The 71,686-nt window shown below is 41.1% G+C and overlaps 1 protein-coding gene across 1 annotated transcript; it reads right to left on the minus strand.

Annotated features, from left to right (window-relative positions):
- Window positions 1-35,646: 35,646 nt before the first annotated feature.
- Window positions 35,647-60,656, minus strand: LOC145418805 (proliferation-associated protein 2G4). The gene is made up of 7 exons (XM_080287136.1): window positions 60,481-60,656; window positions 56,720-57,033; window positions 51,579-51,884; window positions 50,321-50,413; window positions 45,290-45,418; window positions 43,950-44,081; window positions 35,647-38,357 (listed from the first exon to the last, which is right to left on the minus strand). The coding sequence occupies exons 1-7, from the start codon at window positions 60,560-60,562 to the stop codon at window positions 38,262-38,264; spliced, it is 1,152 nt and encodes a 383-aa protein (XP_080143262.1). The 5' UTR covers window positions 60,563-60,656; the 3' UTR covers window positions 35,647-38,261.
- Window positions 60,657-71,686: the final 11,030 nt, after the last annotated feature.

A 71,686-nucleotide genomic window follows, 5' to 3' on the forward strand; every position in this document is an offset into this window, starting at 1 on the left:
ATGGATGGGAGTTACATATCAAAATTATACTTACAACATAGGTTATCCTCTAATATTTTTTTCGATGTGTGTGAATCTTACTACCAGCAGTCTTCTCTAGAAAATTAGATGTATACACTCTTAACCAAATTTCTCAGCTCATTTAGCAACATCTCATTCAATGTGCTATTCATGTATGAAATCAATGATAAACAGCACACACACACATAAGCTACACAATATCCAAAAACCAAATGCTTACTGACGCTGTTTTGCTTGGTCAAGGAGTGAATACTCTATCGGCATAAACTGACGATAAATCAGTTCAAAGAAATGGTTTGGCTACAGCACTACTACAGATGAATCTGGGACCACAGCATCAGCAACTTACTGAACTGTAATACAGGGCTGCCCATATACACTGGATGTGTTGTATGAACATCTCAGTCTGCTGGTGTGGGTAATAAAGGCATATTGATTACCGTACTTTAACAAACACTGATTCAGCTATGCTCTGTTCAGTTTAACTGGGCATTAAATTAACATCCTTCCTTTGTAAATGCAGAGTTGAAACTATACTGATATACAGTATAATGCTAGTCATGAAGAAGTTCTGTGAAATGGATGTCCAGCTGCAGTGTTATTTTATTCTGCCAGTGAAGTATGGGAAATAAATCTGCACAGGGACAATAATCTCATGTCTCTGTAGCTGTTAAATTTGTATATGGATGAGGCTATAAGAGAGATAACAGGTGGGGTAGTGGATGCTGGGGCATTTGATGAGAGAGGGTTGTGTCCTGATGATATTGTATTGCTGAGTGGGGATGAATGTGAACTGCAAGCTTGGTGAATGAGTTTGGGAGTGTATGAAGGAAACGGGATTTAAAGATGAATGCAGAGAAGAGTTTAGTTATGAAGGAAACGGGATTTAAAGTTGAATGCAATTCAGTCACAGCATACACACTGAGACTGGAGAGAAAGGAAAGAAAGAATGTGAGTGCATTCAAGCACTTAGGTAGTGCAATGAGTAAGGATGGAAGATTACCCCCCTGGGGGTAGGGGGTTTTTCAAGAATACTCCCTCAGTATCCCTGCTTGTCGTAAAAGGCGACTAAAGGGGTTGGCGGAGGGTTAGTGCCCCTCCCCGGAAAACAACTAACTAAAAAAAACAAACAAGAAGCCTCGGACAAGGACTCACCAAACGATGACGACCCAGGACCGGACAAAGGACTTGGTAATGAGTACATGGAATGTATGGGGAGCGAATGATGAGGTGAAAGAGAGAGAGATTGTCCAGGTGCTTGAGGGTGCGAAAGTGGATGTATGTGGAATAACTGAAACAAAATGGAGAGGAGAAAGTGTGAGAGAATGGGAGTATGGATGGGGTATATGTGCAGGAGTAGATGAGAATGAGAGGGCAAAGGAAGGAGTGTGTATAGTTGTGAGTAAAAGATGGAAGAAGAGCATAAGACAGTATGGATCAGTTGGGTCAAGGATTGTGTGGGTAAAGTTGAAAGTTGGAATACAAATGTGGGCGATTGTGTGTGTGTATGCGCCAACGCAAGACCGTGCTAGAAGAGTGAGAGAAGAGTTCTGGACAAATGTGGAAATGAGCATGGAAAAGTTTGGAAGGAATGAGAGAGTGTTTTTGACTGGTGATATGAATGGTAAAGTTGGTAATGTGAAGGTGGATGGAATAGTTGGTGAGTGGGGTGTGCCTACCGAGATAGATGAGAATGGGAGTGCGTTAGTGGACATTTGTGCTGGGAGGGGGTTGGTGATAGCCAATACCCTCTTCAGGCATAAAATGATCCACAGGTATACATGGCGAGTGATGAGAAGGGTGGGTGGTGAACTGAATGAAAGGAAGGCAATGATTGATTATGTGTGTGTGGATGAAAGGATGCGAAGATGTGTAAAGGATGCAAGAGTGTATAGAGGTTGGGGGAGTGGACTTTCTGACCACTACTTGGTGGTGGCCAGAATTAGGATGCAAATGAGATGGAGGAATAGAAGAAGGGAAAGACGAGAGGAAGGAGTAGTTGCAAGGAGAGTGGAAAGGTTACAAGAGGATGAGAAAAAGGCAGAGTATAAGAGAGAAGTGGAGGAACGATTGGGCAAATATGAACTGGAGCAGATGGGAGACGTGGAAGGTGTGTGTAAGATATTTACAGAAGAAATATGTGCAGCATGTGATGTGGTGTGTGGAAGGAAGAGAAGGTGGAGGGGGGTGCAAGGAACAGCGTGGTGGACTGAAGAGGTGAAACAGGCTGTGGCACAAAAGAAGAAAGCATACAATGAATGGGTGAGAAATAGGGGGTGGAAGAAGTTGAGAGGCGGAAGAGAGAGTTATATGTGGAAAGGAAGAGAGAGGTGAAAAGATTAGTAAGAGAGGGTAAGAAGTGAGTGGATGAGGAATTTGGAAGGAATTTGAGCGTAAAGTGGAGGGACTGTAAGAAAATGTTCTGGAGAGAAGTGAAAAGAGTAAGACAGGGTGGAAGTGAAGTTAGCAGGGGAGTGAAAGATAAAAATGGTAGATTACTAGTGGAGAAGGGAGAAAAAGTGAGCAGATGGAGAGAACACTTTAAGGAATTGTTGAACGTAGAGGATGGAAGTAATGCGAGTATAAGTGGCTGGGGAATGGCTGGGAGGAGGGAGGTGAGAAGACAGGAAGAAATCAGTAGGATAGAAGTTGTGAAAGAAATGAAGAAAGTTAAATCGAGGAAAGCCCCAGGAATTGATGGAGTGTGTGGTGAAATGCTGAAGCATGGGGGAGAGATAGTAGTAGAATGGATGTGGAAGATGTGCAGATTGGCCTGGGAGGAAGGTAGAGTCCTGGAGGATTGGAAGTCAGGTATAATTATTCCCTTGTACAAAGGAAAAGGGGAAAAAGAAGTGTGTGGTAATCATAGGGGCATTTGTCTTCTTAGTATAATAGGAAAAGTGTATGGTAAAATACTTATAGACAAAGTTAGAGAAAGAACAGAGAAATTAGTTGGAGAAGAACAGGGAGGCTTTAGGAAGGGAAGAGGTAGTGTAGATCAGATATTCATTCTTAGATCTTTAGCGGAAAAGTTTCTAGAGAAGGGAAAGAAGTTGTATGCGGCTTTCATGGATTTGGAGAAAGCATATGACAGGGTGGATAGACAAGGATTGTGGAAAGTGTTAAGAATATATGGAGTAGATGGGAAGTTGTTGAATGCTGTGAAGAGTATGTACGATGGTGCGAAGGCTGCAGTGCGTGTGGATGGTGAACTAAGTGAATTTTTCTCTTTGAAAGTTGGTTTGAAACAGGGATGTGTCATGTCTCCATGGTTGTTCAATCTGTACATGGATGGGGTAATAAAAGAAGTACAAGGTAGGGTAGTGGATGTTGGAGTGGCCCTGGTGAGAGAGGATAGTGTTTGGAAACTCCCTGTACTGTGGTTTGCAGATGATACTGTGTTGCTGAGTGAAGACGAAGGGGAGCTGCAAGGCTTGGTGGATGAGTTTGAGAGAGTGTGTAAGAAACGGAACCTAAAGGTGAATGTAGGGAAGAGTAAAGTGATGGTCTTTGAGAGAGGTGAAGTTAGTGAATGTACAACGAGGTTAGATGGTGAGGAATTGGAAAATGTGAGTACGTTTAAGTATTTGGGTAGTGTGATGAGTAAGGATGGAGGTTTGGAGGGTGAAGTGCTTGAAAGGGTACAGCAGGGAAGAAAGGTTGCTGGTTCCTTGAAAGCAGTGATAAGAAACAGGGAAGTGAGCATGGAAGTGAAAAAGTTACTACATGACAGTATTGTGATACCAACTCTAACGTACGGAAGTGAAGCTTGGACATTGTTGGAAGGACACAAGTCAAGAGTGAGAGCAGTGGAAATGAGTTATTTAAGAGGAGCCTGTGGAGTCACGTGGAGAGACAGGCTGACGAATGAGGATATAAAGGAGCGTTGTGGTGTGGATGTGGATGTGATAGGAAGCGTTATGAGGAACACACTGAGGTGGTTTGGCCATGTGGAGAGGATGGAGGGTGAAAGACTGACGAAGAGAGTGTATGTGAGTGAGGTGGAGGGGGGAAGAGGGAGGGGGAGGCCGAGGATGAGATGGAGGGATGGGGTGGAGAGGTATATGAGAGAGGGGGGTGTGAGTTGGGAGCAGGGCAGTGAAATGGCGGGGGACAGGGCGACTTGGAGGCGATTTGTTTGTGGCCACCCCAAACGGGATTGAGGCGTCTGGGAATAGATAGATAGATATATATATATATATATAGGTAGGTAGGTATTGTGATTCCCAATATAACGTATTGCAGTGTACCCTGGACTCTGTTGGATGGACACAAGTTAAGAGTGAGGTGAGGGCACTGGAAATGAATTATGTGAGATGTGTGAGAAGCATGTTAAGCTACATGGAGAGATGGAAAGACAAATGAGGAAGTAAAAGAGCACTGTGGTGTTGATGTGGATATGAATGAGTGTTAAAAGAAATACTCTGAGATGGTTTAGCCATGTAGAGAGGATGGAGAAGGAAAGCCTGACTTGAATAGCATATGTGAGTGATGTGGAGAGGAGGAGGGAGAGGCCAAGGAGGAGATGGAGAGATGTACCGGTATGAGGGAAAGGGATGAGTTGGAGGAAGGAAATCCAAATAGCTGAAGACAGAGCAACATGGAGATAATCTGTTTGTGGCCACCCCTTTAGGGATTGAAGCACCTCTGACAACAGACAGATATATAGACAAACAGGGAAAAAAAATCTCTGCATACTTATAATAAGTGAACACTATGCAATGACTGGAAGTAAATGGAAGAGGAGATACGATCACAAAAAATATAATGAACACATCACATGAAATTACTGTAAAGCATTAAAAGGTTATGGGTGATAGAAAATGATGCAGGGTAGATGCTGGTATTACCGACTGAGCTGTTCACCACATTAATCACCACAACAATAATCATCATCATCATCCTGACTTCTTCCCACCTAATGACAGGATAAAGTATGGTTCAGAAAACAATGGCAAAACACATGAGAACTGGATGTTATATATGGACCACCCCGCATTTTTTATCTGTAGGATGTAACCAGGACTTACTGCATCTGTTTTGCATGTCCAGGCATGTGCAAATATTTGCCAACAACATTCTGACAGCACAAACTTGTATTCCATATTATCATTCTTTCCTAAATTAGAAAGTAATATTCCTTGTCATATTGTTTTTACTGGTGACTGGAATAGACACCTTCCATGACGTAAAGAAGCTACCAGTTATATACAAATGTCCCTCAACTCTTTTACAATCCTCTTAAAGGAATATGGTGGACTCTGAAAGAATGTAACTTTGGTTTGCTGCCCAAATCCCATAAAATATTTCCAGTAACACCTTTCATTGCTACAGCCAGCAGTCATGCTTAGGACAGGAATCTTGGTACACATTTTACAGGCTGTGGATGCATACTATTGTCTAGTTGTCTCTAGCCATATTACTAGAATCTGGTGAAGAGGTCTCACTCCTTTCAGCTTAGCTAATGGAGATCTGACTACTAACCAAGGAGATTCAAATTGTAATTGCTCTTCTTGGTACTACTGCATTCTTTATACATACAATGGGGAACTGACTGCAAACAGCTGAGGTTTGTAAACAATGAGCAATGTCTACATTACAGGGTCGATTGGTGTGGGTGACTGAAACAGAAAATGCAGCAGCAATCTCAGAAAGTTCAGTGAATAATCTCAAACACACATAATGCTGCAGCGAAATCTTAATGAAAAAGTATAATGGTAAGTGGGGATTTTTAGAAAGCTGATCATATCTGGGAGGCTGCAATATATACCAGTACGTATGCTGATCAAATATGGTAATGTGAAGTGCTTGAAATGAAAGAACTGCATAAACCACAGGCTATAAAATGTTTTGAGTCCACTGTACATTGTGTAATAGAAATACTACTAATGCTAATAATCAGTCAATAATTACATGCATAATTCACTGGGATGTCTTCCCTGTGGCATAAGAGGCTTCCTGATATATGATGTTTGGAAATCACCACATCCACAAAGATGACAAGTCACTTTCATTGTACTAACACCAGACATTCTTCAACCGAGAGAAATACTGCACTAACGGTCAAAGACATACAAAAATAACTTGAACCTTCTCTCTCATAATTCTAAACCTTTCTATCTCAAAAATTCGAGCAATGTATCTATCTCTGTGTACCTATCTATCAGTTTATCAACTTGAAGTAATGCTGAGTAGACTGATGCTAATCTTGAAATGTAATGGAATGGTTGCACTAATGGTAAATCTAATGAATTTGCTTCCTGTGCTCTTGTTACTTTAACATGGCCAACAATTACCATCTCAGGTGACTTTACACTCTCTCTTCTGTCTTTCTTTCCTTCATACTTTCCTCTTCCTTCAGCCTATGGGTGACTCTACACTGAGTGACAAGTCAAATGGTTTCCTGTACACCAGGAAACCATTTACTATGCTGGGTGGTAACCATAAAACCAAATTTTGGCGCCTGGTGGTTTAGTGGGTAATTTCGGTGCTCCAATCAGATTCAGCCAGTGAAGGTTTATATCCAAGGAGTGGTTGGGGTTTATTACTCACGTAATGCCACTCAGGAATGAGTGAGGCTGGCCACTCTCATCTTAAATGTCAGGACCCACTTGCCTAGCCCCAGGCTCCTACACTCACCATGGGGCAACATAGGATTGGATGATGGATGGATGGATAATAGTTTTGCAAACAGGATAATGCCAGTCATGATGCAGTGCAATGGAACGAATGTAGATCTGGCACATAGTGTTAGTCTACCATTGAACGACATGAAAAAAGCTGGTCATGGACAAAAACCTGGTTCGTAAAGGTGAAAGAACTATGACAATTGAATCCAGACTAAAATATGTTAAATATAAAGACCACTATTATCCTTAGACCCCCAAGCATCACTCTCAGCTGAACAATACAATCTGGTGTTAGGTGGAATAAAGACAGTTGCTCTCCCATTTAAGAACATTTGATTTTTGAAGACTTACCAGCTATAGATTTTATTAGGCCTTGTGGCTGTGTTGCTCCTACACAACTACCAGCCTGATAGTGCCAGAGATTGATTCCTGGCACTGCACCATCATCATCATTGTCTCTGGCATTGATCTGCATGTAAAATGACTACCTAGGTGAAGTAAGTGGCCTTGTACACCACAGTGGTGGAATAATCAGTCACATGGTCAACGGCCTAAGTATTGGAGCTGATCATCACAATTATCAATATCCAATTGTCATCACTGGTCCAACCTCCTTTTCCCACCCAAGGATGGGGTGAGGAATTCTCAAAAAAATGTCCAAAGTAGGGGAGCAACTGTTAGCACACTCTGTCCACACCAACTTGGCTTAAAAGTGGTATGGAATGGATGCATATCCTTGTCTTAGTCTGTGCATGAGCTATGGGGATAAGGCTGCCAAAACACAAAAATCTCAGCCAAGTCAATGTGGACAAACAAAAAAATGTTCAACTCCCATATCTCAGAAGAGTGGTAGCAGCAGTAGCAGTAGACGAAGCTGAGGCTGTGGTTGTCACCGCAGGGGCATGGCTAGGAACTGAAGATTGGGGGTGGCCAAGACAGTAATGGAGTGATTCGTCAGAGTTCTTCAGGCTGGGGGATTTAACATGGCCAGTATCCCCCCCCCCCACATGCCAAGGAGACAGAAGCAGCAGAAGATACATTCGTGTTAGTAGAACACAAACAGCAGCAGCAGGAACCCCAGAAGTAACAGTGGCACCAACACCAGATGCAGCAATAACACCACCACCCACCACCAACCCCAGTAGTAACAGTAGCAGGAACAGCATCGCCAGTAGTACTGGTGGCCTCTGAAATATCACAAGTTTTTAGGAGATATTCTCGTGTGTGTTGATAAATTAACCCTTTGTGTGTGGAAGAGTTCAATACAGACCTTAACTAACTCCTATGGTAATGGTGCTGTGGCGGGATGCTTTCTAGTGGTGGCACTGTTATGACCTGATGGAGGAGCTGCCTGATTATACGTTTCTCAATCCCATCCCTATCACCCAACAGGAGATTGGTGAACTACACAAGCTCTGGCCTGCTGTCCATTGGGTTCACATTCTAATAAACTTGGGGAGGTGGCGGCTGAATTGGTAGAGGTGGCCCATAGTCCTAAAGGACCTGGTTTGAATCCAGGCTGGGGCAGGGAACAGTGTAAGGATTTCAACAGCATAAAAGCAGACCTAACTACAACAGAAGATCCATCAGCATGTCGTAAAAATAACCCTACTAATACCAATACACCGGTCCTGTATGAAATTTGCCCTAGCATGTATTCAATAAGGATGGTGAGTGTTAGCACCAAAGTGGTGACATGTAGAGGTGTATGGTCTGTAGGACTACTGGGCCTCAGTACCAAGGTGTGAAGCCTATGCTGGGGAAAAAAAAAAGTGTATACAGGAGGTGTAAGATTATTTGTCTGGGTCAATTTCCCGGTTATAAACATCCCTCGAGTACTTCCTTATTCCCAGAAAGGAAGATGGTGGACTGCAGCAGATGGACAACTTCATGCCTGCAGTCCACCGAGTTCCCATTTCAGATGAGTCTGGGACCACAACAACTACTACAGCTCAAGCGAACAGTGGAAAATGCACTTCAGGGGGAGAAAACCAACTTTAATAAACATCTATCAACCTACCTAACACACTGTATAAAGATGCCAATAACAAAAACATTAATAAATAATAATAATAATAATAACGATAATAAGTCATCACCACAAGCATTTTTTCCCATGAGGGGCAAGGCTGCTGCTGTTGATCAACTCCAGTCAGTCTAGATAGGTGACCCATTAACCACAGGCAAGCAACTGCCCCTGCAAGGTCATGCCATTAGGAAGTTGGCACTGATGTGGAAGAGGAGGAGGAGGAGGAGGAGGAGGAGAACAGCATTGAAAGAGGAGGAGGAGGAAAAGAACAGCACTGAAAGGAGAGAAGGAGGAGGAAGGGAATAGCACTGAAAGAAGAGGAAGAGGAGGAGGAGGAGGAGGAGGATACAAAAAGAAGAGGAGCAAGAGGATGGCACAGAGACGAGGAGGAGGAGGAGGATGGCACTGAAAGAGGAAGGGGAGGAAAAGGATCATGACACAAAGAGGAGGAGGAGGAGGAAAAGGAGGATGGCAATGAAAGAAGAGGAGGAGGAGAACAAGAGGAAGAGGAGGATGACACTGAGAGAAGAGTAGGGGGAGGATGGCACTGTGCAAAGAGGAAGAGGAGGATGGCACTGAGTGAAAAGGAAGAGGAGGACGACGCTAAGAGGAGGAGGAAGACGATGGCACAGAGATGAGGAGGAGGAAGAGTTTGGCACTGCATGGGAGGAGGAGGAGGAGGAGGAAGAGGAAGAGGCTGGCAATGGACGAGAAAGAGGCAGATGCTGGCACTAAGTGAGAAAGATACTGGCACTGGAAGAGAGAGGAGGTGGCTGGCACTGAGGATTACGGAGGAAGCCTTCACTGAATGAGGGGGGAGGAAGAAACTGGCAGTGAGAGAGGAGATAGTCTGGGACTGTATATTATGAAGGAGAAAGAGGATGACACTGAAAGAGAAAGAGGAGGAAGAGATGAGCAGTACATGAAGCAGGCACCAAGGGATGAGACCTTTTGTATCCACGAGAAGTATTAAAATATCTAACCACACCGACATAAAGTCTTTAATCAGTACTACGAAGATTGTTATGGCTATATCTAACCAATCCAATCTGACGGTGGTAGGTGCAAGTGTCCATCATAAACTCACTTCACGTCTATAATTCTTTTTCAGTGTTTATCCTCCTCCTTCCTATTTCTACCATCTTTCTGTCAACTTATTACTCTTCTTTCTATTCCAGGTGACTCCACACTAAGTGACATGTCTATTGGATTCCTGCAACCTGGGAAACCATTATAACACCTGGGCAGCAACAAAAACCAAATCGAGGGGTGATGCGAAGCCTGCTCTGGTACCCTTGTTAAATGGGTGGAGAGCTGCAAATGCAGCATCCACCCAGAAAAGAACCATCCACACTAATCCCCACATCTCACTGCGGTGAGGTACTATCAGCCACATGGGTTCACACTGTGGGATGGCCCTGTAGGAGCAGTTACCGGTACTTGCCTGCAGTTGATGACTCTGTTGGTATAGACTAGGGTAACACAATAACAACAATAGCTCTAATCTGAAAAATCTACCTAAAGCTTGGGGGGAAAAAAAAATCAAGGGTTAATTACCACAATGCCATTTCGCACCACACCAATCTTATAACATCCTACACTGGTAGAACACTTTATGTTCCTACTGACGAAAACACAATATACTGTAGATTATGGATCGATGAAGTATGAAATACTGTACCTGTCCTGTATGACGGAAGACTACTAACCTTTGCAAATAAACTTTATGTACATCTCAAGTTAACATCACCCTAACCCAACTTCCCAATTCACAAGGGGTGGGTGAAGATCTTTAACGATACTCTTTAATCTGTAGGGACATGAATCAGAGGAGAAAGGAAGCCCCAGGTACATTCCCTTCCCCACCTGTGCTTCTGAAGGTATGACACTGTTTGCAACAAAGTGCTGGGCGATATATCTTTGTCACATAATTTTATGCTTAAAAATCAATCACCCTGACCAAATGTGTTCCCCATCTCACAATAGGTTGCAAGTGTTAAAAAATTATAAAGAAGTGTTCTCACCCTATAACAATGTGTCTTGTTGATCGTGATATATATGGGGAAGAAAACTCATCTAGTGTTGCTGTCTGAGTTGAACCATGTTTCAGTGATGTCTCCCCTTCAACCTTTACCATTTCCATCTATCTCTGCAACCTGCCACCAATCCATCCTCCATATTTGGTTCTCTGTCTTGCTATCAATCTTCCACCTCCACATCCCAGGGCTCCAAAAGCCTTCTTCAGTGGCATCCACTCCCAGCATTTCCACTGTCAAAGAATCCACCACTCTGAAAGCAACAGAGCAACTGTTAGAATGGCAGTTTAATGTCACAGCATGAAAATAAACCACACTATGCGGTAAACTATCTCCATGTGCAGCACAGTACAGTATATTCACTCTCAATGAACTAGATGTCCTGTATATCTGATATTTTTGTAAACTGCAAAGACTGCTGTTACAGTACCACAAACAAATGAATAAATAAATAAATAATATATTAATACACTCAACACATTAAACAACGGAAAGCACCCTATCAGACATTCTATCCCAGCCCTCTCACTGGAGGATTCCCAGGAAGGGGCACAATGGTGACTGATACAACACATTCCCTTAATACAATACATCCACCAGAGCTACAGCAGGACAACAGAATACTCACTGCAACCTACCAATACACTGGCACGCCACTCTCGGATTCCTCCACCCCAAAGAGGATTATATGGGACTGGCTTTTTTCTCTCTCTGTCTCCTTCAAAATTCCATCCATCCAATCCTGTGTTGCCCCATGAGGAGCGTAGAAGCCCGGGGCTAGGCAGTTGGTCCTGACATTTAAGATGAGAGTGACCAGCCTCACTCATCCCTGAGTGGCAATACATGAGCAATAAACCCCAATCACCCCTTGGATATAAACCTTCACCGGTTCAGTCCGACTGGAGCACAATAATTACACGCTAAACCACCAGGTGCCAAAATTTGGTTATATGGTTACCACCCAGCGTAGTAAATGGTTTCCTGGTGTACAGGAAACCATTTGCCTTGTCACTCAGTGTAGAGTCACCCACAGGCGGAAGGGATAGGAAAGAATGAAGGAATGAAAGACAGAAGAGGGAGTGTAAAGTCACCCGTAGGCTGAAGGAAGAGAAAAGAATGAAGGAAAAAAAGACAGAATGGGCATTATTTATTCAGATAGGCTTATATTCTAAAGTTTCCATACTGACACTAAAAGATTTTTGCAATACATGTGATAAGATGTTTCTCAATGTGCAAAAACAGCAACCAAGAAACATCATTATGAATATCAGTATAAGGTAGAGGAATTTTGGGCAATAATATGGGAGAAAAGTAACTGGGAAAACTTATGGATGGCATACACTATAAATTTTCAAAAGAGGTGATCGGCACTGTGTAGAAAGTTGGTGGAGGAATCTTCAAAACAGACAATCAGCAGTGTTAAAAAATAAAATAAAATAAATCTTTGTGGTAGGTGAGGACTCTCACCATCCACTCACTCGCTGTGGTGCTGCTCTCGGGTTCCTGCCCTTTTCACTCTTCCTTCTGTTAATGGGTGACTCTACATTAAGTGACAAGCCAAATGGTTTCCTGTACACCAGGAAACCATTTACTATGCTGGGTGGTAACCATATAACTAAATTATGGTGCATGGTGGTTTAGTGGATAATTATGGTGCTCCAATTGGATGGGGCTGGTGCAGGTTTATATTCAAGGGATGGTTGGGGTTTACTGCCTAAGTAATGCCACTCAGGGATGAGTGAGGCTGGTCACTCTCATCTTAAATGTCAGGACCAACCTGCCTAGCCCTGGGCACCTACACTCCTCGTGGGGCAACACAAGATTAGACGATGAATGAATGAAAGAAAATAATAATAAAAAAGTCAATCCCACATTAACCTCTTTGCTGTCCAAAACAATTAAGGGAGCCCACGCTCAATACATGTAGTATTATGATGATAATAATAATAATAATAATAATAATAAGAATAACAATAATAATAATAATAATAATATAAATAATACTGTAATAATAATAAAAAATAATTACCTATTAACTTATTGTGCACCCACATTAAGAAAGCTTCACCATTATATTTATGGAATATAACGTATGAAATTTTGGCATAATAATCAAGTCTGTGACCTTTAAAAGTAGTTCAAGGTCATTCATATTTGGAACATGTACTTAGGGCCACTTCACACAAACGGATTTTTTTCCATGCGGATTTTCTCTAAGGTTTAGAAATTAATGAAGTTAAATGGGACACTTGGATGGGTGACCGCCTGGGAACACCAGATGCTGTTGGCATCCCTACGTCAAGTGGGGTTGGTGGAGGATTAGTGCCCCTCCCTGTAAAACAATTAACTCTAAGCCCTTGGCCACCCTGTCTGGGATACATGGCGTCTGGCAATGAATGAATGAATGAAAAAATGGGACTGTTCACATGGAGTCTGCATGGCAAAATTTCCGTGTGGTAGGGATTCACCATCCACATGCACTGCCAAACTGCAATGTCCTGGTTATGGAGGACTTCACATGTGCGAAATTTTCCTGCACAGCCACAGCAGTTTTGGTTCATCTATGGCAGGGTACGGTTGTTGATGTAGATATTTTCTATCAAGCAGCCATGGCTCAGTGGATCACAGTGCTCTGCTCTGGCCAAAGAGTCGGAGGTTCAAGTCCACCCAAGGTCATTGGTGGACATCAGGAAGGACATCTGGTTATGAAGTGCTACACACTCCAAACCTAAGTCCTCTACCAAGGGGCAAGGCCTTAGCCCTTACCAAAAAAAAGGAGACAAGGCAAAAAAATAAATAAAAAAAATGTACAGTACTGCCCTCAGGCAGAACTTCTTTGATTTTCCCTGGAATGATTATTGCTTCCATGGCCGGGAGCCATCTGAGTGTGCCTTGCGCATTACGGAGGTTATTCTCTCAGGCATGGAAGCATACATTCCTTTTTCATATCCTCTGACTAATGCAAGAAAGCCTTGGTTTAATCACGCTTGTTCTAATGCTGTCCGCAACAAGGAGAGGGCTTAAACAAGGTACCGGAGCCAACCCACCCCCAAATCACATCTTTTTTAAGTTTCTGCCCGGAATCGTGCTAAGTCCGTTCTTTGCTCTGCTAAAAATAATTTCAACCGTACTAAATGCTCTCAACTCTCCAACTCGAATACTTCCCGCTCCTTCTGGCACCTTGCCAAAAACCTTTCTAACAACTTCACCTCATCATCCTTCCCTCCTCTTTTCTACTCTGATGGTTCTGTAGCTATTTCTTCTACTGATAAAGCAGATCTCTTCGCTCAGACTTTCTCCTCCAATTCCACCTTAGATGATTCTGGTGCTGTTCCTCCATCACTTCCCCCTCTGACTTCCTCATGCCTGACGTTAAAATTTCTTCAGCTGATGTATTTTCTGCCATCACAGGCCTTAATACTAACAAGGAATATGGGCCTGATGGAGTCCCTCCTGTCCTCAATCACTGTGCTTCAATGCTTACACCCTGCCTAGGTAAACTCTTTCGCCTTGTACATTTCCTTCTTGCTGGAAGTTTGCTCGCATTCAGCCAGTCCCAAAGAAGGGTGACCATTCTCAATCCTCTAACCATCGTCCAATTGCTTTAACATCCTGTGTCTCAAAAGTTTTCGAGTCAATTCTTAACAGAAAAATTTTAAAGCATCTTTCTTATCACAGCCATCTTTCTGATCATCAGTATGGGTTCCGTCAGGGACGCTCCACTGGCGATCTTCTCACCTACGTTTCTGACTCCTGGTCATCCTCCTTTAGGACTCTGGCGAAAGCTTTACCATTGCACTTGACATCTCAAAGGCTTTCGATCGAGTCTGGCATAAATCTTTAATTTCCAAACTACCCTCTTAAGGTTTCTATCCTTCTATCTGTGCCTTCATCTACAGCTTCCTTTCTGGTCGTTCTAGAGCCGCTGTTGTAGACGGCCACCGTTCTTCTAGATCTATCAACAGTGGTGTTCCTCAGGACTCTGTCCTATCATCAACTCTCTTTCTTTTATTCATCAATGACGTTCTAAGCTGTACATCTAACCCTATCCACTCGTACACTGATGACTCTACCCTTCACCTTTCCACTCGGTTCCCACAACGTCCATCTCAGCAGTTACTTCAACAAACAAGTGATAAGGCTATGACACACCTAATGTCTGACTTGGCTCTTATCTCTGAATGGGATAAAAATAATCTTGTTTTTAATGCATCAAAGACTCAGTTTTTACGCCTATCAACCCAACAAAATCTTCCACAGGTATACCCACTAATATTTAATAATATTCAGCTCAATCCTGCATTATCCTTGAACATGCTTGGGGTTTCATTCACTCGGGACTTATCTTGGAAAGATCATATTACATCTCTTGTAAAATCTGCTTCTAAAAGATTAGGTGTGCTAGGCCGACTCCGTTACTTCTTTACCCCTGCACAATTGTTCACTCTATACACAGGTTTTATCCGCCCCTGTTTAGAGTACAATTCTCATGTGTGGGGAGGCTCCCCACACACAGCTGTTCTCAATAGGGTGGAGTCAAATGCTTTTCATCTCATTAACTCTCCTCCTCTTACTGACTCCCTTCAACCTCTGTCTCCGCCGCATTGCTGCATCTTTATCTCTTTTCTATTGCTACTTCAATGGTCACTGCTCCTCTGAACTGTCTGCATGCATTCCTCCACCTCTACGATGGTCGCGTAACACCCGTCTAGCTGCAAACTCTCATCCCTTCTCTGTCCAACTCTCTAATGCAAGAGTTAACCGTTACTCCCAGTCCTTCATTTATGCAACACATCAACTCTGGAAATGTCTCCCTCTGTCTGTATTTCCTGCTAGCTATGATCTCCAATTTTTCAAACGCAGCGTGTTCCCGCATCTCGAAATGATCGGATCTTGAATTTGGCTTTCTCTTGTATTCTGTTTTTCTCTTGCAAGGAACAGTTATTGTGGGCTCATGGCCTTTAGTTCCTTCTTCCATGTATAAAAAAAAAATTGTAATATGAAATATTATTCTTGATATTAACAAATGCTATATGATTTATTACATGACACTGTACTATTATTATCATTACTATTACTGTTATTATTATTATTACCATTATGAATAATAATTAATAAAAATAATAATAATAATAATAATAATAATGTTATTACAACCTTTATTAATTAATATTACTGTTGTTATCAATCCATACGCACGGTAAAAAACCGCTCGCGTGATGACACATCTTGACAAGCTTCCACGTAGCTAGCTTTCCGTGCGGATAAAATCTGTTCATGTGAAGGGGCCTTAGACCCTATGTAGCTTTTAGTGTAATATCAACAAGATCTGAAGACAAAGGTGTGGAAGAACACATGGCTACATTTTACATTTGTCTCAATAACTGTAACCATATTCCTTTCAGATAATAAGAGGGACCACAGCTATAGTTCTGTAAAGTTACAGCTTTTGTGGTTTTCTCTAAACCGTGTGACAAGAAAATACTGAGAAAATTTGAATTCAGTACATTCCACTAAGCAAAATGGCAAAATATTAAACCAAAATTCTCAGCTAACTTTTTTATCATGGGATTTCAAGCAAACAGCTGTATCTCAATTTGTTTCTGAGATATTTCAATTTCAAACATGCAATGTTTGCACCAAAAATGAGTATATGACCTTCAAATATTGGTTAAGGTCATTTACATTTGAGACAAGTACATGGGTTACCCTAGCGTACCTTCCTGTATAATATCATCAAGATCTAAGAGAAATAAAAGTGCAAAGAAATACAAAACAATAAGCTTTGCCATTTATTCGGCAAAACTTAATAATAAGAAACCGTTATCATCTCTCTTCCATGATGGGATGAGATGGGGTCCAAAGAGTGAAGACTACACAACAGAGAGTGAACAAATCAACAACATGCCTAGTGATATAGGCCACTCGCTTATTCACTCATCATTAGCACCCCCAATCCAGCCTGACTTCACAGACCTAATCATCTGTACTGTACATGGTACATATATATTTGGGGCAGTACTTCTCCTTTACAGATGCACTTCAAAATGTCCCGATCAGAGTGGTACTCACCTATCATGTTTAAATATGGGTGCCAAACTCTTACCATATGATCCTCTATACTTCATCCAAATCAATCCTGCCTGTCCCTTGACTTCAGTTACTTCCATGCTTAACTTTCTTACTTCCATTAACTACATCCACCCACTTTCCTGTCTCACCTTCCATCCACTTTCCTAGCACAATTTTCAACTACTTTTCTGCCACACCTTCCATCCACTTTCCTACCACACATTCCATCCACTTACCTACCACACATGCCATCCACTTTCCTACCACATGTTCCATCCACTTTCCCACCACACGTTCCTTCCCCTTCCCTACACATCTTCCTTACATTTTTGTACCACACCTTCTATCCACTTTCCTACCAACCTTTCATCCACTTTCAAAGGCCTATAAACATTCTCCTGCCTTCAAACTCATCCACATACACCCTTTTCACCATCCTATTTAGATGCACTCTCTCTCTCTATGAATGCATACACTACAGCCTCTTCAGACTTCCTTACTGCACATCTTTACCATAGCAAGATGTTTTTATTTTCAGAAGGGGAGGCCACATACCAGCTATCTGCCTCCATGTCACCCTGTCCCCATCATTAAGCTTCCCTCCCTCCAACCCGCACCACTCAACATTTCATCTCATGCTTCCCCTCCCTCCCCCTTTCCCCCTCTTTACCAATAACTGTTCCCTACCCTAACTATTCAACAGATACTACATAAATTTCTCAGTAATTCCAATTCTACAGTGGGTTAGGCCTACTGGGGATCTATCTATCTATCTGTAGCCAGACCCCATACTCCCGTAAGGAGTAGCTGTTTGTCTTTGAGTCAATTGTTTTACGGGGAGGGTTACCAACTGTCCTTGAGTCATTTGTTTTAAGGGGAGGGGCACTAACCCTCTGCCAACCCACTTGTTAACATGCATGGAACACATATGGGTTGGTTATATGGTTATCACCCAGACCTGTAAGTGGTTCCCTGGCTTACAGGAAACCATTAGGCTTGTCATTCAATGTAAAGCCACCTGAAATGGAAAGAAGAGTAATAAAAAATGACAGGAAAGATGGGAGAAATAGGAAGAGATGGGGACAGAGACGGAAAAAGAATGATAACAGTGAAGAAGAAAGAAGTAGAAAACACTACATCAAGTGAGCGGGTGATAGTCGCCACCTCCTCATACCACTGTGTGTGTGTGTGTGCGTGTGTGTGTGTGTGTACCTCCTGGGTAACTTAGAAATGGCACTTCGGGTCATATTTGTGTGTTGATTAAGAATACAGTACTCCCTAGCACCGTTTACTCAGCAATTTATGCAGCCTAATTTAACTTAAGAGTCTACTCCATGCAATCTAAATCTCTTTAGTACTGATGCTATTTCTAAAGAGAATATTAATGTATCAGATAATGGTAGAGGTAAGGAAATGATGCTAGAAAGTCTCCTATGCAAGCAAAAATACAGGCCTTATGACAAAACTCAGTATGTTATTTGGTATGATGGAAAAATACAGAAAAAGGCAACTGCAAAGAATGACAAGACTCAGTATGTTGTGGCATGAGAGAGAGAGAGAGAGAGAGAGAGAGAGAGAGAGAGAGAGAGAATGCATAAGAGTTATAGTGACTGTCCACTCAAACCAGTAATTACACTTAACACCTCACCTAAGTCACTTACCAAGTCACCCATTGCTGGCTGGTGAATATATTTAGCGCTGTTCTTTTATATTTTTTTTAAAAATGCGTTGTTCTCTGCATGAGCTAAATAAAAATTTGAAACACACACACACACAAAACTAATTAGCGCAATTTTTATCTGTGAAAAAAATTATTGACTAGCTGCTAAGAATTCTCTGTAGCTACACTTCAGAATAAATCTTATTTCACATAAACTGAAATTACTCAGCAAAAATATGGGCCTTTGGTTCCTTCTTCCTTGCATAAAAAAATAAAAAAATAAGGTGGTTGCCATGGTAAAGTCTGTCAACTTGGTCTCAATCAATCACCAAATAAGATGCACCTGCCAGTGTCATACCCACTCCTCTAACCAATCACTTGAGGGTAAATACATCATCATCATCACCATCATAATCATCATCACCAAACTCAGCCAACCAATCAACTATGAGTAAATTTCAACAGTGAGAAATAAGTGCAGCAATGGGTCAGATTCATATATTAACCACCTTGAATCTGGTACCGTAATGCATTTCTCTTTTATTCTTGGTGTTACCAGATGTAAAGTTTTTCCACATTAGCAGTGTAGCGTGGTAATGGTGGGGTTAATGAAGGCTATATACTGCATTACCAACCAGTCCAAGTCTCTCCATGTCACAATAAAATAAGCACAGAAAGAAAAGAAAAAAAGAAAGAAAAGTCATTGTGCCACACCCACAGGTAGCAAGTGCTGAATAAATTTAGTGCTGTTCCTTATCCAAGCTATAAAATTAAATAAATATCCAGAACTTTTCCCATTAAAAAAAAAGAAAAACCATCCTGAACTTTTCCCATCTACGGATATAGTGAGGTATGGGGTGAAGAGGGCGGGAAAAGCTCAGAAGTATGGGAACTAACCAAAGTCTGCCCAATTAAACAGGCCACATAATTTCACTGACCATTCAAGCCCCCAAATCCTGGCTCCATCTCACAGGAAAAAGAAAATGGATAAATAAATAAACAAATAAAACATTAAGACATGCAATATACAAATAACAATCATAACACTGAGTGGTTGGTGCTGTTACTTGAGCTAAAAATATAAATAAATAAATAAATAAAAACTACGAGCAATGCCTCAATACAACAACCAGGTTGATCAGTATGCCCTGTACACTTACAAATACTCCCTTACCTCCCCCGCAAGACAGGATAAATACACTACAACAATTCTGGCAAGACATGAGAACTAACCAGGCATGTGGTTGCCATGGTAACAAGATGGCACCAAGACTAATCACATTCCCTCATCCTTCTGTTGCTGCCTCTCAACCAAGTAGATATGTACCAGCACACTCAGCCAGCCAAACACCTGCAAATAAATATCAACAGTGAGAATCATCATCATCATCATCACTGCCACACACAACCACCCAATCAGCTGTGGGTAAATATGAAGTGGGAAACATATGAGCCAAATGGTTCGACTGATTTGCTGATCCATTCAATTCAGGTTTATATTCCTGCTGCTACCAGACGGTTTTTCTCAGCTTAGGGCAGCAACAATGACTGGTTAACCCTCTGAACATGGTGATTTATTTTACTCTTGCTGCTAAGGTTATTTATTCATTTTATAATTTACTTTTCTGCTTGTATACCCTGATAATGCAGGGATTAATGAAGGATATTTACTACCCCTCCAGAAAATCTTTGTCTATAAAAAACTGTCCTGATAATAACAATAATGTCACCAGATTCAAGGCTTGAAATTAATCCTGGCAGCTTAATAGCCAAGGTCATTACTGTCAAAGAGCAAAAACAAATACAATGATCTAACACAAGCACACTGTAACATTTACTTCTTGGATCCAGTTTTTTTTTTTTTCCTATCACCAAAGACTTTTTACTTTGCCTTAGGGTGGATCTACTTGTAGCTAATAGGGTTAAGGCTACATCTAATACCTCCAGTAAAATAAAAAAAAAAATTATAAAAAAAAATAAAAAAATCAATAAACTTGTGTGGAGGCAGCAGGAACTAAAAAATATGCCAAGAGAGCGATGGGAATAATAATATAGTTGTCAAGGTTTCTAATTACAGTGCAGTACTATATACACTCTACTGCCAACCCTTACTAGCCTACCCCTTCCACGCACAGGGACCTGATGCTAGGTTACCATAGTCCAGGATACTAAGGGTCGACTACCAGTACATTGAAGACCATATGACCAACTTAATTTCCTTGATAGAAATATGAAACCTTTTGGGAATCAAATCTACAATATGCATGGCCGTCACTCCAACTATGAGGTTCTATTAGATCACGGGAAATAAACTATACAATAAACCTATCCTAAATTGAATCAATGGTCTCCTGGTATCCACAGCAACATAAAACATGCTCTCAAAGTGAATGGGTTAAAGAAGACAGAACCTTAGAAGACTGAAGTAATTAGCTAGCTACCAGTACTTATTCCGAACAATGTTTCTGTGGGTGAGGTTAGGTTTGCCAGAATGATACAGTAATTTAGACTGGTTTAGATTATGTAGCTACTGTTCTTTTCCGGACAATACTGGATGATACCTACCCTAACCTATTGAGGTGGCCGTGTTCAGAATAATTTCATTAAAAATATAGAAAAGCTTGAAAACAGGGAACAAATATATGGTGAATACAAACAGCAATGATTACAAAAAAAAAAAAAAAAAAAAAAAAAAAAAAATCCATAATTACCACCACAACCAGGAATAAATTATAATAAAATCAACATACTGTTCACACAAATCAAAATCCAAAACCAGTGGAGGGCAAATTTCACTGAAATGTACAAATAAATAAATAAATGAAAATAAACATCAGTACAAAGGGAAAATGTACTGGATGGCAAGAGTCAAGGTCTGAGCTACCTCATAACATGTGACCTGACTGGGATCCTGTTGCTGAGAAAAATAAAGAATTTCAGTATAATTCAACACTATAATTTTGCAAACACTTCTGATCAAACTGTAGGAGTGCTCTCCTTAACAAATGGTGAAAATTTAATGGCAGGATCAAACATTTCATAAGTATATACTGTATTCATTAATGACACGAAGATTCTGCAGAAATATTGGTTACTAAATATGTATAAAGGAATTCATTCATGGCACCCAATTACCGGGTATGTTAAAATACCATGTTACCCAAGAGCACACGTTAGGTCTGTTAACATCAATGGTGTTGTTGTACAGAGGGCAATGGGTTGATCTGGCAATCTTTCTTCCCAATATAGTTCAGGTTTATTAGGTTAGATTAAGGTAGGTTTGGCTGAATTAGGTTAAGTTAGTTTGGGCAGACGGCTAGTGAGAGACTGACATTGGAGCCGAATCAACGTAAGAGTCCGTTATGGCAGGTGGCTGCTTGCCATGGTTTGCACGTAAAACTGGTTGTTTTATAGCTGACATCTTCAAAATTACGCATTTCTGCAATTGTTTAAAGCTATCACAACGATAATTACATTATGTAGTATTTTAATAAGAAACATATACAATAGTAAATTTTATGCACAGGAGCTCACCTGCAGTTTCACCACACTTCTAACCACTGACTTTATGAACACTTACACAAACACATCTAACCCCAAAGAATTCAAAGATTAATCATAAAATCCCAACTGAATCCCTTCAAGATATGCAAAAATACATATGTATAACATTTAAAGTAAAGTAATACGAGCAATTTACAAAATTTACCATTCGGTACTTGACTGAAATTAAGAAACTCACTTGGACAACATTCCTCCCCCACTTGCAAGTCTAACTATATAAATTTCAAATACTTACAGAGAATTCTCCTCTGAATCCTTTTCACATAACCATGCACAAATAATAGTAACAATACAGTAATAAAAAAAATAAAAAATAAAAAATCCATCAAACTACACAACACTGGCATACTGTACTATTTAATTACTGAAATAAGACTCACACACTCCAATTAGCAGTAAAGGGATATTTGGCATATTATCTAGTATTAAATCACCGAACAGAAAACATAACACAAAAATCGTAACAATACACTGAGAAAATTTTGTCTCAGAGAACCTTTGTATCCCTGGATGAGGACATTTTAAAACCTCTGTATGACCTGTAAGTCTGGATACAGAATATGCCAATCCGGTATGGTGTCCATATTTTAAAAAGGATTTAGAGGCAGTTGAAAATATACAGAGAAGAACAATTAATTCCTTCCTTCCCTGAAGACTGAGCTCTGGAGAGAGAGTGAAGAGACTTGGATTACCCACATTGGCAAACAAGAGAGCAAGAGGTGATATGATTAAAACATAATTGTGTGGAGTTTATGACCCAGAAGTGTGCCAGGATATTTTTAAAATGAGAGGAGACCAGACCACAGGAGGATATCACAAGAAAATTTACAAGAGGAGAATCAAATTGGATAGTTATTACTACTGTAATTGGAATGTCAAAATCAGTTATGCATTTTGAAATTTAAAGCTTGGAAAGATCATGATCTGATGTGACTATAAAGCTAAAACATAATTAGACAAAATTATATTGACTACCACCGCATATTTTGGTGATAGTTCAGAGCTGGAAACACAGGCCTAAGCAGGCCTACCAGAAGGCCACCCGAGATCCCACCCCACCCCTCACCTTTCCCTCTCATCACTCCTTTCTTCAACTCCACACAACCTTCACACCATCATGATTCCCTCAGTTATTAGCACAACATCAAATATGCACTTACCATTGTGATTATTTGTGATTTTCTCCTCCTCCTCATCGAACCCCGACGTATTACGGGATAAAGACAACATAATGGCGCCTTAGGTACGGGTTCTGTAATAGGTTTTAATTTGCTTTATCCTTCAAATTTGCAGTACTTATGACATAATTTAATCCAGTCGTTTAGAAATTACAGCCTAACATATATCTGTGTCAAAAAGTACGTAAATCATAACGTAACTGTTGCAAAATACTATTACCGCCAAGCTACAACCCGAACCGGATTTAAGGTAGACAAACGTTTATGCCCAAACCCTTGAAATTCTTTTGAAATAATTAATATGACCATTTGACAACAGCATTTAAATTATCTTAATATATCTCCTTAGTCTGATTTAAATTTGACGCTTTATGTCCGCTTATTCTGATCTGCCGACGTATTATAGAAAACTAGTCAATAAAAGTAAAAGGATCAACTAACATAAATTAATGCTATCATCCTCGCCTTATGATTGGGACTGATTACTGCTTAGTTTCGGGCTGCGATTTTTTGTTCTGGTGTCACAAACAAAGAATTGCACCAGACCTAACTAACACAGACTGCCACTAGACCTAACTAACACAGACTTCCTCTAGCACAGAATTCCACTGAACCTGTAAAAAAAAAAAAAAAAAAAAAAAAAAAGGACGGTGCTGTACTTAGAAGTATTCATGTACTTTGTTTCTAAATCCTTATACTGTAAGGCCTCTTTCCTAAACTGAATATTCTCAAATCATCTGCTATACTTTCTAAACCTGCCCCTAGCCTTTTCTTCCTTCCTTTTGCAGCTTATTTCACTTACCTCAAAAGGAGAAAAAAAAAGCGGTATCACATCCCTGCATCCCGTCCATAACACCTCTTTGTGACTAGCACCATATTCTAATGTTAACCATCCCATCATTTTTTCCATGACACTTCTTCATGACTAGCACCATATTCCAATGCTAATCTATTCTTACAACTAAGCATTCAAGATGGAGAGAGAGATTTTAGGCCAAGTTAGAGTAAGACAAGTATAATAGCAAGAGTTAAATGCAGACCATGCACAAGGGTTGGGAAATATCAACTGAATCTCTTTATTTTGTATCCATTCCTTTTCTAATCCTCTCCTTTACTTCTTGTTTCCTCTCTCCTCTCCTCCCCTCTTCTTTTCTCTCCTCTCATTTACCCTTTTCTTATTTCCTCTCCTATATCTTATCTCTCTCTCTTTCCTCTTTTTCCTCTCTTCTCATCTCTTACCATAATATGGGCTGATGGTAAAGAGGGGTGTCTGGAGGAGAGGAGGGATGGGGCTTCACTCCCATCATGAAAGAGTAACAGTCCTGAAAAATATATTGCACTACACCGCATATAAACTGATGCATCCATAAATAAAAGCATAAAAATGGAACGGTACAGGCATCAACATATTTTACACCACAGTATTTTGTCCATGGCCTGTGACATGCTTTATCTAGTTTTGTTACAGGCTAACAGCTTTCCTGTGAATTTGCACACCACTGGAACAAGAAACAGTGTGATTATTTGAAGTTCGTTAAAACAGACATTAATGGTGCAGCAGCACAAACTATGTGCAGCAGCACAAACTATTGATTTGTGATATGGTGCTTAAAGAACAAATGATGAAAAAGAGGACTTATGTACCTAGGAGGAAAATATGGAAGCTGAAAAACCAAGTAGTAAGGGATGCCTTCTATAGCGAGTTGAGGAGAGTGGTGGCTGAACAGGGAGCTGTAGACAGAGGCGTTAATGAACAGTACAGAGCCCTCAAGAACAATTTCTTAAGAGTTACTGATGTAACATGCAGCTGGACAAGAGGACCACCAAGACATAAAGTAACTTGGTGGTGGGATGAGGGTGTAGAAGCTGCAATTAAGGAGAAAAGAAGGCTTTTCCGGGAATGGAAGAAGGGTGGTAGCAAAGAGGAATATTTGGCTGCCAAGTGTAGGGCTAGGAGAGAGGTATACAGGGCAAAGTCTGAGTCACAGAGACAATTACTTGATAACCTAAATCATGGGGAAAGGAAAAATATATTTAGGGTGGCAGGTCAGGTGAAGAGGGATAATCGGGATATCATAGGTGAGCAGTGTGTGAAGAATGATGAAGGAAGGGTACTGGTGAACAGTGAGGATATTAAAGATGCATGGAGAGAGCATTATAACCGGTTGTTGAATGAGGAGTTTGACTGGGACAGGGAAGGTTTGGAGCCAGCAGATCCAGTGTCTGGCCCTTGGCCTTTGATTGATACTGCTACTGTGAGTGAGGCAATAGGCAGGATGAGGGTGGGGAAGGCAGCAGGTGTGTCTGGGTTGACTGCGGAAATGTTGAAGGCCTCAGGCGATATAGGGGTGAGTTTAGTCACTGACCTGATAAATAGGATTATTTATGAGTGTGTTGTCCCAGATGATTGGCTGAAGAGTGTAATTGTAAATGTGTATAAAGGGAAGGGTGATGCCCTGGAAAGAGGGAATTATAGAGGTATAAAGCTTTTAGATCAGATAATGAAGGTAATGGAGAGAGTTTTAGAAGGTATGATTAGAGAAAGAGTGAATATTGATGAGATGCAGTTTGGGTTTATGCCAGGTAGGGGGACCACTGATGCCATATTCATTGTTCGACAGCTTCAGGAAAAATATATTGGTAGGAGAAGGGATCTTTATTTTGTTTTTGTTGATTTGGAAAAGGCCTTTGACAGAGTCCCTAGAGAGGTGGTGAAGTGGGCAATGAGAAAGCTTGGCTTGGAGGAGTGGCTGGTTAGGGTGGTTATGGCCATGTATGTGGGTGCTCACACCCAGGTGAGAGTGAATGGAGATTTGAGTGATGAGTTTTCCGTGAATGTTGGTGTGCATCAGGGGTCAGTCTTGAGTCCCATGTTGTTTATCATGGTACTTGAAGCCCTTTCACGTGACTTTAGAAACGGACTCCGTGGGAGTTGTTGTATGCTGATGATTTGGTGTTGATTGCAGAGAATGAAAGGGAGGCGGAGGAAAGGTTTAGGAAGTGGAGAGATGGTATGGGGCAAAAGGGTTTAAGGGTAAATGCAGATAAAACAAAAGTGATGATATCTAGGGTTGGTGGCGGTACTGTCAAAGACGAGGGAGAGTGGCCATGTGCAGTTTGCCACAAGGGCGTGGGAAGTAATTCCATCTTGTGCGGTGTGTGTGATAAATGGGTGCATAAGAGATGTAGTGGTATCAGAGGTAGACTGCGAGATAATGCTGATTTTATGCGTACGGCGTGCCGGGGTGAGCAGGTGGAGATCGTCAGACGTGAAAGAATTGAACTTGCTGGTGAATCTCTTGAGTGTGTGGAAGAGTTTTGTTATTTAGGAGACATGTTGTGTGCTGGAGGTGGGGCTGGAGCTAGCTCTGTGGCTAGGGTGAGAAGTGGTTGGAAGAAGTTCAGGGAGCTCTTGCCTCTCCTGACATTGAGGGGGCTCTCCCTACGTGCTAAGGGGTCTTTGTATGCAGCGTGTGTTAGGAGTGTAATGCTGTATGGCAGTGAGACCTGGGCAGTGAAGGAGGAAGACATTCGCCGGCTCAGACGTACAGAAATGACAATGATTAGGTGGATGTGCAGTGCGTCCCTGCGTCCAAGGCCTGGAGGGGCTGGGTTTACAATGGAAGAGTTGAGAGGTAGGATGGGACTGGAGTGTATTGGTGTTGTGATGAGGAGAGGTAGATTGAGGTGGTTTGGACATGTGGAGAGGATGGGGGATGATAGTTGGGTGAGGAAGGTGAGAAGTGTTAATATTGGGGGTGGGGTTATGAGGGGTAGACCGAGAAAGACATGGGACGAGGTCATTAAGTGTGACCTTAGGGTTAAGGGACTGAACAGGGAGGCTGCAATGGATCGTGCAGCATGGAGAGCCGCCATTAGGTGACCAAGGCCGACACATGCAAGCATGTTGGAGCCTTTAAAAACGAAAACGAAAACGAAAACGAAACAACACCCATGGACCTAACATAAAAACAAAAACACCCTTACTAATACTATCACATCAGGTCTGAATGAGACAGTCCCAGCCTGTATTCAGTACGGATCAGTGCCAAAGTCATGTCATGTAATGGTGTTTGGAATGAAGGAGGACTGCTGGGTTCAGAAAATGGATTGTCAAAGTTTGTGGATAATCATAATTTTTGCACTCAAATGTCATTTCTCTGGGCACTATATGGTACTTCACATATTTGTGAGTTTTGGATAGGGGCTAGAATGCATCTTCACCATTTCTTATTAAACTTATGAGGAAAATTGCTTAGAATAAGACAGAAATGATATCCAATGACATTTGGATATCAGGGTATGCCTGTACCATGTAGAGACCTGAGATGGGCTCGAGGTAGGGGTTCTGTGTGCCATCATAGCCAACAGAAGCCAGTTCAGATGTGCAATAACAAAGTTTATAAGCCAAAAAATGCACAATGACAGCAGGAGTCCAGATTTTCATCTAGCACTGATAACAGAAACCACAATAACCAAGGAATCGCTGTACATCACTGTGCTGAAATGGGTTCAAAGACAATGTTTTTGTAATTTACTAAGGGCTTAATGGCAAAAGTAACACAGAAAAAAGCAACTGTAAAGGAGGACTTCCTGTGCTCTTCATTTTGCTAAATGATAGGAAAGGAGTTAGTATATTTTATGATTTATTTGACCTGAAAACCTGCATACAAAAATGGTCACATTACTACACATACTGCTTGCTACCCAAACATGGATGAAGTAGATGTGAACAAAAATAGTAAACACAAGAGTAACCACAAACACTGATGGCTGTATTTCTAGTTGGCTTTGGATATTTTGTAATACCTCTTTCTCAATGTTAAATTACACATCACACACTAACCCCTTCAGTCCAATGATTTTTTTTTCTTCTTGCCACCTCTAGATGACTTTCTTCTGCTCTGGGGAGACCTCTTGCAGTCAAGGGGTAATGGAGGGCTACATATAACCTCTCCATTTCAAAGTGACTCTCATACCGAATTAAGTGTCTCACATTTAAGAATAAAGTGAAAAATGTCATCAGACTGAAGAGGTTAAGAAGCCAATTGTATGTTACTAATGCACATTATCCAGATAATAAACAGATAGCCTGCATGTAAGAGACAAGAGAAAGTAAGATTTCAGATGGAAGATAAAAAACTAAGGAACAGGAACTACAAAGATTATTCTGCAGAAGAAAATAAAGTCATAAGGCCTGCACTCTTCTGGCTTAAGGCTGCATCCAAAGTTACTGCTTTTATGCTAACAAAGCCTCCACTATTATTTCTGGTTTCCACAGTCACCAATGAGCGTGATGTGGTGAATGCTTGAATTACTGAAGCTTTCAGTCCGATGATGTATTTTGCATTTTATTACAGCCACCACCAACAGTTTTATTCAGTTCAGAAATGTTTCTAATTGGAGGAGTTAATATTGCCTCCATTAACCCTTTCACTGCTAGAGAAGTTGAATAAACCCATCAGGAGGTAGCAAGAATAAAGTACAAAAAGACATCACTGGACTGAATATATTAAACTGGGTATACAGTAATTAGAACTGTTATCCAGGAATCAAAAGTAAGTGCCATACCTCCACAGCGAGGCATTCCAAGGTGTGGTGTGATTTCTTTTCCTCTCCAGATTCTAACAAGTCAACTGTGGAAGAAACCCTTAGTAGGTCAGGTCATCTGTGCTGATTTTACTCTAACTTGGCCCAGATTTTCAAATTTCTTGCAGCTTATATCATGTAACTCAGTGTCAGAAAAGACAATACTATGGCCCTACATCCTTACCACAGCACTTCATTGAGATTAGCATCATTACAGTTCAGCATTATAAGGTGGAGAAGAGTAAAATGAGTACTGGTATAACACATCCTCCATACCAGTTTATTGCTAAATATGGCATGCAGTCATGTGTATGTTATTTACCTACTCTGGTGCAAAAAAGAATTGAATAAGAGGACATTCAGGTGTAATATGCAAAATCATCATCATCAACATCGTCATCGACATCATCAGCAGCAGCAGCAGCATTGACATCATCACCATCATCATCATTGTTGTCACTGTCATCAGTACTGTACCATCGTCAACAACATCACCATCAACATCATCACTGTCATCATCATCATCTTTATCATTCATACCTCAAACTGGGATGAGGTACGATTCAGAAACAGAGAAAAAGTACAGAAATGGGAAAACTATCAGTAGCATGCCAAGTGTGTTGGACATGCTGTTGGTAGTTTCCATTCCTTTATTTCTGGATCCGACTTCACCCAACACTTAAGTGAGGATAATGATCGAGATGATGACAATAATGATGGTGATGATGACAATGATGATGATGATGATGATGATCCAAAATAAATGACTAAAAAAGTGTAAGAAAGCCTCCTAAGTCAAATAGAAAACAACCCTAAGAACAACAACTGTACATGTTTGAAAAGCAGTATTGAATATATTGTCTACTAAGCTGCAAGAAATATAGCATAAGTCAAGTTACCAACAATAAGAGAAATGGGATAAATGGAAGAAATTCAGACTCTTACAGATGAAGTTTTCTATTGTTTTTTTCAACAGATAAAAAGTGTGTGTGTAGCACGAGGGAACAAGTTGTAAGCAGCAATAGTATATGTAAGAACTGTGTACTAATGTGCATGTTTATGTATAAAAGATATATATTTACAGTATATATAAATTCATAATATTCATGTGAAGTCAAATTCAATGCAGGATCATTTAGCTCCAATTGTGAACTCTAGCAAACATCAACAACACTCATTCATCATCATGGTTGCTGCATTCTGGATACAGGTCTACTGTATATGCAACACCTTTGCTTCATTATATGGCTTCCCTACTTACCATGCGGTGTTGACCTAGTGCTAGTTTACTTGTCATTATGTACAGTAGATAACACTATCAGAGATGCACTTTGCACACATTATTTATTAGTGTCCAAAACTTTCAACTGTAGAATACAAACAGCAGTCATACCTTACAATACAAGCACTGCACTGTAAGAATAACTTGGGTCAAGGTACTTCATTAGGCAATGATCCTTCCTTGCTGGAAAACTTCATCAATTATAGATCTAAGCCATCCTTTCATTGTACAGGACATAGATTTTCATAGTTTCTAAAGCCCAAGTACTATCTATGGTGCTGATATTTTTTACATCCAAGTCTTGCCATTTCCAACTATTTTATTCAGCACACAAGAAATTTTCCAAACTGGAGGGGTTAAAGGTAGCTTTGATTTAACCCCTTCCACAGTCCTACTAATTAGTTGACCTTCAAGGCCAATAAAACATGGGCTTGAATGTCTATAGAGGTGCACACCAATGTCAGGTATGTGTAAGTTGGCCATTACAATACATACACATTATTAAGTGGCTCTCTTAATCTGTAGCATACGACATACTTTACAGATTGCTATATACAGTACTGTACTTCTCAGAAAGAGAAACTAGTTTTCAAGTGTTCCACAGTTAACTTCAGATCAGGATGTTTTCAGCCACTACCAGTATAATATTATGTGATACACATGCAGTATACAAACCCTATTCACCCCCTGACCCAAAGATAACTGAAAGCTTTATATAAATACTGTACTCCAGTGCCACTCTTTGATCTATCATTTACCGAGGCCATACAATACTATAACAAATACTGACCTAAACATTGGCAGGTCCATACTTATGGAGAGGTGTGCTCTCCAAGCTGTCCTTCTTGTCTTGATTTGGTTTCTCCTTTGGATATTTAGAGGAAAACCCTTGAACCTCTTCATCATCATCACTGAACATCTTACAAAACATTAATCAGAGATGGAATCCCAATTAAACTTTCCACCACCCATGTACTGTATTATAGGAGTTAGCATGCTGCTTACGCAACAAGTAGTGAATGAGGAAGCTTACCATATCAAAGTGATCATTACTTCTATGGCATTAGCTTGGTCCTGAACCCTTCAGTCCAATGATCCATTTTTCATTTTAATCAGTCCACTGCCAGAAGATTTTATTCAACCTAGGAAGGACCCCTAGTACTGAGAGAGTTAATGATGGCTGTCCCTAACTCTTCTTGTTTGTATTCTCTTCCAAGCATAATACTGACGGTAGCACAAATAGTACAGAAATGGTTTGAAGATTGTAACTCAATCAGTTACAACTCTGTGTCACTTTGGGCTACATTCCCCTCATGTACTGCTTCATGTCAAGCCTTTACTATCACTCATCATCCTCTCTCTCCTTTTTTTTTTTTTTTTTTTTTTTATTAAGCTATGAACCCTGGGAACAACTTTCATCATATTCTTGACAATTTTATTCACCTTAGGGTAGACTTTTTAAAATGGAGGAATTAGACATAGCCTTCTGTATTAGAAATTATGTGATAGCAACATGAAACTCTGCCTCAGCACCCTTATTTCTTCACTTGGCCTTCCATGTATGCTACCATCCTTCAATCAAACTTGCATTAGCAAGTAGTCAGTGTTACTGTTTGCATACCTATATGTGGTGGTAGGTGGGGGTGTCCATCATCCTTTCACTATGTAGTGCTTCCTACTTCTTCCTTCACCTTTCAATCTTCTCTGTCAGCACTCCTCTCTTCCTATTTTTTCCCATTCTCCATGTCACCTTGCATTACTATTACTCTGCATTAAGTGACAAGCCTAACAGTGGCTTCCTCTAACCTAGGAAACCATTTACAGTAGGGGGTGGTAACCATATAACAAAATTCTGTACTGTAACGAGATGATGTGGACCCTACTATGGTGCCCTTGTTAATTGGTTGGAAAGATACAAATGTAGCATTCATCTGGGAATCAATCCTCCACACTCCTCCCTGCACCTCACTGTGGTATGGCACTGTCTGCTACAGAGAACATTGGTTCACTACACAGGACAGCCCTGCAGAAGTGATTACCTGCTTCCAGTTGGTAGGTCTGCTATGCTAGACAAAGCAGGATTACTCAACAACAACCATTAGTGTACATCATTAACTTCCCCTAACTTGGCACAAATACCTGTTGTAACCCCTTTTAGCTCAATTGATGGCTAAGTTAGACTTGAAAGTTAGCTTGACTAGTAACCAATGAGAATCATTTCCACCTTATAACTAAGGCTCTTTGACTTTCGTGCAAACCATGATTTATTCAAGTTGCAGGAGTGACTCAGTACTGTAGGTGAAAACAAAATGACTATAGTCATAATGCCTTTCTTGAAAATCATGCGCTTACTCTTTTACACATTCACTTGGGTTGCAACATACACACATTCCTAAACAGTATGGTACAGTACTTACAGCATCTGGAACATTCTCTCATCCCAATCCAAGTAATCATAACCTACGAAGTCAATTCCCACCCTGACTGTCTGTTATGTCTATGGCCAGATGCCTTAATCATGGAAAAGGTAGCCACAAACAAATAACTTTGTCTTCTGCCATCAAGCTATCTTTCCTCCATCTCACACCACTCTTACTCATAGATGTGTACCTCGCCATTCAACCTTGACTTCCCTCTCCCCCTCTGCCCTACCTCACTCATATACAATCCTCCCTTAGACATTCTCTCACTCTGCAGATTTGCCAGACACATGCTTAACATCAATGATCACACATTCATTCAAACTCAGCCTAAAGTTTCTTCATTCTTCCAATTTACAGTACAGTACCTAGTTTTTTTTTTTTTTTTTCCATGTACTGTATTTGAAATGTGTCTCCTAATCATTTCAATTTAAAATCTCATTCTGAAAAGAAGTACTCCATGCTTGCAGTGGTCAGCCATGTTCACATGTCGGACACTGATCAAACTGCAGTCTCATACAACATTCTACCTGTAAGACTTAAATATGCATTCATGAAAGCTATGTAACACCTTAGTAAATCCTCTCTATTATTTCCAAAACGAACTCTGGCTTTATTAGTTATAGTGCATTAAACCTTCCTTACTATAGGTAGCTTCTAGACTGTCTTCTACTGTCCTTTTTCAAATAAACTATTAATGTTAGGTCCAGTTATCATTCATTCATTCATCATCCAATCCTACGTTGCCTCATGGGGACCGTAGCAACCCGGGGCTAGGTAAGTGTGTCCTGACATTTAAGATAAGAGTGACCAGCTTCATTCCTCCCGGAGTGGCATTATGTGAGCAATAAACCCCAACCATCCCTTGGATATAAACCTTCACCGGCTCCATCTGATTGGAGCGCTGTAATTACACATTAAACCACCAGGTGCAAAAATTTGGTTATGTGGTTACCACCCAGCATAGTACAGTAAAAGTCCAATTCTTCGGCATTCAATGCCCCGGCAAATCTGACATTTCGGCAGTTTTGAGAAATAGTCCCATTTACGAAAATCTCTGATCGTTCGGCAGATTTTCCGATTTTTTTTGTCCCCTCTACTGCTGGGGACTTCTTCCAGCAGTAGCAGACTCCATTCAACCCCTTCTATTGTACATATGTAAATATGGAACCTACTATAAGTTTAGGTAAGTGCATGTGAACTTGTAGGCCTACTGTATCATTACATTTATATACAGTATGTTCACTAATTTCTTTATTTTTCATATTCATGAATAATACTGTATATATTACAGTATTGTACAGTATCAAACAGTATACAGTACTCTCTCCAAACACATTTGTAATGATATGAGTAGTGATGATGATGTTCACCGAAACATATAAGGTACCGAGTGGGTAGGGTTTTTGATAATTCGGCAATTTTGATATTTCGGCACTTGCCTGGTCCCATAGATGCCGAAAAATAGGACTTCTACTGTAAATGGTTTCCTGGTGTACAGGAAACCAAATATCTTAACTAGTTTCTGAAAAAACATAAACTACCTGTAACTTTCCTTCAGCAAAAGTAAGCCTTTTATTCTGTTCTCGCTCATCAATCTTACTTAAATTCAGAGATACCTCACACAGCACTGGTAAACAAATATCTATCAACCCCTTCTGGGTGAGAATGGCCTAAAAAAAATAACAACAATAATAATGCAACAAAAATACAGTACGTGGATCAGGTGAGAATCTTCTGATGGAAGTGGTTAACCAATGAAATAGTCTCCCCACAGAAATTTTTTGCCACATATCCCAACTACTCCTTCACCATCACAATTTCATTCCCTTAGTTTTTTTTTTTTTTTTTTCCCCTGCCCCTCATAACCTTTCTCATTTTTCTTATTAGCTTCTAGACTCCTGCCTAACAAAAACTAACCACAGTATTAATTCAGCAACCTTTAAATATGCTTCAGACTTTAATGACTGCTGGCATAAGGCTGGGGCATCTGGTTTGGCGGCACTAAAATTGAACGAGGTTGTAACTGATTATCTGCGTAGTCAGACTGTCAAACTATGTTCATCCCATTTACATAATTTACTTTTAGCCTCTTTTGGCCCAGAGATATACTGCATCCTTATCCTTGCTTTCAGTCCAAGGATATATTTTATGCTCAACCTTGTTACAACCCAAGTTTAATCCATTGCACCCAGGGGAACATTCTCAGATGCTAACCATTCAAGCCACTGCTGTGGTGGTTGAGTGACTAGCATTCCTGACCATGACAGTGCTGGTCTACTAGTACAAGGGTTAGAATCCTGTAGCAGGCAGCTGGCATCACTCTCATCAAGTGTACATCCACCCTTTGTGGGGTGGTAGGTATAATGGGTACCTAATATAACACCAGAGGGGATGTAGTGACTGTATCCCAGGATAGTGAGAGAATAACCCATCATACACTCAAAGGCCTGAATGCTATGGCGACATACACAAAGGCTAAGGCCTTGGTCTTTATTTCAACTCCACTGTATACCACTGCCCTCCTGTTATCCCAAGCAGTGTTGGCTAGGCCACTGAGTAGTAAGAGTGGCCAGTTCTGCTTCTGTTGAGGGGAAGGGGGTGGGGCACTAGAATAAATTAAATTTCAATTTATTGCCAAAACAACGTGATAAAAGCTAGAGATGATCTTGGTGTTTGGAAACAAATTAGGTGTTTCCCTCCTGACTTACTATCCTGCAATCAATGGAACACTCAATGTCACTGAAAGCCGAGCAAAGATGCATGGGGATGTGAAGACTTTGAAAATCTCTGTCAACAGCAGGACTTAAATTAATGCTGGCTTGACCCCTGCAACCAAACAATGCTGCATTACCAACCATGCTATGGTCACCTCAAGTTTCCAATTTTTTAAGTATGCCCAAGGTGCATGGGTTACGGTACTTAGCTTTGGGAAAACCTGTCATGGTGGGGGGCGTTAATAAAGTTTTAAACTCCTTCACAGATCTCCAAGGGTTCATTAGTCTGGAAGCAGTTAGAATAAAACATGCAATCATGGTGATGGGAGTAAATACATCTAATTTCTGTAACCTTCTCAAACTTCCGTAGTACATGGTAACCAGATACAGTAAACAGTTCAGATATTCTTATTGATTACTAACTTGAAGGTCAGTATATTATAGTGCCATTTACACTTGGGTAAAAGTTTAATAATTTATGCCAATTATAAACACTGGGGTCTGTGGTACATATTACGACACCCAAAATATAAACAATGCTACCATTTTCTAGCTCAAAACCATTCAATAAACTTGAAAAAATATGTCTGACCCATTGAGTCAGGTGACTTATTCTGCTGGCTAATTCTAGTTACCTCCAAACAATTTTATTCATCTTAGGAAATTCCTACAGTTGTGAGGGAGTTAGTGAAAGCCATATCTAACCCACTTACTTGGAAAGCTTCACCTAAACTCAGCAAAGTCGTCCAGAGGTAGCACGAATGAAAGAATATATCATCTGACTGAAGAGGTCAATGTTGCTAAGGAAAATTGTTAATTCCACTCACATACTACAAAACATACTCAGAAAGGCTGTTGTCAACTACACTTTGGTATTTGATTTCTTTTTCACAAGAGGTTCAACTGACTACTTCCTGAAAAAGTCCTTCGGCTGCAATGCATAACTATCAAAACAGCTATTTCTTGTGCTGAGAAACAAAATTCAAAGAAGTTTGTGACTTTTGTTGTAAATTTGTAGCTTGGAGGTGACAAAAATACAAAGATAATTAAAAAACAAAACTATATACAAAATAAATCAAGCTACCTGAAGAAAAATACAAAGCACTGCAGGAAGTCAAATAAAAAACAATTAAAATGATTGTGAATTTATAATACCAGCTCCAAATGCACTATTTTGTAAAGATGTTGTCCACAAACACAGTAAGTTATCTGTAACAACATTCCTATACTTCAGCCACAAAAATACTACACCCTCCAATTACTCGTACAGTATGTAACCTTTCATTATGCAACCCTTATCACATTAAAAATTACCAAAAGCCATGAAATAAAAACTTCCTGGAGAGAACCAAGATGACTCAAGCAGAAATACAGTAATCCTACTAATCATAAAACTAAAGGAAAGCTGTCAGTCCAAGGATTTAAAAAAAATATACAATAATAAAAAATAATAACTGCTCAACCACAACCATTAGTATCTGTATTTAACATCAGCAAGGTTTACACTACTCGACTTTACATGCACTTCATTTATAAACACCTTAGCTATATTTCAAAGCTTATTTCAAGATAAAGGCAGCCACAAGTGAGAATTTAGTTATGAGGAAACATTATCAGTTATTGCCAGAGTGTGGGTGACTTGTATCTTATCTAAACATTTGTACAAAGGATATACAAAATAACCTCTGAGGTGAAGACACTGGATGGGGTACCAGTTACAAATGGTGGTCAGTTTTGGAATGCAACTGTAAGAGCACATTCCAAATGGCATATTTCCGTACTAACGAACATCACTCTATGAATGTGTTTGGGTACACGAGCAAAGATGTAATTGCCTTACAGCAATAACTAATTAAAACGGCAAGAAGAAACAAGTGCTACATGTTGCAAAGTTCAAGTAACATAACTAAAATTGTATTACATTTATTAATGTATTAAAATCTCACACCAAGTTTATCTACGTACGATAAACCAACTTCAATACAGTATATCAATTGTCTGCAAGCCATGGTTCAGGAAAGCTATACTTTCCTCAAATTATGACTGAACTAAAATTATTTACATTTTCAGAGTAACTCATTCCAAAAGAAAGAGTCCAGAAAGGAAGTGCTTTTACATCGAATCATTAGAGTAGAAAAAACTAAGTACAAAGAAGCAGACTTAGGAGAGCTCAATATAGCACGACAAATCTGAACACCAATACTAAAATTAATGAACTTTGCATCTTATTCTTGATCCACAAGAGATGGAACAAGGTTCTGCTCCTTGAGAGAATGGCCGACAGGACATGAACTTTGAGTTGTATTTTTCAGCCATTCAGATCAGGATAACAATAAATGGCCAAGAACAAACAAACTTTCATTCATGTTTTTTCCAGTCATTGAGATTATGACTAAATGGCTGATAATATATGACCACTGCATCATATTTTTCAGCCATTAACCCCTTTACTGGGTGATGTACATGGCATGAACTTGCTATATCCAAATGATTTTCTTCAGCTATGGGGAAGACTCATGATAGGGTAAACGAAGGCTGAATTTAACCCTTCCACTGTAAAAAGGTCCCTCTTTACACCGAGTAAAACTGTCTGGAGACAGCAAGTGCAAAAGAAAATTCATCACCAGAATGCAGGGTCCAAGATCATGATGTGAACTAAGTGGCCAAAGACACATGAAATCCGCATTGTACTCATTAGCCATTAGCATCAAGCCAACACACCACTAAATGGCCAACATGTGACTTCCCTTAAACCCCTTCACTCTGGGTGTCATCCTTTTTAGTTTATTCCTGCTGCTACCTGATGATGGACTCAACTAATGAAAGGCTTCTCACAGCCAAGGGGGTTTACTGATGCTACATCTAACCCCTTCCAGTTTGAAGTCTAGCATAAACTGGATAAAATCAAGAGGCAGCAAGAATAAAATTAAAAAGATGTCCCCAGGCTCAGTGGGTTAAATATACAACTATCAACAAAACAGGTGAGGGTGAACTTGCGGGAGGACGTGGTATGGACATCACCAGGGTTGTTCAGTGCATGGCCCCAGCTCAGACCAGGGCGATGCTAATCTTCGCTTTTGACAGCATGGGCAGCCTCCTTCTCTGCCTTCTTCTTCTTCTTCTTTGGAGGCTTGTTACTGGTTGAGGCAGTGATGATTTGCTGGAATTACATGGGAAAGGTCAATTTATGCTGATATACTGATTGGATATCCCTTGTCGGGATGGGTACCAAGAAAAAATGTATATAACTACAACTACCATAACTCTACTCAATTAAACATACAAAGGTCAGATTATGCTAACACACTGGGTAAATATACCAAGCCCTCATACTTCAACCAATCGTTTTGACAATTTGTTGTTTTGACATTTATAAATCTATACCCTCTTCGTTGTTTGACATGGTTATCCCCGTCATTTTGACAATTCAAACCATGCACCGCCAGACAGACCGGCTGAGCTGCCTCAGTCTGCTATGCTCTGCCCTGCTGATCAGTTGCCTCAACATCCATCTGCATTTCTATTTGGCCTCGTGGAATACAGTACTACATCACCACCATGGCTCCCCCTAAGACCCCTACTATTACCCATGTTAAGCGCAGTCATGTGCTCCCCAACCTGAGTGAGTGTTTCGCCATCGCATGATCAGGTGATGATTGCGCCAACGACTAATGAACGCTCTTAATGCATGACACTGTTTTGGCGTCAGTTTTACGTAATGCACATCTTAGTTTGCACTAGGTTAGGTAGGTTATAATCACTGGGGGGTCCTGGGGGCAAAAGCCCCTCAGTTAGGCTTCCACTGCTATTTATGGTTTTAATCCACTCCATCCATCATCTAATCCTACGTTGCCCCATGAGGAGCATAGGAGCCCGGGGCTAGGAAAGTTGGTCCTGGCATTTAAGATGAGAGTGACCAGCCTCACTCATCCCTGAGTGGCATTATGGGAGCAATAAACCCCAACCACCCCTTGGATATAAACCTTCACCAAAACTGTATACATTTCAGTTTGTTTTGTGTGGTGACATCCAGTCGGCAGGATTGGCCATAAACACGCTATCGAAAACATTCTGGAGGCTTTCTTAAACATCGCTAAGTAGGTACACGGTATTTTGCTTGTTCTCCAACATTTTTTTTTTTTTTTTTTCGTAAATCAAATGTCGGTCATCTGAGATGTATGTAGTATTAAATAAATTTTCCTTCAGAAAATACGCCTATAAGAAAACAGCTCAAATCTTTGTCACTTTCATTCATATTTACCAGTATTTTTTTCCATCTTTACTGAATATTTTTTGAATATTTTGAATGACAAAGACAGTCAGGAACCTAACCCCCTATTTCTTAACAATCTTATGGGAAAAATCGGTTTGTTATTTGACCAATTCGTCATTCAACCACCTTTTATGGAACGTATCCCTCTCGAATAGTGGGCATGAAGTGTAATGTATGGAAAGTTTGAGTTAGAGATGTATGGATGCTAAAGAAGTAATCAACAAAACCCAAATATGGACAGATTAACCATGCATGATGGTATACAAAAACAAGGGCTCCCTCCCTCTTTCCTGACAGTTGACGGCATGGTTGCTATCCCACAGGCATTATGAAGCACATTTTTGTCCAAACTGTACCGTATGATCTGTGATGTAGAACTGAGGATTTCAAAGGCTTAAATGACAAGTCAGTGGAGAAGTAGCCCATTCTGACAGACCAAGATAGGTTTCCTGCATCCCTCCCACCCCATTTAATCAAATGATGATTGGGATTCCCCCCCCCCCCCACTTATGGATGGGGTGATGCTGGGCTCTGAAAGCAAGGAAAAATACAAAAGCAAGGATTAATCAATCACACAACATTACAAAGTGAAATTTGATGCACACATTCACTTGCCATTAAAGCCACCAGAATCCTGACTACCTCGAGGGCATGACCATCCACACTTTCATTTTGCTATTTTGTATTTTCCTTTATACTCCATCTGCATCATATTACCCATCAGACAGGCTATCAGTGAACTTATATATTATAAATGAGATTCCCTGTGTTACTTTGCTTTCCACTTCCATTGACCCTTGCTTTATACCCCTTTATTCTATTGCTATACCTATTCCTTTTTTGTGTCCGATGGAACTTCATCCACAATGAATACCAGTTCAGTACTCCCTCATTATTGTTTTTTTTTTCTATTTTTTTTTTTTTTTCTCAGCTGAAGTTATTTATATAGCATGGGAAAAGTGTGTGTGTTCTATGGATGATAATCATTCTGCCACATGCAACATTTTCTTTCTCTTTCCTTTCTTCCTCTTATGTCCTTCTTTGCTTCTATCTTTCCTCTTCCTTCTGTGTGCTTCAATCTTTCCTCTTCCTTTTGTTTACATGACTCTACACTGAGTGACAAGCCAAATGGTTTCCTGTACACCAGGAAACCATTTCCTATACTGGGTGGTAACCATATAACCAAACTTTGGCGCCTCGTGGTTTAATGGGTAATTATGGCACTCCAACTGTGTTAAGCCTGTGTCAGCTTATATCCAAGGGGTGGTTGGGGTTTATTACTCATGTAATGCCTCTCAGGGATGAGTGAGGCTGGTCACTTGCAGCTTAAATGTCAGGACCAACTTGCCTAGTCCCAAGGCTTCTACTGTATGTTCCTCATGGGGAAACACAGGATTAGATGATGTATGTATGACATTCGACAATGTGAGTGCATGCACTGGGGGTCCTAAAGCTTATTTCTACTACAAAGGTCCCATGACAAATTCTCACAGGAGAAAGTGGTTGCATTCACAAATGCTCATTTGGCTGTGCTTCTTTAAAGTCCATTCACCAAGTCCAAACCCACCCTAACATCTATGCAGCTACAGTCGTGGCGCGTGATTCTGAGGCTGCACTGGCTTACCATTCAAAAGTGCATCTGACTTTGTGTTTGAGACATGTGATTTGTGTATATGTTCATGTATAACAATATTCGTGAATAATATATTCGTGCATAATAATATGATTCATGTATATGATACGAAATCAGGTGCACTTTTGAATGGTAGGTCGCCAGGGTACAATAATGACAACCTCAAAGTCATGCGCTGCAACTATAGTCACCGGCTTTCAATTCTACTCATTTCCATGTACAAATCTTCCATCAATCCATCCATCATCCAATCCTATGTCACCCCATAAGGGGCATAGGAACCTGGGGCTAGGCAAGTTGGTTCTGACATTTAAGAAGAGAGTGACCAGCCTCACTCATCCCTGAGGGGCATTATGTGAGCAATAAACCTCAGCCATCCCTTGGATATAAGCCTACACGGGCTCAATCCAATTGGAGCACCTTAATTACCCGCTAAACCACCAGATGCCACAATTTGGTTATATGGTTACCACCCAGCATAGTAAATGGTTTCCTGGAGTACAAGAAACCTGGCTTGTCACTCAGTGTAGAGTCACCCATAGGCAGAAGGAAGAGGAAAGAATGGGGAAAGAAAGACAGAAGAAGGAGTGTACAGTCACCTGTAGGCAGAAGAAAGAGGAAAGAAAGAAGGAAAGAAAGGCAGAAGAGGAAGAGAGGAAAATGCAGACACCCAAAGCAGCACTACATCAAGTGAGTGGATGGTGAGTGCCCCCACCTACCACATGTCTCACTTTTAATAAATACAATATTTTTAGTGCCTGTACCTCCTCCTGTAGATAATAACATCAATGCTTACGTAAATATGCATGCAGGCAGTGACAGCCTGCCTCCTTTGAGTTATATATAAATGCAGTCGCCTGCTTTTGGCTCTATTAATTTCCATCTATGCACCTTACTCTTATTTTTAATAAAGTAACAAAATATTCCTAGTTTGTTCTTTCCTCTTCCTTCTGGCTACAGTTGACTCTACACTAAGTGACAAGCCAAATGGTTTCCTGTACACCAGGAAACCATTTACTACATTGAGTGGTAACCGTAAAACCAAATCATGGCGCCTGGTGGTTTAGTGGGTGCTTAAGGTGCTCCAATCAGATTGAGCCAGTACAAGTTTATACCCATGGGGTGGTTGGGGTTTATTGCTCACGTAATGCCACTCAGCGATGAGTGAGGCTGGTCACTCTCATCTTAAATGTCAGGACCAACTTACCTAGCCCCAGGCTCCTACGCTCCTCATGGGGCAACGTAGGACTGGATGATGAATGAAATATTCTTGGTGCCTGTTTACGTAAATATACACACAGGTGGTGCCAGCCTGCCTACTTTGGTAAATATGTAGCCAGTCGCCTGTTTTGGGATCTACTACAGTATTTCCATCTATGCATCTCACTCTCTCTTTTAAAAACTAACAATATTCTTAGTTCCTGTGGCTGACGAAGCATTTGATGCCGATGAGACAGGAATATGGTGGAATGGTAAGTATAAAGGATGTGCATTTTTAATAAGTAAAAACACATCAACATGAGTCACTGCCTAAGAATTATATAATGAATATATAATGGTACCCATCGGAATGCCGGTGTTGACAGTATACTACGAGTGTTACCCGTCGATAACGAGGGATACCTATGCTGTACTGAAAATCAGGGCTATTCAACTGGCAGCCCGCGAGTCACATCTGGGACTTGAGTCGTTTTTCATTGGCTCTTTGACAGACTCGGAAGAGTGCAAGTAAACAAACATAAAACAGGAAACTTTGCATTTTAATTTGTGTGTTTAGCAGAAAATGTAAAAGCAAATTATATATGAATTTTTTGTTTCATTCTATGTATAAATGGTTAGACAGAGGACAAAAGGGAACTAAAATAAATGTATAGCCCATCTATCAATCTGTTTCATAATCCAGTCCTACTCCTGAAGTACTTGAATAGCCCTGCAGTACATGCTATGGCTGCTTCATTCATAAGCGGTGTGAGGGTTTTTAGCAGTGGTGTTCTATGGCGTACCTGTGGGTTGTCTGGAAAACCAGTTGTCCATTTTCACTAAATTCAAATTCAAAATCTTCTTCCAGCCTCAGCGTGTAATCAAACTTGCATCCTTTCAAAAAAATTTTTTCTGACTAACCACCTTCCCCCATCACAAGTCTGAGCCTATACATACATCATCACATCACAGGCACCTCCGTCTCTCTAAAAACATCACTAAGTGTTTTTAACAATTACTTTCAAAGCACAATGCACAACAAAACTCATCACCAATCTGTAAAATTTACCTAAACCACTACTTTCCATATTACTAAGTTCCCTACATCCTTGTATTCCACATTAGTGCCATTAATATAAGCAAGCACTAAATCAATGACAAAATACCATTTCTAGGAAAGACAAGACTACTTCAAACCTGAGGTGGGATAATGCATTTTCATAACTGTACTGCAAATTAATGCAAAAGTCCCCTAAGCACTGAGGAAAAAGAAGGCATTAACTCAGGAAGTAGGCATTTGGGGTAAACAATAACTCAATGTATTTTTAACCACATGTCAAGCCGAGTTCTCTCTTGGCTTAATAAAATATTCTGTCATTAAAAAGAATATCAAAGGGATCACTTTCTTTTCAATGGGTTCATGAGTTGACATTTGACAGAGCTGAAAACTGGCAGCAATAAAAATGATACAAATGGCAAAAATTAAACAGTTCTTGCAAATATCAGACCGGGGATTAGGGAGAATTATATGAAGAAGAAAGAGCAAGTTGGAAGGATGGCAGAGAACAGGATATGAAGCCATTTTGCTTATAGCCACCTCTCCATGATTAACCGGTCATGCTACAGATAAACAGATTAATAGTTACCCTCAGCTCAGGGTCCGTAATCTTGCACTCTGACTGGAACAGGTGTGTGTCAAAAGGCAGACCAGTGATCTTGTGCTGACCACCAGGCATCAGCAGCACTGTGAACTTGAACTGGGCAACAAATTCTCCAGCCTGAAAAATTTTACATGTGAAATGACTAAAATATGCTAAGAAATCTGGCCCAAGCCCACCTCTTACAGCAATGTCATCCATCCCATCCCATCCTCTGTAAATTACTTCCATAAACCATTGACTTCAGTCAATCTTATCACATCCTAATCTAGTGCTTCTAACTACCCACCAACCAGACAATACTCAGGGAAACATGGTTAACACATAAGAAGTTTCAGTCCCATCCTTAAGGCATATCAATCCATGCCATCCCACCATCTGTAAACAACTCTCACAGGCCAGACATCAATTCATACTGGTACCGTATCAACATAGTTCCCTCCTTGTACCACAGTACATCAATACACCCCATCCAATGCTTCACAAATCCCTCTCTTAACTCTCATTACCAAATGTAAGAAATACTGTACTGGTACCGGTCCTCTCCCACTTATGTATGGTCGACTTACAAATTTTCGCACTTACAAATTTATACTTTCAGCAAAATTTTCAATACATTACATGGAATTTCATGATACTCAAAACTTTATTACTTTGTGCTAATGATTTTGCCCAAGTGTAGGCTAATGCATGCATTCTAAGCACATTTAAAAGGCTTGGTAGGTGTGGATAGCTTATGATGTTTGGTTGGATAAGTGTATTAAATGCATTTTTGACTTACAAAAAAAAAATTGACTTATGAGCAGCTTCTCAGAGTGTAACCCGTTTGTAAGTGAGGGAGGACCTGTACTGTGTATAATAAAGTGCTAGTAGAGGCAACTTACCTAATCATAACCAGTATATCTAATCAGATCTAAGCTTGTAATTATGTAAGATTAGATGATGATGATGAACAACATAAAGATCATCCTTGCCCTAACTACCACCACAGAAATGCAGTTGAGTTGAACCTGGAAACTACTGTATGAAAAAGACAACTCAAAAGTAGAACTACCAGTGTGCCATGTGAAATGGAGCTTAATCTTTCACATATCATTCAAATCTTTAAAGTCCAAAGAACTTTTTGAGGCTTGAACGATAAATGCAAATGACCATTTGACCCATTTCCCTGAGAATGCTGTATGACAGATCTACCTTTGTGCTTTTCTTTGTGTCTGGATCCCACTTCACCCAATCTCTTAAGTGGGACTGAGGAGTGATGCTACCAGTATCGACAGGCTCAGAAATAAAACCTAAATAGTTACAGATAGAAAAAACAAAGAGCTTACCTTATCCCAAAGCACAGGGTATGGATCCACTAATTTGTGAGATACACATTCTCCAACACCCAATCGTGCCTTCTTTTCATCTTCAAAAGATCTGATATTGAAGGGCATTGAGCCATGATTCTTCTGGACCTGTTAATATGAAATGTTATTTGTTACAAAGTTCATCATTATCCTAACCCAATACTCCATTTTTACCATATGAACACCCCCAGCACTTCATTTTTCCACTTCTATTCATATTTACTATTTGGTTTCAATAACCAGATCTTGCATCTCAACTGATCACCTCCGAAAAATGTAAACATATTGGTACTGTAACCTTTCTCCACTCAAGTCACACTCACTCTTTTACAACCATACGGTTAATGTACATACGGTACATCACACACTGTAGCCAACAAAATTCAGAAACGGGTGTTTGTGGCCACCTCACACAGGATTTAGGCATCTGGCAACAGAGAGATACCAGTTGATAAAACAGTTCTTGCTCTGTATTTATTATGAATCTATTTTTTCAACCAAATCCACCTGGGTAATCCATTTTTCACTCATTTTCTATCACAACACAAATGCAAAATATCTTTCTTTTACTCCCTCTCTCCAACAGACTTGCATGCATCGGACTTTGGTCACCTAATGGCAGCTCTCCGTGCTGCTCGATCTCTGGTAGCTTCCTTATTCAGTCCCTTGTCCGAGGTCACACTCGTCTATTTTGGTCTACATCTTGCAACCCTAACCCTAACGTTAACGTTTCTCACTTTCTGCACCCAATTATCATCCCCCATCCTCTCCACATGCCCAAACCATCTCAATCTACCTCTCCTCATCACAACACCAATACACTCCAGTCCCATCCTACCTCTCAACTCTTCCATCGTAAACCTAGCCCCCCCAGGCCTCGTACTCACGGACGCACTGCACATCCACCTAATCATTGTCATTTCTGTTCACTTCAGCCTGTGAATATCCTCTTCCTTTACTGCCCAGGATTCACTAACATATACCATTAAACTCCTAACACATGCCGCATACAAAAATCCCTTAGCATGGAGGATGAGCCCTCTCAATGTCAGGAAAGGGAACAGCTCCCTGAACTTATTCCAATCACTCCTCACTCTAGCCACAGAGCTAGCTCCAGTCCCACCTCCAGCACATAATATGTCTCCAAAACAACAAAACTCTTTCACACACTTAAAGAGACTCACAAGCAAGATCAAGCCTTTCACGACTGACAATCTCCACATGCTCAATGACACATCACACACAGGAGATCAACATTATTTCACCGTCTACTTCTAATACCACTACATCCCTTTTGCACCCACTGATCACAAACTCTGCACAAGATGGAGTTACTTCCCACACCACTGTGGCAAATTGCACATGGCCACCCTTCCTCTTCTTTGACAGCATTGCCACCAACCCTGCATACCATCATGTTTGTTTTATCTGCATTTACTCTCATGCCCTTGTGTCCCATACCATCTCTCCACTTCCTAAATCTTTCCTCCACCTCTCTTTCATTCTCTGCAATCACACTAAATCATTAGCAAACAACATTTCCCAAGATAGTCCATTTCTGAACTCACATGAGGGGGATTCAAGAACCATGATAAACAAGGGACTACTTAGCAGGCAGATGTGCACAAGTAACATTTGCCGGTCAGTCTTCTAACATCAGAAACTTCACAAACGGCGTCCCCCAAGGATCTGTTTTGTCCCCTACACTCTTTAACTTATACATGCACAACGTACCCACACCCCACACACCACAGATACACATAGCTTCCTATGCAGATGATATAACACTTACATGTACCACCAAAACGCAAACACAGCTGCACACATCATTCAACCTTGCCTCAACACACTACACGAATGGCTCACCACTAACAGGCTCAAAATAGCCCCAGCCAAATCTACAGTGACTCTTCTCACAAACTGGACAGCAGAACACAGTCATATCCCACACCTCACCATAAACAACACCCCCCTACCACACACACACACACACAAAATCCTTGGTGTAACATACAATACATCAAAGTCATTTAAACAACACATCACAAACATTAAAAATAAAATAACACCAAGACTCAATGCTTTGAGGTCACTTGCCCATACAACATTCGGACACAACAAAGAAACCACCACCACAGTATACAAACAATACATACGTTCAGTGATGAATTATGCAAGCCCTGCCTGGGCTTCTAACCTCACCAAAACACACTACAACACTCTACAGACCATACACAACAAGGCCCTAAAAATAATCACAGGCTGTACAGCTACTACACCCACAGACCACCTACATCAAGAAACCAAAGTCCTCAAAGTCAAGGATCACCTAGACATGAGAGGCACCCAGTTTCTTGCTGCAGCCTCCACAAACCCACAACATCCACTACAACACATGGCAGCACATCCACCCACACCAAGGAACATCAAAACAACACCCAGCACACAATACCATACACAAATATTGTCATCTCTCCCCCCTCGCCCACCTCAGACCAGCTTCCAGAAGCATATCCACACTCAGATCACTCGCTGCACCATTCAGTCACTTAAAGACAACACACAGCTGCATGCACGGTCTCCTGACATCCACTCTTCTGAATCCTATCTTCCTCGTAAGGACAGGGTCCACCTGGCCAGGCTGAGATGTGGACACCATCCAGCTCTCTTAAGCTACCAGAAGAGGCTGGATGACTCCGTTGCTGATGCCTGTCCAGGATGCAACACAGCACCCTATACTATTAAGCACATCATGGAAGACTGCATTGCACACAATCACCTACGCCAACAACACAACATACACTCTTTGAGAGCTCTGTGGGAAAGCCCGGTCTCAGCCATAACCTTCCAAAGGGACTCGGGGCTGTTCGGCCAGACTGCCTAGAGAACAACTACTACTACTACTACAAGGGACTCAAAACTGACCCCTGATGCACACCAACATTCACGGAAAACTCATCATTCAAATCTCCATTCACTATCACCTGGGTGTGAGCACCTACATACACAGCCATAACCACCTTCATCAGCCACTCCTTGATCCCAAGCCTTCTCATTGCCCCCTTCACCACCTCTCTAGGGACTCTGTTTTTGTTGATTTGGAAAAGGCCTTTGACAAAGTACAGTTCCCTTTTCTTTCCTATATATTTTTCCTGAGGCTATCGAACAATAAATATGACATCAGTGGTCCCTTTGCCTGGTATAAACCTTAACTGCAGCTCATCAATATTCATTCTTTCTCTAATCATACCTTCTAGAACTCTCTCCAGTAGCTACCTTCATTATCTGGTCCAAAAGCTTTATGCTTCTATAATTTCCTCTTTCCTGGGCATTACCCTTCCCCCTGCACATATTTACAATTACACTCTTCAGCCAATCATCTCTGACAACACACTCATATAAAACTGTATATACTTATCAAATCAGTAACTAACCCCACTCCTGTATCTCCTGAGGTTTTCAAACATTTCAGCAGTCAACCCAGACACACCTGCTGCCTTCCCCACCTGCATCCTACCTATTACCCTGCTCACAGTAGCAGTGTCAACCAAGGGCCAGGGGCCAAACACTGAATCTGCTGGCTCCAAACTGGTATCCTACATATACTGTATTTCATATCAATCATAAATGGAACCTTGGGGAAAAAAACAATTAGCCTAAGTCGACATTATATTCTTTTTCATATTTACCTTGCTCTGAATTGATTATTCATTTTCCCAAACAAAGAGTACATGCTTGGTTTACATTTTACAGAGCTCTGTGTGTACTCCTCTCCTACTGAAAGGACTTTGGTTGGTGCATGTCACAAAGGGCAACACACACCAACCAAAGTCCTCTCAATACAAGCAATGCCTCTCCAAAAAGGGGGTGTATGGTATAAAACTGACACACATCATAAGCCAGGAACACAACTAGGACTGAAATGATGTGGATCTTTAACACAGATGCTGTACAGTAAAAGTCCTCTCATTCTGAATCTTCGGTACCAAGCAGGTGCCGAAAGAGCAGAACCACCGGATGACCAGGAAAACCTGCCAAAAAGTTTGTAGCAATCATGGTCAGACACCCCAGTCCAATCACAGTGTCTAGCAAGTATTATTGGTTAACTCTAAGCATCAAATCAGCCTTCTGTTTCTTAAGGTTGTACTGTACATAGTGGAATAGCTCACATCGAAATCTTCCTAGCAACACTTGCCTCTAATATTTTCAATAATTCAATCTTCTTGGTGATAGTCAGCACCTTAATGGTGCGTTTTTCCAAAACACCAGTACACTTTCCACTAGCAGAGGCCATAGCGCAACACGAGAACGAGGGGATGACTGTAAAATAGCATGACAAAGTTTCAAAACTTTCTAAGGTCCCACTCACAAAGCCAGACACTCAAGAGTCATGATGGCCAATGGCACATGTAGTGTTGGCAAGCAGAAATCTTCAAAAGCGCTATGCCCAACTTTAAAACGCACTAAGCTATAGGTGAAATGTTCAAACTTTCGTACTAATATGGACTTCAAAATGCGCTAGATATATAAGAAAATCTAATATTTATTGGCACTAAATTATTATGAAAAGTGCTAGATCTAGTGCCAACAGTGCCAAATTGGCAACTATGGGCGCATGGTGTGGGTACTAGTATGGGTATCAGCGGCAAGCCGACAACCCTGTCGCAGGTGCTGGTCGGCTCAGCATAAGGGCCAGAAGAGCAGAGAACTTTCGTAATGGGACTATTCATGAAAACTGCAGAATGACCAGAAATACCGTAAGACCAGATGCCAAATGAGAGGGCTTTTACTGTACACACACAACCCTGTACCTCAAAGATTAGCATACGTTAGAATGGATCTGGTAAGACAGCCAGTTACCGTTAAGTCTTTGTCATATCTTTTTAAATAAGCTCTTTTACATTAAATCTTTCCCCATGAAAGGTTTGCCCTAATCTGAAACTCAAGACTGTAGAAATAACAGAGACATTATCACACAAACAGGGATATTACTGAAGAGCAAATATTTACCTTGCTGAAGAACTCCCGGGAGGCCTTAAGCTTCAGGCTATACGACTCTTCCGTTTTCCTGAACACGGTGACACGAGCCTCGGATTCCTTACCCTGCAATACAATAGGTTCATCATGATTAGACTTTTAATTATGATACTGTAGATGAGAAGCTCAACATTCCTTCATTATTACTCCTAAGAAGTCAACGCAGTCAGAAATAAGTGGGGATAATTTTTTTTATAGCTTGAGGATATTCGTAGGCTCAAAGGTACAGAAATGGCAATGATTAGGTGGATATGCAGTGCATCCTCGAGTGCAAGGCTTGGGGGAGGCTCCGTTTACGATCGAAGAGTTGAGAGGTAGGATGGGACTGGAATGTATTGGTGTTGTGACTGGGACATGTAGACTGACAAGGGCTGGGCAAGTGGAGGATGGACGATGATAATTGGTTGCAAAAAGTGAGAAGTGTTAATGCTAGGGGTAGGGTAGTGAGAGGTAGACCGAAAAAGACCTGGGACAAGGTCACTGCGTGTGACCTCACGGTTAAGGGACTAAATAGGGAAGCTGCCAAAGATAAGCAGCATGGAGAGACACCATTAGGTAACCAGGGCAGACGCATGCTAGCATGTTGGAGTCTTCAAAAATGAAAACGATTTCTCCATTGCTTCATCCTTTACTGTCATTTTAGGACAAACACACACATATACAAGCACACATTAAATCCTAGTCATTCATGAAAATAGGCAGAATTAAATTTATCCATTCAGACTTCTTCATAACTATGACATGATGAAACATGAAACTTTTATCACAATACTGTCCCACAATTTCATCAGATGGCCCTTGCAACTCATCAGGGAACAGATACATGTCCACACACTGGACTTGCAAATGCAATGATCATCATCATTTGACATAGTGGTGTTCAGTTGTGATTAAACTTTTTTTTTTTTACCATGCTACCACATTATTTTATTCAAGGTACTAATATGAGAGAAATGTGGATATAAACTTCATAGTTTGTCACACAGGTCATCACTCTTAGGACGTGAAATTCCATGCCGACTCTCACATCCTTATAAATCTTATTACCCAACTCAGATTTCTTCTTACCAATAACCACATGGCCAACCCTATTATAGATATTCTTTTAAAAGAAGCATATTTTGTGTCTTGTCTTTTAAACTGAATATGATAATCTGCAGGTAGCATGAATAAAATACACATGTCACTCTGTGACTGGATATGTGCAGTTTAACAGGGATATGTATCTCACCTGGCCTTCTCCAGTAGATATAATGACATCAACACCATACACTTCATGGGTCTGGAATTCATGCTTTTCAACTTCTTTCCTCTGTGCATCTGTGGGGTTTTGGATGATGGTCTTCTCTCCATCAATGCGTCCCTGCTGCAGTTGGAATGACAACATTCCCTCCACTGGTTTGCATTTGTAGCATTCTGCAATCTTAGTGACTGTGTCAGTTACAGCAAAGTTCTGATTGCCTGGCTTGGTCAAACGTAAGGCAGCTTCAGCAGCATAATGGGCAGCCAGCATCACATCAGCTCTCCTCCCACGTACCTGAAACATGTAATACCTTGTTACACGGTTATCTCTAACCCTTAAAACACGTATTACCTGACAGTTACTGGTTCCGTATCTTGAATTGGGTTTTCTTGTTTCACTAATCACAAGTGATGAATTTTATGGTCTGATACCTTCATTTGCATCAAAATATAATCCTAACTATTTTCTCCCACTATAAATTAACTGTGTAAGATGTACAAACAGTAAAGCTGGAGTGTTTTGTAAAATACACAACACAACCATTCCCTCGCCATTCAGTCCTTTAAAATTTTCAACAACTCCAATATACACACACACAAACACATATATATATAATGTATATATGTTACAGTAAAACGTCGATATAATGGACTTCAATAGTCCGGAATTCGCTTTTATCAGACTCTTAGAGCTACCGGACTAAATTCCTATATATCGGAAAAAGTCTGATAAAGCCAGAAGCAGTGCGGACTGCCTGAGCACTTCAGCTATGTTCACAACAATAAGGTAAATAAAAGACATGTTTATCAGTGTACAGTACAGTATTATTATATATATTTTACCATTTGATTAATGTAGTGAAGCTGTTACACAGTACAGTACCACAATGGTAGTCAAAACAGTTTAAAAACCATTCATGCAATCCGGACTCATCTCTGATATTTCGGAAAAAGTCCGGATGTCGCTTTTATTGGACCTTCGCATTTTTTGGAATGGTTTGAGCCCCAATTAGTCCATTATAGTGAGGTCTTACTGTGTGTGTGTGTGTGTGTGTGTGTGTATATATATATATATATATATATTCGTTTTCGTTTTTAAAGGCTCCAACATGCTTGCATGTGTCGACCTTGGTCACCTAATGGCGGCTCTCCACGCTGCACGATCCATTGCAGCCTCCCTGTTCAGTCCCTTAACCCTGAGGTCACACTTAATGACCTCGTCTCATGTCTTTCTCGGTCTACCCCTCATAACCCCACCCCCAATATTAACACTTCTCACCTTCCTCACCCAATTATCATCCCCCATCCTCTCCACATGTCCAAACCATCTCAATCTACCTCTCCTCATCACAACACCAATACACTCCAGTCCCATCCTACCTCTCAACTCTTCCATCGTAAACCCAACCCCTCCAGGCCTTGGACGCAGGGACACACTGCACATCCACCTAATCATTGTCATTTCTGTACGTCTGAGCCGGCGAATATCTTCCTCCTTCACTGCCCAGGTCTCACTACCATACAGCATTACACTCCTAACACATGCTGCATACAAAGACCCCTTAGCACATAGGGAGAGTCTTCTCAATGTCAGGAGAGGCAAGAGCTCCCTGAACTTCTTCCAACCATTTCTCACCCTAGCCACAGAGCTAGCTCCAGCCCCACCTCCAGCACACAACATGTCTCCCAAATAACAAAACTCTTCCACACACTCAAGAGATTCACCAGCAAGTTCAATCCTTTCACGTCTGACAATCTCCACCTTCTCAGCCCGACACGCCATAAACATACACGCCATACACATCAAATCAGCATTATCTCGCAGTCTACCTCTGATACCGCTACATCTCTTATGCACCCATTTATCACACACACCACACAAGATGGAATTACTTCCCACGCCCTTGTGGCAAACTGCACATGGCCACTCTCCCTCATCTTTGACAGTACCGCCACCAACCCTAGATATCATCACTTTTGTTTTATCTGCATTTACCCTTAAACCCTTGTGCCCCATACCATCTCTCCAATTCCTAAACCTTTCCTCCACCTCCCTTTCGTTCTCAGCAATCAACACCAAATCATCAGCATACAACAACTCCCACGGGAGTCCGTTTCTAAAGTCACGTGAAAGGGCTTCAAGTACCATGATAAACAACATGGGACTCAAGACTGACCCCTGATGCACACCAACATTCACGGAAAACACATCACTTAAATCTCCATTCACTCTCACCTGGGTGTGAGCACCCACATACATAGCCATAACCACCCTAACCAGCCACTCCTCCAAGCCAAGCTTTCTCATTGCCCACTTCACCACCTCTCTAGGGACTCTATCAAAGGCCTTTTCCAAATCAACAAAAACAAAATAAAGATCCCTTCTCCTACCAATATATTTTTCCTGAAGCTGTCGAACAATGAATATAGCATCAGTGGTCCCCCTACCTGGCATAAACCCAAACTGCATCTCATCAATATTCACTCTTTCTCTAATCATATCTTCTAAAACTCTCTCCATTACCTGATCTAAAAGCTTTATACCTCTATAATTTCCTCTTTCCAGGGCATCACCCTTCCCTTTTTACACATTTACAATTACACTCTTCAGCCAATCATCTGGGACAATACACTCATAAATAATCCTATTTATCAGGTCAGTGACAAAACTCACCCATATATCGCCTGAGGTCTTCAACATTTCCGCAGTCAACCCAGACACACCTGCTGCCTTCCCCACCCTCATCCTGCCTATTGCCTCACTCACAGTAGCAGCATCAATCAAAGGCCAAGGGCCAGACACTGGATCTGCTGGCTCCAAACCTTCCCTGTCCCAGTCAAACTCCTCATTCAACAACCGGTTATAATGCTCTCTCCATGCATCTTTAATATCCTCAGTGTTCACCACTACCTTTCCTTCATCATTCTTCACACACTGCTCACCTATAATATCCTGATTATCCCTCTTCACTTGACCTGCCACCCTAAATATCATATTTTTCCTTTCCCCATGATTTAGGTTATCAAGTAATAGTCTCTGTGACTTAGACTTTGCCCTGTATACCTCTCTTCTAGCCCTATGCTTGGCAGCCAAATATTCCTCTTTGCTACCACCTTTCTTCCATTCCTGGAAAAGCCTTCTTTTCTCCTTAACTGAAGCTTCTACACCCTCATCCCACCACCAAGTTACTTTATGTCTCGGTGGTCCTCTTGTCCAACCGCATGTTACATCAGTAACTCTCAAGAAATCATTCTTGAGGGCTCTGTACTGTTCATTAACGCCTCTGTCTACAGCTCCCGGTTCAGCTACCACTCTCCTCAACTCACTATAGAAGGCATCCCTTACTACTTGATTTTTCAGCTTCCATATTTTCCTCCTAGGTACATAAGTCCTCGTTTTCACCACTTGTTCTTTAAGCACCATATCACAAATCAATAGTTTGTGCTGCTCCTCACTTCCTATAACTTTAACATCCCTCACTAACCTCCTATCGGCTCCTAACCAGAAAATAATCTATCTGACTGCTATTTCCCCCAGACTCATACATAATTAACCTACTGTCTCTTTTCCTAAAATATGTGTTGCACATAATCATGTCCGTTGCCTCCCCAAACTCGAGTATCCTTTCCCCTTCTGCATTCCTTAGACCATACGCACATCCCCCATGCACTCCTTCATAACCTTGTGCTGCTTCACCTACATGACCATTTAAGTCCCCTCCCAAAATCACTCTCTCATCATCCCGCATACCATCCACTACACGTATTAAATCATCTCAAAATCTATCTTTCTCTGATTCATCCAATCCTGCCTGTGGAGCATATGCCGATATAATCAGAGCTATCTTTCTACCCAACAGAATTTTCACTACCAATATCCTATCGCTTACTCTCAAAACATTCTTAACATATTCCACCCATTTCTCCGCAACCATCACACCAACACCTCCATATCCATCGTTCCCCCCCTGCCAAAACAACTTATAGCAACAGTCCTATACACTGTATATATATAGCAGTATACATATAAAATCATCACCAGCAATTGCAAATCCACTGCTAAACAATGGCCTCCCCCCACCTTTTCCATGAATTCCTCGACTGAGCCAATCTCTGCCACGTTTTGTCTGCAAACTTCTCTATCTCGTTACATTAAATATACTGTGTATGTATATATATACCGGTATATATATATATATATATATATATATATATACTATATATATATATATATATATATATATGTATATATATATATGTGCATATATATATATATATAGATATATAGATAGATATATATATATATATATATATATAGATATATATATATATATATATATATATACTGTACATATGTATACATATATATATATGTATATATATATTTGCATATATATATATATATATATATATATATATATAGATATATTTGCATATATATATATATATATATATATATATATATATATAATCCAAAGTACAGTATATGAAGTCTGGCTATACCGAAATAAAGTTCTTGTAACAAATGTAAGGTTAACACATTCTCTAACTGTCAAGTTAAAATAAGATCTGCAACCTCTGTTACTTAGACCTGTAAATACTGTATACTTATATCATTACACTTCCATTCTAGTAATAATTTAGGAATGGAGGGGACTTTCTCAGTTTTCACACCTTTCTCACCATCAGCTTGGCCTTTAAGACTTACTCCCACCTTTAAACTCACCATCATTCTACTTCAGTATTAATTCTTACCCTATTTCCTGTTAATGTTCATTAGAAAAAGTTTACTACTATATATGATCAATAGAATCTAAGATTTCAACACTTCATCAGCATCATAATATACCTGCAAAGGATACTACAGTATATAACAGCTATCATTCATTACTGATAAGCCTGAGTTACATGGAACATATTATTACTGATAACTAATCCAATTTAATGTGGCATTTAAATTATTATGAAGTATTAAATATACAAATTAATGAAAGGGTAACTTGGAGGCAGCTTGTCCACAGCCACTCCCTCTGGGATTAATGGCATCTGGCTATAAGCAGGTAAAAAGATAGACACACAAATGGTAAAGCTAAATTTATCAAGGATACAGATGTAAACAAGAGTACCAACCTTCTTGTCTCTGGATGCACCCACGGCCACCGTGTGTCCAACCACGGCAATGAATCCATCAATGTGTGCCCCCAGATCAAGCTTGACTAGATCACCCTTCTGAAGAATGGTGTCCCCTTCAGATGCCAGTGGGGAGTAGTGGTTGATGCAGTTGTTGACCGAGGCACACACAGGGAATGCAATCCCCTTCTTCATTTCTTTTTCCTTCTTAAACACCTTGCCAGTCTCCTCCAGCAGCAGGCGATCTCCCTCGGCGCAGATGTCACGAACTGAGGCATTGGGCACACATTTGGCCACTAGTTGCTTTAACACCCCTGCAATGAGATGAAAAACAAAACAATGCTCAGAAAAGAAGAAAAGGCAAATGAAGAGGGCAGACACTCACTTGGTTAGACCGCCAGTGACCTCTTGGGTATTTGAAAACAATGAAACCAAGAGACACTGGGGGGTAACTAAACCTTCAGAAGTGTAGCTAACTGGAAAAACTGGCAAATATGTGTTCTGTAACTGTACGAACACAGTCTGTGGTGATGTAAAACTCAAAGGCATAAATACACAGCCTGTGGGGTATCCTTTTAGTACACTACATCCCATGATGTACTGTATTTCCTATGAAAACCTTGCCACTATCTAATGACTCTAATCACCTTTGGAAGAAACATCCAGCTGTGAAGATATTAATGGGGGTTTTCTAAACCTATCACTCAAATGGTTTCTTCAAATGTTTAAAAGCTGTAGAGAAGTAGCATGTAGCTACTATTTTCTGGAGGAAATTGGCTGATTTATGGAACCTTGGGAATTTATAATATGCAAATGTTAAATACAGACAGGTCTTGTTATACATTTGTTCAGTATTTGATAAATCAATGAGACAAACTAAAAGTTATACCCAGTTTTGTGATAACATTATCAAAATTCACTTAGAACTGTGGTGGCCATGTACAACAATCCCATACACTGTGCCTCTCACACATTCCGACAGTTACATGTTTTTAGCCACAATGACCGCCCAGTGTTTATATTCACCGGTCCTCTCCCTTTCACTTTGTTTCGCCGATGTAAGACCACTGAAACACCATTGCTATGACCAAGTAACAGCGCATGTGTGAAACAAATAGTGGAGTGATAACTTTTTCATAAGAAATACTGAAACCTGTGACTTGAAAATCATGTCTGGCAAGGATGCTACCCCTAGCGGAAAGCTTGGGGATGCTGAGGGCAAGGCCTTTTTTTTTTTTTTTTCCTTCCCTCCGTCCCCAATAAATCATTATGTGATCAAGTTTTCACTTGACGTAACCCCAACACATACAAAGGCATGACTGTATAAAAATTGAGGATCTTCATTTAAACTATATATATACATTTCTGTTGCAAGAAAATAACATTTTGAGTTTCAACTAACCACAGTGATTGGTTTTCAACTAATCATGGTGGTGCAAAGTGCTCACATGTGAATCTGAATGTGAAGACAGTCAGGCCTGAAGAATGCCCTGGTTAGGTCTGAATAAGGTTGTCAGGTTCTGTTAGACTGAAAAATGTTTTTGGTGAAATTGCAGAACTCCATGCATCAAATTTACAACTGCATTTTTTCTCTATCAACAATGATGTAATCATCATTGTGATAGCTTTAAAAAGTTACGAAAATTCATAATTTTGACGATAACTATAAAACCAAACCACTACAGCAATTTTATATGCAAACCATGGCAAGAGACCACCTGCCATGTCAGACTTTTTGGTTCATTCAACTTCAATCAATCCTTCACTAATCATTCTTCCCTACTAACCTAACCTAATTCAACCAAACCTAACCTAACTAATCTGAACAATCAGGCGATGAATGAGTTTCGGGTTCAAAACAACCCACTGCCCACTGTTAGATGACATCGCCATCAACAAATCTAACTTTGTGCACTTGTGTAACATTTCTACAGGATTCAGGAGTCATGAATGACATGTACAGTCTTTTGTAACAATAATATTTCCACTGAATCTGGGTGTCATATGGTATATGAATTTACAATTATGATAGATAATCCATCATAAAATTTTCACTGTTTGTTAATGGGAGCTCTCATGCCGTCTGTCCATATTCTTCGATAGTCTTCCTTGTATTTTGACTCATTAAAATCAGCTGGTTCTTTGAAAGCAGTGATAAGAAACAGGGAAGTGAGCATGGAAGTGAAAAAGTTACTACATGACAGTATTGTGATACCAACTCTAACGTATGGAAGTGAAGCTTGGATGTTGTTGGCAGGACACAAGTCAAGAGTGAGAGCCGTGGAAATGAGTTATTTAAGAGGAGCCTGTGGAGTCACATGGAGAGACAGGCTGACGAATGAGGATATAAAGGAGCGTTGTGGTGTTGATGTGGATGTGATAGGAAGCGTTATGAGGAACACACTGAGGTGGTTTGGCCATGTGGAGAGGATGGAGGGTGAAAGACTGACGAAGAGAGTGTATGTGAGTGAGGTGGAGGGGGGAAGAGGGAGGGGGAGGCCGAGGATGAGATGGAGGGATGGGGTAGAGAGGTATATGAGAGAGGGGGGTATGAGCTGGGAGCAGGGCAGTGAAATGGCAGGGGACAGGGCGACTTGGAGGCGATTTGTTTGTGGCCACCCCAAACGGGATTGAGGTGTCTGGCAATAGATAGATAGATAGATAGAAAATCAGCAGAGGATTTTTTTCACTTCAATTATTATTCAATACATAGTACATCTGAAAACATCGGAAAAATTCATTAGACTGACTATGAAAGTGAATTAATATTAATCTGGCAGCAAATTCTCAAACCTCAGAGACTGGTAATCAGAGTACACCAAATCCAGGCTTAGGAAGCTTCAGTGCAAACTAATGCAAGCTTTCTGTAATCCCTTTGGTCTGAGAACATTTTATTCTTGCTGCTGATACTCAAGTTTATTCATACTTAAAATCCCCCAGTGAAGAAATCTATGGAAGCTGTATCTAACATCACCAGATAACTACTATCATAACATACTGTAATGTCAAAATGATACAGGGTGGTCATAATTACCAAGTAACCTTCCCTAACATGTGTAGATGAAACCAAAGCAAAATAAAAATGATGTTTAAATTCATGTTATTTACAATCACGATGCACAATAACCAATTAGTCAAAATCCCCTCCCCCCAAAGATGTAAACAGTTCCCGTTAACAATGACATCAAATGAAAATATGAAAAGGCACAGTGAAGGCAACCATATTAGTGGGAAAATATGACAAACTGTAATAAAAGTGGTGCTCGTCTAATTTACTAAAACAACTACTGAAAACTGAAAATAATTCCGTTTAACTGCTTAACAAGAACAAAATGACCAGATGTTTCCTTTATCTCGGCAATAATAACCTCTCGAGACACACAACTACGAAGATATGTCACGCTAAATGGGCATAAAAACCAGTAAATATACCACCTGGGAAGTTTTAAACAATTTAACAGCGATGACAAAAGTTAGCAACAATGGCAGTGCTACGGCCAGGTCCACCATATCACCTTAATTAACCCCTACATTTCCGGCTTATTCAAGAAAAATGCTGACTCCTCAAAACACTTCTGTTAAAAAGCGATATATTTCACGGGATGTAGGCTCAAAAGTGTTTTATCATGGGCATTACGGGGATTCGGTACTGGTGCCTGGTATCTTCCCACGCGCGCCTTCCCCGAGCAAACATGGACGTCCCCCTGGATGAACACAAACTTGCTTTACATTCCCTTATTTTCCGACGCTGTTTCACTTACGATTCACGATATCTCCCGCCATTTTGTACTTTGTGACGACCAGGTCCTCGGCGATCGTGTGTTCCTCCTCATGGTCACTCATTTTGGAGGCGGCTGGTACAGAAATACAAGCCTCACGTGGACAGCAGGAGCGGACTGGCGGGAAACAGACAAGAAGCGCCCAGCAACCTCCACCTCGGCGGACAAGTGACGCGCGACTAAGCGAACCACTACTCGTGGACCTTGTGGCCTCCCTTGTACCTCACGTTTACCTCATTCGTGGCATCTCACCTTGCATCTTGTCCTTTATATATCCTTCACTCGCTCATTGGTTCACCTCCCATCTCTTGTCTCACCTTTTCTTACCCGGTCATTGCTTTGTCCACTGTGCATCAGTATCTGTAATCACCCATTTCTCACCTCACTTTTACTTATTCCTGTATCATCCCACCTGACACCTTGCTGTTATCCTTAACCTATCCTTCATTCGCTGACCAGCACACCTGCCGTTTCCCATCTTATTTCTTTACTCACCTGGTCCTCGCGTAATCACCCATTTCTGCGTCGCACATTCGTTCTGAGGGTAAAAGGAAAAATAATTTTATGGTAGGATACTTATTGACAGAGTTAGGGAAATAACAGAGGAATTAGTTGGAGAAGAACAGGGAGGTTTTAGGAAGGGAAGAGGTTGTGTAGATCAGATTTTCATTCTTAGATCTTTAGTGGAAAAGTTTTTACAGAAGGAAAATGTTATGCTGAGTGTTTTTAGGTCGACTTCTCGTCCTAAAAGCACTAGCGACTGAGCGGGGTCCTCATTCCGGACCAGAAGTAAAGCACCCACAAAGGAACAGGACATAAAAACCAGGCAGTATACCTTAACACATCTATTGCCTTAATTCTACACCGTTACAATACAACACAGAGTAATATTTGATATACAGGAGACAGGGACACAGAGTTGGCCTTTGACACCACAATGCTCAGTCACACTTAACACACGGTATAATGCATATACACTAATGTCATGAACTATGTGTATTGATACCCGTATTTCATCTTTAGGCAGAATATATATTTAGTTGGAAGCAAGGGGAATAAACAAGATTAAGAGTCCGTGGGGGAAATGCTACTATAAATAAGACAGGGTGCGGATCGCGACACTTGATGTAGTCGCGGCGGCACTTACACACAGACATTTGACTCGCCCGCGCACCCTAGTCTCCGTTCACAGTTACTGAAAGTTCTGTTACTTGGGGACTCACACAATTACTATAAGTTCTCTTACTGAGGGTTTAAATTATTTTCTGTTCTGTCGGTTATCAAGTTCTTATAGACTAATAGTAACTGTCACTGGCTTTACACTGCTCTTCACTCGGTCACTGTTCACTGTTACTTTCCCCTGGTTTGTTCTCGGTACAAGGGGCGTCACTATGTTACCCGTGTTTCCTGGGTGGAGTTCACTCTGTCGTATGGGCGTGAGGGGGGGGCCCTAGGGGGACCCTGCCTGCAAGGGGCAATACACTACCCGCAGGGGAGTCACTGCCCGGGTCCTGGTCGTCGGTGAGGTGCAGGGAGGCCCTCCTGTCTGGGGGCCTCGACCTGAGAGGTGGCCCTCGGGACTGGGGTCAAACAGCTGGAGGAGGCGGGCCTGTCGTTTCTGGCTCCGTGGGGTGAGGGAGCCTGGGTTGCCCTCGTCTGGAGTCTGCTGGTCGGGCCTGGGGGTCCTGGGACTGCGGTCGCCTATTGGGAGAGGCGCCGACAGGGTTGGGCTGCGGCACCGTCTCCGTCTGGTGTCTGGCAGGAACAGATTTCCCAGGCGTAGGAGGTAGGTCCGGTTTCGGGCCTTGCTACCACTCTGGCGACACCTCCGGGGCAACACTCCCGGATGGTGACGAAGGGCTCCCACAGGGGGAAGAGGCAGGAGAAGGATTCACGGAGTCCGTGTCCTCTCTGGAACGTAGAGAGGGATGCACAGAGGCAACTCTCTCTCCGGTGTATACTAAGGCCGTGGCTAAGGGTCCCCTTACCCTGGTGCACACTTCTGGCCGTAGCCTTGGGCCTCCTGCCCTTGAAGTGGCTAAGGGTCCCCTTACCCTGGTGCACACTTCTGGCCGTAGCCTTGGGCTTCCTGCCCTTGGAGTGGCTAAGGGTCCCCTTACCCTGGTGCACACTTCTGGCCGTAGCCTTGGGCCTCCTGCCCTTGGGCCTCCTGCCCTTGAGGTGGTAACAATAACCGTCGACACGGTGTTACCTGGGACTGGAGCTTGTTCAGTCCCACCCCAAATCTGGCGATGGTTGTCCCGCTCGCAAGGTTGTTGGCTTTTTCCGGTCACCTGGTGTTGGGGTAGTTGCGGGGAAAAGGGACTCAGGACAGTAGTGTCCCGGTGACCCTCTTGACCTGGGTCACTAGACCCACCGTTGTGTCCTCCTGGGGTGGTGGTGTGGTAGCGGCCCGGTGGTGGGGCGGGGGGTGGCGGGGTGGGTGGTCCGGCGGCGGAAAGATTTTGTATGCGGCCTTCATGGATTTGGAGAAAGCATATGACAGGGTGGGTAGACAAGGATTGTGGAAAATATTAAGAATATAGCCTATGGTGTAGACGGGAAGTTGTTGAAGGCCGTGAAGAATATGTATGAGGGTGCCAAGCCTGCAGTGCGTGAGGATGTGCCATGTCTCCATGGTTGTTCAGTCTGTATATGGATGGGGTTATAAAAGAGATACAAGGTCAGGCAGTGGATGTTGGAGCGGCCCTAGTGAGAGAGGGCAGTGTTTGGAAACTCCCTGTACTGTTGTTTGCAGATGATACTGTGTTGTTGAGTGAAGACGAAGGGGAGCTGCAAGGCTTGGTGGATGAGTCTGGGAGAGTGTGTAAGAAACGGAATCTAAAGGTGAATGTAGGGAAGAGTAAAGTTATGGTCTTCGAGAGAAGTGAAGTCAGCGAATGTACAGTGAGGCTGGATGAGGAGGAAATGGAAAATGAGAGTGCGTTTAAGCACTTAGGTAGTGTGATGAGTAAGGATGGAAGTTTAGATGAAGTGCTTGAAAGGGTGCAGCAGGGAAGAAAGGTTGCTGGTTCCTTGAAAGCAGTGATAAGAAACAGGGAGGTGAGCATGGAAGTGAAAAAGTTACTACATGACAGTATTGTGATATCAGCCTAATGTATGGAAGTGAAGTTTGGACCTTGTTGGAGGGACAGAAGTCAAGAAGGAGAGCAGTGGAAATGAATTATTTGAGAGAAGCATATGGAGTCACATGGAGAGACAGACTGACAAATGAGGAAGTGAAGGAGCGTTGTCGTGTGGATGTGGATGTGATAGGAAGCGTTAGGAGAAACTGAGGTGGTTTGGACACATGAAGAGGATGGAGAGTGAGAGACCGACGAGGAGAGTGTATGTGAGTGAGGTGGAGGGGGGGGGAAGAGGGAGGGGGAGGCCACTGATGAGATGGAGGGATGGAGTGGAGAGGTACAGTATATGAGAAAGGGGGTGTGAGCTGGGAGCAGGGCAATGAAATGGCGGGGGACAGGGCGACATGGAGGCGATTTGTTTGTGGCCACCCCTTACGGGATTAAAGCGTCTGGCAATAGATAGATAGATAGACACTCTTTCGTTCTCTTTTTTTATCATGAAAGGAAGAAGGAACCAAAGGCCAGGAGCCCACAAACCGTTCCTTCCAAGAAAAAAAAAAAAAAAAAAACGGACAACCAAATTCAAGATCTGTTCATTTCGAGATGCCTGGAATGGACACACTGCGTTTGAAAGACGAGATCATAGAAAGTAGGAAATATAGACAGAGGGAGACAGTTCCAGAGTTGACCTGCTGCATAAATGAAGGACTGGAAAGAACGGTCAACTCTTGCATTTGAGTTGGACAGAAAAGGGATGAGAGTTTGTTGCTAGACGGGTGCTGCGCGCCGGTCTTAGGTGGAGGGACGCACGCAGACAGTTCAGAGGAGCAGTGTCAATTGAAGTAGCGATAGAAAAGATGTAAAGATGCAACAGTGCGGCGAAGAGACAGAGGTTGAAGGGAGCCAGCAAAAGGAGGAGAGTTAGTGAGACAAAAAGCCTTTGACTCCACCTTGTGGGGAAGAGCTGTATGTGGGGAGCCTCCACACACATGAAAGTTGTACTTTACGCAGGGGTGAATAAAACCCATGCATAAAGTCAACAACTGTGCAGGGGTAAAGAAGGTATACAGAGTCTGCTTAGCACACCTAATCTCTTGGAAGAAGATTTTACAAGAGATGTAATATGTTATTTCCAATATAAAACCCGAGAGAATGAAACTCCAAATATGTTTAAGGATGATGCAGGATTGAGCTGGATATTATTAAACATTAGTGGGTACTCCTGTGGAAGATTTTGTGGTGTTGGTAGGTGTAAGAACTGAGCCTTTGATGCATTAAAAACAAGATTACTTTTACTCCAGTCAGACATAAGAGCCAAGTCAGACATTAGGTGTACCATAGCCTTATCCCTCGTTTGTTGAAGTAACTGCTGAGATGGACGTTGCGGGAACCGATTGGAAAGGTGAAGGGTGGAATCATCAGCGTATGAGTGGTTAGGGTTAGATGTACAGCTTAGAAGGTCATTGATGAATAAAAGGAAGAGAGTTGGTGGTAGGACAGACTTCTGAGGAACACCACTATTCATAAATCTAGGAGAAGAACGGTGGCCGTCCACAGCAGCAGCTATACAGTAGAACGACCAGAAAGGAGCTATAGATGAAGGCACATATGGAAGGATAGAAACCGTAAGAGGGAAGTTTGGAAATTAAAGATTTATGCCAGACTCGATTGAAAGCCTTTGAGATGTCAAGTGCAATGGCAAAGCTTTCGCCAAAGTCCTGAAAGAAAGGAGGATGACCAGGAGTCTGGAAGGTAGGTGAGAAGATCGTCTGTGGAGCATCCCTGACGGAACCCATATTGGCGATCAGAAAGAAGGTTGTTATAGGAAAGATGTTTTAAAATTTTTCTGTTAAGAATAGATTTTAAACCTTTTGAGACACAGGATGTTAAAGCCATTGGGCGACAGTTAGAGGGTTGGGAATGGTCACTCTTCTTTGGGACAGGCTGAATGAGAGCAAACTTTTAGCAAGAAGGAAAGGTACAAGTTGATATATAGACAAAGGCGAAAAGAGTTTACCTAGGCAGGGTGTAAGCACAATCACAGTTCTTGAGGACAACAGGAGGGACCCCATCAGGTCCATATGCCTTATTAGTAAGTGTACGGTATGTACAGTATGTAGGCTACTATATCCTGCAGTTATAAATATCACTTACAAGTACACGCAAATCATCATCATCATCATCATCATCATCAACAACAATAACCAGAGAGAGGCTACTGCATGGTAAAGGCCTCTCCAGTCCTTCTTTACTCTGATCCATTGGTTGTCATCCTGTTACACCCAGTGGCATTTAATCTCGAATGGTCATACATTGATCTTGTTCTCTGCTTCTTCCTCTTGCTCCGTTTCTGAGCCAACCTAGTCAGGAACGGTTAATTCGGAGAGAACAATATTTTTACTACTAACTTTTTCAGTTCGATGGCGTATTTTTCATTTTATCCCTTCTATCTCCAGTTTAGGCGACTGGAAGGAGTAGATACAGCCTTCCTTAATCTCTTCACTACTCATAAGCTTTCTAGAGTTCAACAAAAGCGCTTGGAGGTAGCACGAATTAACTGTAACTAATACATAATTGCAGTGAAAGGGACAACATTTCGTCTACTATTCAAAAATGCACAGTAGTCCAATGCAGCCGTTCAAATTCCACTGAAAATGGAAACATAACCATCTTGCAGTGAACAGATACAGTATTTAGTCCATTCCAAAGCAGAATTACACTCGGCCATGACCATAGAGTTCAGTGGCCATGACTTACACCCTCCCACGCATTCATCGCTTGTATAGTGAGGCTGGATAGTCAGGAAATGGAGAATGTGAGTCCCTCTAAGTATTTATGTAGCGCGGTGATACGTGAGAATGGAAGTTTAGAGGATGAAATTTATGAAGGGTTACAGATGGGAAGAGGACTATAAGTAACAGTACACGTAAAACAACCTTTCCTTTGTAGCATAGCCTGACGAATTTTGCGCTGCTGGAGAGGGACGCCTTCACGTGGTGGCACAGATGTAAACAGGAGGCCCCTCTGCCCAGTTAGGTTGTAAAAAAAGTCATCTTCTCTCCTGGTTCCCGATATATATATATATATATATATATATATATATATATATATATATATATATATATATATAACGGCTAGTTGGAGAAACAGCCTGGATGATGAGATTTTTGCAGAATCAAGCTGGATAAGCAAGTATTTGGTTAACTGCCTCATGGTGTGAACAACTCTAGTATTCTGTTACAGCTAATGCCAAACGATTTAAACCAACTGAGAGAGAGAGAGAGAGAGAGAGAGAGAGAGAGAGAGAGAGAGAGAGAGAGAGAGAGTCATTGCACTGTACATCTGAAAGGGTCACTGTTGTCACTTTTAATCCTATCATGGTGGGGACAACTGTTGTACTCTATTCCTGCATACTCACGACGATTTTATTCAGTTAAGGATGAGTTAATGCAGGAGCCTGAGTAAACAGACTATTTAAGTATTTGGGTAATCAGAATAATAAGTAGATGTCTGAGTAATCAAATATCGTATTTAGATATAATCAGGGCGGATAAATAATGTGGATAATCACAGAACTCTCTCTCTCCACACACACACACACACACACACACACACACACATATATATATATATATATATATATATATATATATATATATATATATATATATATATATATATATATATATATATAACAAACATCTGAAATGTTTCATACTTGGGTTAATTAGAACGGGATACTTAAATATCTCTAAACTCTGGCTTTGAAGACTGGAAAAAAAAAAAATAATGCTCATGCCACAGTGTTCCTATTTAAGCACAACTATAACATAACTACTGTACCATTTTCTCAGTTCAAAGTTTCAGCTAAGAACACCATCAAAAATATCTGAAACAGGGAAATATCCGAATGTCTTCTATAAAAGTTACAACAATTGGTGCTTCAGGTCAAACGGGTAACTCGCAAGATTCACCAACAAACTTAAAATCGGTTCCCAGATGCAAATTATTATTATTATTATTTTTTTTTCAGAAAGGCCAAGAAGGGCGGAGTGCAGAATCTTCCCATATCTCCTGACAATGCATTAAAAAATAATCTTAAGTACGAGAAGAAAATCGTCGTACTATAATGTTTCTGCAGGAAGAATAAGGAGAGAAGAGTGGAGAGGCTTTCCCTGTCTAGGTCTTCCTCCAAAAACAAATCTTATTTACGACTAGAAAGTTATCATAAATATGTTCAAGGATCCCACCCTGTACATAAAGCGCATAATTATTTGACACGTACAGTCAGAGGACGTAAGCCATAGTTTATGTTTGCAGTTATTTACTCCTCTTACAGGGAACTGTTCCGGCTGAAGGGGTTAGATATGACCTTCATTAACCCCTACATTGCTACGAGGTTTTTTCTAATAAGTAAAATCTCTTGCAGGTTGCCCGATAAAGATGAATCATGTCATAGTAGTAAAGGAGTTAGAATCCTGAAAAAAACTGCGTTACATCAAATCGACTCCTTTCTGTTGCCTGATTTGTCTCTTCCCATCCCACGTTTCTTCTTCCTATCGTAAAATATTACGTAAGTCTAACAAACGCTGAAACCTAAGTATACTTGAGAGTTACAAGAAAAAAAAGAGGAGGGGGGAATCATAACATTATAAGTAAATCCAACGAAACCTGAAGATGTAAGGACTCCAACCGCAAGATGTGAGATGTTCCAACTTTACCGCGCAACCGTCAGTACTCACCTACTCATCGGGCTGGAAGGCAGTCGCGGTGAACGGCTGAGGTGAGCATGTTTATTTTTGTTATTATTTATATCAGACAATTAGTCACATAAATTGGTAGCCGTTTTTACCTAGCCAGTGCCTTGTTTAACTCTGCAATTTTATTTACGCCTATTCTCTTGTGATCAGTGTATCTTTAAGGTTGATAACTCTTATACCAGTTGATATTTTCCTGTAACAATTCCACCACCATCCTGACACATCACTACCATCACCACCTCTGCTCACAATACAGCCACGACTCCAATCCCCCACATCTATACCCCACCACATCCACGATGACAACGACCATCACCACCGTACCCTGCATGGCACCATAACCACTCACCACTACCACGCACCCACCACCATTCCCAACCACTACACTCACCACCACCACGCCCACAACCAACATCACGCCTGCCACCAACACCACCACAATCGCATTTTCTTTTCCTTTGATGCACCCATGTTTTTGTTTTATTTTTGTATAAAAGAGCGATTTTTAACGTATTTCGATCGATTTTGTGAATTTTGTCGCAATTAAATGATTCCTACCCCTGCAAGAGTGTGAATTAGTCAGATACGGAATAAAATCAGCAAAATCGATCGAAATACATCAACTCAAGACAGACACGGAATAAATACAAATCGGTCGAAATAAGTTTAAAAACCACAGGAATCGAACCTAACATTCCCTAACTATCATAACCAAACTAAATAACCCTGTCCTAACTGGGTGGATAGGGACGACACTCCCCAGACCCCCTCGGTGTTATTAACTAATCCTAACTTAGCCTAACCTTGAAAGCCACTCGGATCTTGAAAGGCAGCTTACCTTTGGGAGAAGATGTAGGCCTCTTCAGCCGCCTCGGCACGGCTGGGGATAGGAGCTACCGCAGGGTAAAGGTTGCGAATCACGATCGGAGGATTTGCTTAAGAGACTATTGAAGCCTCATAAAGATGCATTTGCGAAGGAAATGCCATAGAGAAGACCCCCCTAATCCATCCATCATCCAATCCTGTGTTGCCCCATGAGGAGCGTAGGAGCCTGGAGCTAGGCAAGTTGGTCCTGACATTTAAGATGAGAGTGACCAGCCTCACTCATCCCTGAGTGGCATTGGCATTACATGAGCAATAAACCCCAACCACTCCTTGGATGTAAACCTGCACCGGCTCAATCCGATTGGAGTGCCGTAATTACCCACTAAACCACCAGGCGCCAAACTTTGGTTATAAGGTTACCACCCAGCGTAGTAAATGGTTTCCTGGTGTACAGAAAACCATTTGTCTTGTCACTCAGTGTAGAGTCACCCACAGGCAGCAGGAAGAGGAAAGAATGAAGGAAAGGACAGAAGAGGGAGTGTCAAGTCACTCATAGGCTTGGGACGAGGAAAGCATGAAAGAAAGAGAGAGAAGAGGATGGAAGGAAAGAACGATGGAGGAGAGGAAAGGGCAGACACCAATTTGGGGATATAATGTCATAATTATGAGCACACTGGAATAACCAACGGACGTGGTAGCCTACAACAGAGGAAAATTAAACATCACCCGCCACCACCACCATCATCATAACCCCAACCCCAACGCCCTAACCCCATGCATCCGTCCACCACCATGCACAGCGGCTCTTGCACACATTGTTCATGCACGTCAGCGAAGTGCGGGCTCAGCCTTATATTTCACTAATATCCATGGTCTAAGTACCAATTTGAATTCCATTCACTTCTTTCTCTAGTCAGTATCCTCTCTACCCTTGTTTCTCACAGAACCCCAAATCTCTCCCTCTACTGATATATCTCCATTTTGCTTTCCGGTTACAAACTCCTCACATCGTAACAAGGTGTCACCTGTTGTTATCTCAAATCTGAATTTGCAGTTGAGACTGTTTTGAACTTCACTTCAGCTAATTTTGATTATTCACTATACAGTATAAACTAAATAACATAAATATTACCAAATATATCTGTGTAGATTATCGCTGCCCCAATGCTTCTTCAGAACCCAGCATATTTGACTCCATATCCACACAGTTGGCTAACCGTAACCTCACTCGTACTCAGTGTCGTTTCTTACTATATGCGAATTATGCGGTTGCATAGGGCCCCCGAAGCAATCAGGGGGACCCCGAGTTGCCATTATTGACTTTTTTTTTTTCTTTAATAACTTAAAACGTGTTGTTACTCTATATTCATGAAATAAATTTTTTAGGGGGTAAGGTGGACCCGCCAATTATCATAAGTGCCATAAAGTTGAAAGGTATATGAGGGAAGGGGGAGTGAGTTGGGGGTAGGGTAGTCAAATGGTGGGTGACAGAGCGACTTGGAGGCGTTTTGTCTGCGGCCACCCTTTGCGGGATTAGGGCGTCGGACTATAGACAGATAGATAGATAACCATAAAGTGACCCAAAATGGTCATGAAGGGGGCGTAGTGTTACATGTTCAGTATGTAGTTCCACATTAATAGCAACATATATATTATTGGTTTGTTATGTGTTTTATTATTTGCACCTTTGTATGGATGCTAATGTCATTATGGTCACTCTGTACAATGGCCTAATTTATTTTATGTTCATTTTGTGTAATGGCCTAATATAGGTTCATTCTGTGTAATGGCCTAATTTATTATTATTATTTTTTTTTTTTGGGGGGAAAGGGATATTTTTATATGTTTAGTGTTATCAGTTGCAATGTTTGCCTAAATTTTGATTCCTTAACAAGTTTAACACATCGTAAGATTTAAAATAAACATTTTAAGGAAAATGCAGCATCTGTCTTATTATGCTCATTTGGGAGGTTATAATGTAGATTCGGTAAATCCTGTAGGAGAGCCCCAGTGTGTCCCATTTATGATCATTTTCTGTAGGTTTAAATTGCTGTGGTCAACCTGAAATGTCTGATTTGAATTTGAGAGAAAAAAAGATGTTAAGAGTTTTTCACGGATCTAGCCTCTTTTCCTCTTAGAGTGCACCAGATTGGTGCATTTAAATGTTAAAGGCGTGCCCCCGTACCACCTTAGAGGGTTCGGAATCCCCTCTACTAGTTTCACAAAACAGGGGCTCCCAAACAGCATTTCGCATAGGGTCCCCAAAAGGCTAGAAACGGCACTGCTCTTACCACTGAAATCACCGTTTTCGGTGATTTTAACGTCCATAATGTAGAATGGTTATTGCATTCTGCCAGGACTGACGATAGGCTATTGGTCTAGAATGCGAGCTGTTTGCAGAATCGTTTAATTTTACGCTAAAAAACAACCAACTGGTAAAACAACCAACCAGAATACCCGATAATCCCGACCATAATGCGTATCTCTTGGATCTATTCCTGACAAATGATCCAGATC

Source organism: Coenobita brevimanus, chromosome 116 (genome assembly GCF_032717465.1).
Source record: "Coenobita brevimanus isolate Jiangsu-jjx chromosome 116, ASM3271746v2, whole genome shotgun sequence".
In the NCBI taxonomy this organism is placed as follows: Eukaryota; Metazoa; Arthropoda; class Malacostraca; order Decapoda; family Coenobitidae; genus Coenobita; species Coenobita brevimanus.

Excerpts from the sequence above, each read along its gene's own strand:
- LOC145418805 (XM_080287136.1), bottom strand. The coding sequence starts at position 60,562 with ATGAGTGACCATGAGGAGGAACACACGATCGCCGAGGACCTGGTCGTC. Across the intron at positions 57,034-60,480 it reads GGCGGGAGATATCGTGAATC|GGGTGTTAAAGCAACTAGTG; the intron begins GTAAGTGAAACA and ends ATCTCATTGCAG. Across the intron at positions 38,358-43,949 it reads TTACGGACCCTGAGCTGAGG|CAAATCATCACTGCCTCAAC; the intron begins GTAACTATTAAT and ends ATGTAATTCCAG.